The sequence below is a fragment of the Oncorhynchus gorbuscha genome, linkage group LG18, assembly GCF_021184085.1.
Source record: "Oncorhynchus gorbuscha isolate QuinsamMale2020 ecotype Even-year linkage group LG18, OgorEven_v1.0, whole genome shotgun sequence".
NCBI lineage: Eukaryota > Metazoa > Chordata > Actinopteri > Salmoniformes > Salmonidae > Oncorhynchus > Oncorhynchus gorbuscha.
Window position 1 is genome coordinate 12472402 of NC_060190.1, and position 69537 is coordinate 12541938.

At 42.3% G+C, this 69537-nt stretch overlaps 2 protein-coding genes across 6 annotated transcripts; both read left to right on the plus strand.

The window, feature by feature from the left end:
- Positions 1-9736: 9736 nt before the first annotated feature.
- Positions 9737-31609, plus strand: LOC124002486. Of its 3 annotated transcripts, none has more exons than XM_046309910.1 (8): positions 9741-9875; positions 17680-17762; positions 17974-18318; positions 19128-19448; positions 26945-27070; positions 27512-27544; positions 28781-28827; positions 30365-31609. In XM_046309910.1, the coding sequence occupies exons 1-8, from the start codon at positions 9808-9810 to the stop codon at positions 30368-30370; spliced, it is 1029 nt and encodes a 342-aa protein (XP_046165866.1). In that variant the 5' UTR covers positions 9741-9807; the 3' UTR covers positions 30371-31609. The 3 variants fall into 3 exon arrangements, with proteins under 3 accessions (XP_046165867.1, XP_046165866.1, XP_046165865.1); XM_046309909.1 differs by having other exon boundaries at positions 9742-9875; positions 17971-18318; XM_046309911.1 differs by lacking the exon at positions 27512-27544 and having other exon boundaries at positions 9737-9875; positions 17971-18318.
- A 1179-nt stretch (positions 31610-32788) lies between these two features.
- Positions 32789-49910, plus strand: LOC124002485. 3 transcript variants are annotated; one of them, XR_006833036.1, is made up of 11 exons: positions 32789-32930; positions 33242-33353; positions 38592-38674; positions 38910-39239; positions 41544-41864; positions 42954-43076; positions 44391-44423; positions 45681-45750; positions 45894-46956; positions 47589-47653; positions 47958-49910. XR_006833036.1 is itself a non-coding variant. In XM_046309908.1 (8 exons), exons 2-8 carry the CDS (start codon positions 38602-38604, stop codon positions 47961-47963), a joined length of 951 nt encoding a protein of 316 aa, XP_046165864.1. In that variant the 5' UTR covers positions 33217-33353; positions 38592-38601; the 3' UTR covers positions 47964-49910. The 3 variants fall into 3 exon arrangements, 1 of the variants encoding a protein (XP_046165864.1); XR_006833037.1 differs by lacking the exon at positions 32789-32930 and having other exon boundaries at positions 33217-33353; XM_046309908.1 differs by lacking the exons at positions 32789-32930; positions 45681-45750; positions 45894-46956 and having other exon boundaries at positions 33217-33353.
- Positions 49911-69537: the final 19627 nt, after the last annotated feature.

Below are 69537 nucleotides of genomic sequence, written 5' to 3' on the forward strand. Positions count from 1 at the left end.
AAGTGCAATTGCGATTGCGTCATCTGTGGATCTGCAGGGGCAGTATGCAAATTGGAGTGGGTCTAAGGTTTCCGGGATGATGATGTTGATGTGAGCCATAACCAGCTTTTCAAAGCACTTCATCGCTACGGATGTGAGTGCTACGGGGCGGTAATTTAGGCAGGTTACCTTGGCATTCTTAGGCACAAGGACTATTGTGGTCTGCTTGAAACATGTAGGTATTAGACTCGGTCAGGGAGAGGTTGAAAATGTCAGTGAAGACACTTGCCTGTTGGTACACGTATGCTCTAAGTACACATCCTGGTAATCCGTCTGGCCCTACAGCCTTTAAACAGGTCAACATTTACAAGGTCTTACTTACATCGGCTACAGAAAGCATGATCACACAGTTGTCCGAAAAAGCTGGTTTGCTCATGCATGCGCTAGCGTTGCTTGCCTCAAAGTGAGCATAAAAGGCATTTTGCCTGTCCGGTAGGCTTGCGTCACTGGGCAGCTGGCGTCTGGGTTTCCCTTTGTAGTCCGTAATAGTTTGCAAGCCCTGCCACATCCGACAAGCGTCAGAGCCGGTGTAGTAGGATTTAAGCTTAGTCTTGTATTAACGCGTTGCCTGTTTGATGGTTTGTTTAAGGCAGGCCTGGGCAATTCCAGTCCTCAGAGGCCTGATTGGTATCACCCCCCCCCATCCCTAGCAAATACAGCTGATTTAAACTAATTGCATTTTTAACTGAAGATCATGATTAGTTGATTATTGGAGTCAGGTGTGTTAGCTAGGGCTGGGGCAAAAGTGTGACACTGGCCCCCGAGGACTGGAGTTGCCCAGGCCTGGTCTAAGGGAATAGCGGGATTACTTAGAAGCGTTCGGATTAGTGTCCCACTCATTGAAAGCGGCAGCTCTAACGTGTAGCTCGGTGCAGATGTTGCCTGTAATCCATGGCTTTTGGTTTGGATATGTAAGTACGGTTACTGTGACTGAGGTGGTATACTCCTCAATGCCATCGGATAAATCCCTGAACATAGTCTGTGCTAGCAAAACAGTCCTGTAGTGCTATAGTCACAGCCCTGCTGGCCAAAGGGCTTGAGGTGTAAATTGTCCCTCACTCCATCTGGTGCCAATGGCAAAAGCTCTGATCCGTGAAAAAAGAAACATTTGATACATATGAATTTGTTGCTTTTGTGCTAGGTTCATTGTTTGGCAAAAACCGAATGTACGCCTGGTTTGTTCCGAGTCGGACTCTGTAGCTGGAGCCTTTGTACACCGAATAAAAATATAAAAACGCAACATGTAAGTGTTGGTCCCATGTTTCATGAGATGAGGAGTATTTCTGGTCTGTAAAAAAAGCTCTTTTGTAAGGAAAAATAATTCTGATTGGATGGGCCTGTCTCCCCAGTGGGTGGCTGGCTGCCAAGTGGGTGGGCCTGGGCTAAGTGTGTGGGTGGGCCAAGTGTGTGGGTGGGCCTCCCAGGCCCATGTTTGCAACCCTGCCCAGTCATGTGAAATCAATAGATTAGGGCCTAATGAATTTTTCACTTGACTGATTTCTTTATATGAACTGTAACTCAGTAAAATCTTTATCCTGAACAAAAATATGAATATTTATATGGAAACTGAATTTCTCATGTTTTGCCAAAATTTTGTACATTAAGTAAAGTCACTGTTTCTCCATGAGCTTGTCAAGAATGGGAGTGTCTAAAATGACAATTGATATATATCCTAATGTCTTGGTACTATGTTGTACCAAGAACGAGAAGTAGAACCTCGTTTTAGGAGAGCAAACTGAACGATCATTTATAGCTAATGCTGTCTGGCTATGGAATAAGCCTCTCTCAAGTAAAGTCTTCCTTTGTAATGTTCCTAAGATCTGTTATTCATCATGTGAGTTGAGATGGGTGTGTCTTGGCTATAAATGATACCAAGAACTGTTTTGTAAGGACTCTCAGAGAATTCATTTATAGACACTGAATTTATCTGAGAGTCACAGGGTTGTGATGGAGCTCATATAATTAAAGATGGACTTAATGATAACTGATTTGTGTGTGGTTTGCTCTCATGATTTGGTAAATACAGGAAATTTCCACTACACGGCTAAGTCACTTTATTTTTTTGCTGGGAATAAGGCAGTTGGCTGTGTAGTTAGTCAAAAACACAATACTTTACAATGACTATTTAATAATACTATGTATGAACCTTTTACTGCATTGGGCTAAATCAGGGTCACAGAGTGTTTATTAGTAATATTAAACAAATCTACTATGAAAGAAACATATACACCTCACACATGGTTATGGGCTTCAAAAAAAATAAATCTCTACCATGTCAGATATAGAGTTGAAATGTATTCCATTTTTAGTTTGCATCCCAATATTACACTTTACAGCGCATTCAAAACGTATTCAGACCCCTTAACTTTTTCCACATTTGTTACCTTACAGCCTTATTCTAAAATGTATTAAATAGTTTTCCCCCTTAATCTACACACCATACCCCATAATGAAAAAGCAAAAACATTTTTTTTTTATGTTTGAAAATGTATAAAAAATAAATAAAACTGACATCACATTTACATAAGTATTTAGACCCTTTACTCAGTACTTTGTTGAAGCACTTCTGGCAGTGATTACAGCCTTGAGTCTTCTTGGGTATGACGCTACAAGCTTAGCACACCTGTATTTGGGGAGGTTCTCCAATTCTTCTCTGCAGATCTTCTCAACCTCTGTCAGGTTGGATGGGGTGCGTCACTGCACAGATATTTTCAGGTCTCTTCAGAGATGCTCTATTGGTTTCAAGTCCGGGCTCTGGCTGGGACACTCAAGGACATTCAGAGTTTTGTCCTGAAGCCACTCCTGCATTGTCTTGGCTGTGTGCTTTGGGTCGTTGTCCAGTTGGAATGTGAACCGTCACCCCAGTCTGTGGTCCCGAGAGCTCTGAAGCCGGTTTTCATCAAGGATTTCGTTGTTCGTCTTTCCCTCGATCCTAACTAGTCTCCCAGTCCCTGGCGCTGAAAAACATCCCCACAGCATGATGCTCCCACCACCATCTCCTGACCTCTCCAGTCTCAGCCTCCAGTATTTATGCTGCAGTAGTTTGTGTCGGGGGGCTAGGGTCAGTTTGTTATATCTGGAGTACTTCTCCTGTCTTATCCGGTGTCTTGTGTGAATTTAAGTATGCTCTCTCTAATTCTCATTCTCTCTGAGGACCTGAGCCCTAAGACCAGGTGTTCCCAGTCCACCTGGCCGTGCTGCTGCTCCAGTTTAACTGTTCTGCCTGCGGCTTATGGAACCCTGACCTGTTCATCGGACGTGCTACCTGTCCCCGACCTGCTGTTTTCAACTCTCTAGAGACAGCAGGAGCGGTAGAGATACTTCTAATGATCGGCTATGGAAAGCCAACTGAAATTTACTCCTGAGGTGCTGACTTGCTGCACCCTCGACAACTACTGTGATTATTATTATTTGACGATGCTGGTCATTTATGAGCATTTGAACATCTTGGCCATGTTCTGTTATAATCTCCACCCGGCACAGCCAGATGAGGACTGGCCACCCCTCTTAGCCTGGTTCCTCTAGGTTTCTTCCTAGGTTTTGGCCTTTCTATGGAGTTTTTCCTAGCCACAATGCTTCTACACCTGCATTGCTTGCTGTTTGGAGTTTTAGGCTGGGTTTCTGTACAGCACTTTGAGATATCAGCTAATGTAAGAAGGGCTTTATGAATAAAAATGATTTGATTTGACCATGCTTCACCATAGGGATTGTGCCAGGTTTCCTACAGACATGACGCTTGGCATTCAGGCCAAAGAGTTCAATCTTGTTTTCAACAGACCAGAGAATCTTGTTTCTCATGGTCTGAGAGTCTTTAGGTGCCTTTTGGCAAACTCCAAGCAGGCTGTCATATGCTTTTTACTGAGGAGTGGCTTCCGTCTGGCCAGTACCATAAAGGCTGGATTGGTGAAGCGCTGCAGAGATGGTTGTCCTTCTGACAGGTTTTTCCATCTCCACAGAGTAACTCTAGAGCTCTGTCAGAGTGACCATCGGGTTCTTGGTCACTTCCCTTACCAAGGCCCTTCTCCCCCGACTGCTCAGTTTGGTCAAGCGGCCAGCTGTAGGAAGAGTGTTGGTGGTTTCAAACATCTTTGATTTAAGAATGATGGAGGCCACTGTGTTCTTAGAGACTTTCAATGCTGAAGAAATGTTTTGATACCCTTCCCCAGATCTATGCCTTGACACAATCATGTCTCGGAGCTCTGCGGACAATTCCTTTGACCTCATGGCTTTGTTTTTTGCTCTGACATGCACTGTCAACTGTGGAACCTTATATAGACAGGTATGTGCCTTTCCAAATAATGTCCAATCAATTGAATTTACCACAGGTGGACTTCAATCAAGATGTAGAAACATCTCAAGGATGATCAATGGAAACAGGATGCACCTGTGCTCAATGTCGAGTCTCATAGCAAAGGTGCTGAATACATATTTATGTTTTCATATATATAAATAAAATGTGCAACACTTTCTAAAAACCTGTTTCCACTTTGTCATTTTGGGGTATTGAGTGTAGATTGATGAGAAAAAAATATTTAACAATTCTTAGCATAAGGCTGTAAAGTAACAAAATGCGCAAAAAGGGAAGGGGTCTGAATACTTTGCAAATGCACTGTTGAGAATAACACAAATTTGAATTTCCACAAAATTTGCTGCATCTGTCTTTAGATATTTTTGTCAGATGTTACTACGGAATATTTTAGCATAATTACAACCATTTCCTAAGTGTCAAAGGTTTTTATTGACAATTGCATGAAATTGATGCAAAGAGTCAATATTAGCAGTGTTGACCCTTTTTCAAGACCTCTGCAATCCGCCCTGGCATGCTGTCAATTAACTTCTGGGCCACATCCTGACTGATGGCAGCCAAATTCTTGCATAATCAATGCTTGGAGTTTGTCAGAATTTGTGGGGTTTTATTTGTCCACCCGCCTCTTGAGGATTGACCACAAGTTCTCAATGGGATTAAGGTCTGGGGAGTTTCCTGTCCATGGACCCAAAATATCAATGTTTTGTTCCTCGAGCCACTTAGTTGTTTTCACTTTTGCCTTATGACAAGGTGCTCCATCATGCTGGAAAAGGCATTGTTCACCACCAAACTGTTCCTGGATGGTTGGGAGAAGTTGCTCTCTGAGGATGTGTTGGTACCATTCTTTATTCATGTCTGTGTTCTTAGGCAAAATTGTGAGTGAGCCCACTCCCTTGGCTGAGAAGCAACCCCACACATGAATGGTCTCAGGATGTTTTACTGTTGGCAGCGTTCACCTCGTCTTCTCCGGACAAGCTTTTTTACGTATGCCCCAAACAATCGTAAAGAGGATTCAGAAAAAACAACTTCACCCCAGTCCTCAGCAGTCCAATCCCTGTACCTTCTGCAGAATATCTGCCTGTCCCTGATGTTTTACCTGGAGAGCAGTGGCTTCTTTGCTGCCCTTCTTGACACCGGGCCATTCTCCAAAAGTCTTTGCATCTGCATGCACAGTGAGGCGCTCACACCTGCCTGCTACCATTCCTGAGCAAGCTCTGTATTGGTGGTGCCCCGATCCCGCAGCTGAATCAACTTTAGGAGGCGGTCCTGGTGTTTGCTGGACTTTCTTGGGCGCCCTGAAGCCTTCTTCACAACAATTGAACAACTCTCCTTGAAGTTCTTGATGATCCGATAAATGGTTGATTTAGGTGCAATCTTACTGGCAGCAATATCCTTGCCTGTGAAATCCTTTTTGTTCAAATCAATTATGACGGCACTTGTTTCCTTGCAGGTAACCATGCTTGACAGAGGAAGAACAATGATTCCAAGCACCACCCTCCTTTTGAAGCTTCCAGTCTGTTATTCGAACTCAATCAGCATGACTAAGTGATCTCCAGCCTTGTCCTCGTCAACACTCACACCTGTGTTAACAAGAGAATCACTGACATGATGTCAGCTGGTCCTTTTGTGGCAGGGCTGAAATACAGTGGAAATGTTTTTGGGGGATTCAGTTCATTTGCATGGCAAAGAGGGACTTTGAAATGATTTGCAATTAATTTGATCACTCTGCATATACTCCATAATGTTATGAAAATTACCATCATACAAACTGAGGCAGACTTTGTGAAAATGTATATTTGGGTCATTCTTGGGTCTTTTGGCCATGACTGTATATACACACACATCACAGAAGATTGAAATATAAAAAAAAACGTTTTTTACAAACACCAGATTTTCATAATTTGTAATAAATTGTTTCATTATTAAATTATGAAAAAGATGTATAATATTTCACCCAAGAGGCCACTAGATGGCGATTTGGTTATTTGACTGCAGGAAAGGGATTTATTAACTGCAAAATCCACTGGGTGCGACTGAATATTTTCCATCTCGTGCAAGTGCTGCATTGGTACCAAGGGAAAGGGGTGGTGTTGCATTATTATTGCACTATTTCTTTCCAGTCAGAATGTAAATCACATTTTACGCACAATTGTAGCGGTATTTATTAGAGAGGGGTAAAGATAAAGATTTTGTTCTGGCGCCAGGCAGGTATTAACCATGCCGAAAGGAAAATAGTAGAACAGAGAGAGTACCACTACCAGACCCACACACCTCAGCAGAAGAGACTGCCTAGATTGTAGCCTGTTTACCAGATAGCCAATGTAGGGAAAAGAGAACACGCACCCTATACAACCCACATCACAGCACAGGGGTAACCCCACCAAGAATACCTCATACAATAATTATAATAATACAGGAAAGAACCCAGTGACCAACAGAGGATTTGCAGTAATATGTATTATCTTCCAGTAGAAGAGTACAGAATGCATGAATGTGGGGGGTGTTCATAGACACAACAAAGGCCTTAAAAATGTCCACAATCTTCTCGGCCACATGTCGTTAGTACACCCCACCTCAATACAGTTCAAATAACAATACACAACTTGCAAACAACCTCCCCTTTAACTAAAATGTCCAACCAAATACTTCTGACAGGGCAAGTTTAGTCCAGCTCTAATGAACTTCAATGGGAAGTGCATTTGAAAAATAGAAAGTCTGTTGCAGTGTAAAGCACTGGAACGATAGAGGAAAGAGAGAAAGAGAACAAGCGAGATCTTAGCTGTGGTCTTCAGGCATGCCGGTGTACTGTCTGACCGACGATGGTTTGTTGGATGTCAAAGCTTCGCAACAATGTTGCTACTAATCCATGTGATCCATAACCGGCGCGTCCAAACGATAACAACCACGACCTAGAGCGGTCACACCGATGATTGACTTAAATACTGTATCAACCACACACGCTGAAAATAAACAATGACATCTGCAGCATAGCACACACAATCAAACTGTCGCGCCAACCAAGAGCTCCTCCCCAAAGAGCTGAAAGAGCTGTCTTTGTTCCCTCCTTCCTTTACTTACTGCCGATGCGCTCTTAAAGTGGCAGCGCACGGTGAAGACTCCGTGCAGGATTTTGCCACACAGTGGATAACCTACTTGTTCCACATTTTGTTGTGTTACAGCCTGATTTCAAAATGGATTAAAGTGCTTCTTTCCCCTCACCCATCTACACAAAATAACCCATAATGACAAAGTAAATACATGTTTTTATACATTTTTGCTAATTTATTGAAAATGAAATACATAAATATCTAATTTACATAAGTATTCACACCCCTGAGTCAATACTTTGTAGAAACACATTTGGCAGCGGTTACAGCTGTGAGTCTTTCTGGGTCTCCAATATCTTCCCACACCTGTATTGTGCTTTATCTCACAACTTTGCTAAATATTATTTGACATTTTTTTTGTTGGTTGCTGATCTTTGCTAGACCAAAAAAATCAGGTCTTGCCATAGATTTTCAAGTAGATTTAAGTCAAAACTACAACTCGGCCACTCAGGTCCATTCATTGTCTTTTTTGGTAAGCAACTCCAGTGTAGATCTTGTGTTTTAGATTATTGCCATTCTGAAAGCAGAGTGAACCATGTTTTCCTCTACGATTTTGCCTGTGCTTAGCGCCAGTCCATAGAAAAATGTATCCTGAAAAACTCTCCGGCCCTTAATGACTACAAACATACCCATAACATGATAATGATCTCCTCACCACGCGCTCTCACCACTGGTGTCCCCCAGGGCTCTGTTCTAGGCCCTCTCCTATTCTCGCTATACACCAAGTCACTTGGCTCTGTCATAACCTCACATGGTCTCTCCTATCATTGCTATGCAGACGACACACAATTAATCTTCTCCTTTCCCCCTTCTGATGACCAGGTGGCGAATCGCATCTCTGCATGTCTGGCAGACATATCAGTGTGGATGACGGATCACCACCTCAAGCTGAACTTCGGCAAAACGGAGCTGCTCTTCCTCCCGGGGAAGGACTGCCCGTTCCATGATCTCGTCATCACGGTTGACAACTCCATTGTGTCCTCCTCCCAGAGCGCTAAGAACCTTGGCGTGATCCTGGACAACAAACTGTCGTTCTCAACTAACATCAAGGCGGTGGCCCGTTCCTGTAGGTTCATGCTCTACAACATCCGCAGAGTACGACCCTGCCTCACACAGGAAGCGGCGCAGGTCCTAATCCAGGCACTTGTCATCTCCCGTCTGGATTACTGCAACTCGCTGTTGGCTGGGCTCCCTGCCTGTGCCATTAAACCCCTACAACTCATCCAGAACGCCGCAGCCCGTCTAGTGTTCAACCTTCCCAAGTTCTCTCACGTCACCCCGCTCCTCCGCTCTCTCCACTGGCTTCCAGTTGAAGCTCGCATCCGCTACAAGACCATGGTGCTTGCCTACGGAGCTGTGAGGGGAACGGCACCTCAGTACCTCCAGGCTCTGATCAGGCCCTACACCCAAACAAGGGCACTGCGTTCATCCACCTCTGGCCTGCTCGCCTCCCTACCACTGAGGAAGTACAGTTCCCGCTCAGCTCAGTCAAAACTGTTCGCTGCTCTGGCTCCCCAATGGTGGAACAAACTCCCTCATGACGCCAGGACAGCGGAGTCAATCACCACCTTCCGGAGACACCTGAAACCCCACCTCTTTAAGGAATACCTAGGATAGGATAAAGTAATCCTTCTCACCCCCTCCCCCCTTAAAGATTTAGATGCACTATTGTAAAGTGGTTGTTCCACTGGATGTCATAAGGTGAATGCACCAATTTGTAAGTCGCTCTGGATAAGAGCGTCTGCTAAATGACTTAAATGTAAAATGTAATGTAAATAAAGCCATCCCTATGCTTGAAAATATGGAGAGTGGTACTAAGTAATGTGTTGTATTGGATTTGCCCAAAGATAACACTTTGTATTCAAGACAAAAAGTGAATTGCTTTGCCACATTTTCCGCAGTATTACTTTGGTGCCTTGTTGCAAACAGGATTCATGTTTTGGAATATTTTGTATTCTGTGCAGGCTTCCTTCTTTTCACTCAGCCAATTAGGTTAACATTGTGGAGATTAACTACAATGTTGTTAATCCATCCTCAATTAAACAGTATCAGTGCACACAGAGTGAGTCCATGCAACTTATTATGTGACTTGTTAAGCACATTTTTACTCCTGGATGTATTTAAGCTTGCCTTAACAAAGGGGTTGAACACTTATTGACTCAAGACATTTCAGCTTTTTTTCCTACACAATATTATGCTGCTGATGCCGATTTGATCCATTTTAAATTCAGGCTGTAACACAACAAAATGCGAAGAAATGAAAGGGGTGTCAATACTTTCTGAAGTCACGTACAATAATTGAGACGTCTCCCTGGTAATAGCGAAACCGAAAGTAGCCAAACAGCCTGTTGCCGGATGATTGTGCGATCGTTATCAAATCTTTCGACACCTTCTAAACGTCAACAGCCTGTACTGTTTGCGAGGTAAGCTTTTTACGTTTTCCGTGTCTGTAGACTATGTTGTGTTTTTCTGAATAAATGTTCTTAATTGTTGCTCATTGATCTTGTTTTATACATTGGAAAAATAAATGTTAGTGTCTTCGAGACACAATTATTTGTATGTGCAACTTTTTAAAAGTTGACCCTGAGAAAAACTAGGTTGCCTGTATGCGGGTTGTTGTGAGTTATATGCAACTGACAGTGGCTACTCAACACCATTATGGGTAACATTAGGCTATGTTTCACGAGGGGTAGATTCGTGACGTACCGTTACTAATAATGTTTCTTTGCTTAGGGCTACCCTCAAAATACATGGTGGACATTCCCCAGTCGAACAGGCTACACCACCTCGTATCTATTTACATAGTAAAAGAGAAAGTTCGGAGTCCCTTTGTGTTATCATACATTTTAGCGCTTTCTCCACATGTCAAGTATACTATATGGAATTGCTTGTTCGTTTTTGTCCCCAAACCACAACCAGGTGAAATGCCGAGTCCATAAACTGAATTATAGTTATAGAACCTCCTTCTCCTTTACTTCCCCTTTATCTGAGCTCTACTGGGATTCTACTGCTAAATGTATTCATTAACTGGTTGATTTACTCCAGATAAAACACGTTTTCTATTAACATTACACCCATACAATGTCTCATTTATTAAAAAAGGAATTGATAATTGCATCACAACCATCTTTTGTCTGCCGAAGAAATAGTTGAAACAGGCATGTTGACAATCCAGGTGGTAGGTGACAAATAGATAACTTAATAGGGGACAGTTGCCTATGTGAGGCTCTTATTCACACGGAACTGAGTTAAGACCAATGGTTGACTTGGGATGGAAGAAGTGCAGGAGCTGTCTTTTTACAAGTCGGTCCATTAGACTATGTTCACTGAAATTCACAAATGACATTATGCTATAGAGACCTCTGATCATTCACTGTTCACTGTTTATACACATTTCCCATGATTTCTCCATGAATTTTAACCACATTTCCAAGACTATTATTATAGCCTATATGAAAAAGTATGAAATATTGACGCTGGAAAGCTGCTGTGTCTGATCCCATGTAGACCTACCACCTCCTGCCGTTGTGCCCTTGATCAAGGCACTTAGCCCCCCACATAGAACTGCACTGTCAATCACATGTCAACATGTGGTTAACCCTCCATCTGGAGAGCTCCTGGCTTTTTCAACATTACAACCAAATACTTTTGTCTTTATAAAATAATTCCCTCATTCAATAAATCAGGGATCAAATGGATAAGGTAGGCTACTTTAAAGGTGTCTAACTAGACATGTTTATATATACGGCATCAATATTCATGTTTCGGGGGAGATCTATGCACAGCAAGTAATTTTTCAATTAGGCTATTCTTCAAATATTGTTTTACGTTGTCGCAATTACATGGCTACTGTTCATTAATAGAGGAGAATTCCCATTTTCCAACAGTGCAGATCTATTTAGGCTCTTTAGTGCGGGTGGAAAGGCAACAACGGAATTAATGCTTAGATAGCTATAGTTAACTAGCGAGATAACTGCTACAAGTTATGTTTTAAATTAGTGATCTAGTTCATCTGTCATTATGTTCTACCTGCTGCTGAAATGTCTCGCTCTCTCTCCTCGGGCAATGGACCACTCACACTGGCACACACACAGCACCACAGACATGCACTGAAGGGTCAATCCGATAATGGCTGATATGTTGTTTTTTAATTGATTGATCATATTTAAATGTGTGCTTTCATGAATTACGTGAACAACAATTATGAAACAAATTTCCATGACTTTACAAACAGTGGCGGAACTAGAGTTTTCTACATGGTGTGGCCAAGGCTGTTTCAGGAGGTCCATAGACCATGACAGAAAATGCGTGTGTAACCCTAACCTGGCGTCTAAGGAGCATGAATGAATCCTATGGTTTCTGATTAGAAGTAGAAGTGATAATTCACTTCACCCAGAGTTCTTCAATGTGGCAGATAGTGTGGTCCAAAAGGGTTACTTCACGAGAATTCTTTAACATACTATGAATAGTCAGTGTCTCTACCTCAGAACTGCAGCTCAATTTCTTTCTTTCTTTTTCTCTCTCTCTCTCTCTCTCTCTCTCTCTCTCTCTCTCTCTCTCTCTCTCTCTCTCTCTCTCTCTCTCTCTCTCTCTCTCTCTCTCTCTCTCTCTCTCTCTCTCACCTCACCACACCACACCACACCACACCACACACTGTACTGTACTCACATACTGGAGAGACTTGGGCCACTCTGTTTTCATTAATATAGAATAAGTGTTAAAACCTCTTAGAGCTACCCCCTACTTTTTTCAATTTCCCGCCTGAAGACATACCCAAATCTAACTTCCTGGAGCTTAGGCACAGAATTAAGGATATGCATATTCTTGGTACCATTTGAAAGAAAGCACTCTGAAGTTTGTCTAAATGTGAATTGAATGTAGGAGAATATAACACAATAGATCTGGTTTAGATAATACAATGAACAAAAACATATGTTTTTTCTTTTTATTGTTGTATCATCATCTTTAAAATGAACAAGACAAAACAAACATTCAGATAGGATGATGGGGACAATTTCAGTGAAAAACATAAGAGGGCAACAGTACTTGTGCAACGTTTCAGAATGATAACTTCCAAAATGAGTGTGCAACATGACATTTATCATGAAGTCACTCAGGTGTCTCACACAAGTAGCCCAAATGTACCCAAGTGGCCAAATTGGTGAAGTTATACATTTTAAATGGAATAACTATATACATGTTACTGTAATTTAATTATACCAATGTGTTTTCATTAATTGAATTCCCTTAATCTATTTTATGAGAATTTGTAAGATTCTTGTTTGCATAAAATAGACGGAGACCAGTCTTTATACACAATAACATGACATCATTTCATTGCTTAACAGAATCCGCTCCTCTCGACCGGGACAAAGGGAACTTTAAAAGTTCATTCTGACCCCCCTAGCACATACACAGGACACACAACACAACTGAATTAACTTTTGACCCCTCAACATTATCGATCACCACTTAGCTGACAGTTCTATTTAACAGAAAACCTAGGAATGCACTCACTGTCTTATCTAAAACACCCCAGAGCTAAGTTTCGTCGGTTCAACCGTAGTTTAACTACCTTATCTGTTTACTTAATCCACAACCCATTTCTTTCTTCCTAGTTGGAATGGTGTTCATTAACTTTAATTACTCCTTGTCTGTGTCACGCAATCCCTTCTTATGAACTCATATTGTTAATCAGATATAATAAAACATTTACATTTACATTTAAGTCATTTAGCAGACGCTCTTATCCAGAGCGACTTCCAAATTGGTGCATTCACCTTATGACATCGAGTGGAACAGTCACTTTACAATAGTGCATCTAAATCTTAAAGGGGGGGGTGAGAGGGATTACTTATCCTATCCTAGGTATTCCTTAAAGAAAAACAGAGTATAAGTTTACTTAGTTACAGTTTAATTTGATTTGTTCAGTCATTTAATCATAATTTTCCTAACAATACAAAATACCAAAATGGTATTCTAACACACTGGTTAGAGGTAGAAGTGATCAAAAAATTGAGAAAAAACATGGGGGAAAAAATACACATTTACAAAATTACACTTTCAATATTTGGAAGACCCTCAGTCCTCTACACAATATTAGATATTGTGAGTAGATATATATTAGATATATGTAGAGTACAGGGAACATAAGGTTGAATATATTATTATAGACCTGCTAGATCTACTGTCTCTATTATATTATGACAGACCAGCTGTATCTACTGTCTCCATTTCATTTTGGCCATTGATGTGGGCCTGCCCTCCCCTCAACAGCCTCAAATAGGCTATTTCATTTCACAAATAATATTTTATATTATTCATTTCAAACAACGGCATTAGCATGAGAAGAACTTACCAGTCCAAAACAATGTCCTCTCCATTCAAAAGATATTCCTCCATTTGGGAATCGTTAAATTAATCGGACTCAATCAATTTCTTCTAAAATTGTGTGTACATCTGTATATCTAGACTTAGATTTAGCTTTTCCTGACTTAGTCGCCATACTGAGTGATATATAAACAGCGGAATATGCACTTTACCATAACAATGCTTTGCGCAACATGCATTGCTCCTTCCGGTATGAATCGTCAATGGCGAATGAACCTCTTTACGCCGGAGTTTACTACATGGGTTGGTCTTCCAACACATAAACATTACATATTGCCGTTTACCTCAGCTCATTGGCTATCTACCCAGCTAGATTTAAAGACGATCAGTGGTCATTGGGTTGAAAGACAGTCAATCAACGAAACAGCGGGCAAATCATTGGTACACAATGATGTCATTACTTGTTGTCTTCAAATCGGTTTCTTTCAGTCAATACGTCCCGCGAAATTACCCATCAGGTTTGTGTTACAAACAAACCAGTTGATTGCAATGAAACCAAACATGACTGGAAAAGTCACGTTCTGTGTGTGTATTTACCTCGAATGTGTCATTGAAAATTGAATGAGACGGAATTCACGACACAAGCGGTTCACAAAATATTTCATGTTAGGCTATAAAAATGGATTTTATCAAACAAAAAAACATTCATTGTGTAACAATGAGCATTGGGATTGCAAACAGAGGAAGATCGTCAAAAGTAAACTATTTATTTTATTGCCGTTTGTGATTTTGTTACGCCTGTGCTGGTTGAAATAGTTGTTTTTTTATGGGGCTCTATCCTCAGATAATCGCATCGTAATCTTTTGCAGTAAATCCTTTTTTAAATCTGACAACGCAGTTGGATTAGCAAGTTTCTAGGCTTTCGAAACATGTGAGACACTTGTATTTTGATGAATGTTTAATATGACTATTTATGTAGCGATCACCGTATGAATTTCATCCCGCTACCTGGTTCCGTGCGCAGAGAGGTTAAACATCCAAAATATTTTGAGAAAATAAAGCACCAAGGAGATAAGATAGCATTTGTGTTAAATAAATTGCATAGTTTATTTACAAAAAACTAAATTTACAAAAAAACACACTGCAATTTGACATACCAGGTATCAAGCAGACATGGACTTGAGAAATGAAAATCATTTTGGTTTCCATCAATATTACAAACGTGCAGTATCATATTTATGCTAATATATATTATGTTAACTAATATCAAAGACACGTTTTGGAATTGGCCTAATCAGGACCAAATGAAATCTCTGTGACATGATACCCTTTGAATTTATCATTTTAGAATGTCAGTGTACTAGTTAGTACACAGTGCAGGATTTAATCATGACCAGAGGGACCACCTAAGTGCCAAATTATCCTAGGTAGATTTAAAACAGCATCATTTTGCGTTTCTGGTGAGAGCTGGAAAAATGTTTCACAAACTTATCCATGTTGAGGGAGCGTGCCTTCCTTGACTCAACACTGATAATTCCGAGGTTGACTTAACCTGTCATCAACCATTGTTGTCCTAAGGTGGGTTTTAATCCATTTTAAAGCTGAGAACCTTCTCTCGCAAGAAGCACTGCTGACTGGTGTAACAACAGAAATCTTACAAAGTCAAAATAGCTCATAGAAGGTTCTAGAAGGTTCTAGAAACACAACAAAGCCACTTTTCTCACTCCTATCAAGAAGCCGCTTGGTTTGATGAACCTCATGTTTGAGGTCCTCTAAATCTGACTCAAAGGCAAACAGAGGCTCCTCATTCAAGAATGTTGTCCTCTTTGGGTTGAGAGACTGGACCTGTTGCATTATCTTGCAATTCTTCTTTGAAAAACGCCTCTGCAGTTCAGCTGTGAGACTGTCAGGCACCTGATAAAAGATAGCTCTTTGGAAGCTCTCACCATCACTTTGGTCACTATTGTTCTGTCAGTGCTCATCATCAATGGGTCGTGAAATCGTAAGCTTGTTTTAGGCTGTCTTTTACACACTGTTTGTACACTTATTTTACAGTGCTCCGCCATCTCTTCAACCTCTTTCCATAGTTCTCCAAAAAACCCTCACTTCTGTAGTCCTGTAATGTGTCTGTAAGGGCACCTACTAGATCCACAGCCTTTGCTGGGTCAAGAGAGCTTGATTGGAGCATGTCAGAAAGACATTTGGCATCACCAAGCACTTTACAAAAGGAAACCAAAAGCCCTATGACATGTAAATCAATCTGAGAAAGAAGGCCCCTTGCCTCCAGTGATCCATCACCACTATTTTCAAGTGTGATATCCTGTAGCACTCTCAGAACTGCTGGAAGCCTGTCCCTCAGATTACGGCATGTCATGTATCTGCATGCCCACCTTACATCTGTAATTATCTGTAGTTCCTTGGGCAGCTGCTGTGGATAAAGCTCTTTCTGAACTGCAAGCCACTTGAGATGAACGTACGAGCCAAATACAAAGTTCTAAAGCTTCTGCAGGAGAGCAAAAACTAACTGCCTCAGGCACTGATTTTACAGCATTTACAAGAACCAAATGTAAACAATGTGCATTACAATGCACACAAAATGCACATGTTGCACTGTTTTTAATCCGTGCAGACACACCAGAATGCTTTCCGCTCGTGACGGATGCACCGTCGTAGCCTTGACCCACAAGATCATTTCTGTAGTCCAGACCATGTTTTTCAAGGTAATCAATTATCATTTCTTCTAAGATTGTCAAAACATGACCCTTGTTGTGAGAGTCATCAGACTCTCGATGACCTCTCTGCGCTATGTTTTGAGTGGCAGTTAATAGGAGCACATCTGCAGTTGTTTTAATGTAAGTACAGTTTTCCTCCACTTTCTTTTTCCGGCCCACATTTATGACATCTAACATTGATGAGTTGCTGTCAATAGCCCTTTTATGCTGATTCCATGCATACATAGCATTGATATGATGCTCTGCCTTCGAATGGAGCTTAAACCCAGGATCTTTAAACAGGGCCTTTTTCCAGTTACAAAGACCTGACTGTGATGTGAAGCCAGATTCAGGTGCATTGGGCAAAGAAAAACTGCCTACAGGCAAAACGATAAATAAAATCTTGATTTACAGAATATTCAATCCATGAATTGTCCTAAAACCAGGAGCTGTTGAAAGCCCTTTTCCTAGTACCATGCCGAGTTCTGGGAAATGTTTTCAAACACGGCTGTACGGGACTCTCTTCTCTGGATCTTGAAATGTCTGAAATGCACATGAAATAATGTGTCTATAATGTCTCTATGGAAATGTATAATTAAGGGAGCCACAAGATGAGATACTAACATCTGCTAGCTAAAATGTGTAGTTTAAAGTATAGGCCTGGTCTACCGTTGGATCCTTTTTTGGGACAACATATCTGGTGTTTGATGCAGTAGGGAGGGGCTCGATGACACCTCCTGGCAGCTCTGGCTCACTGTCCTGCTCAGAGCCAGAGGTCTCTGTGTCATCCCTTGATACATCTATTACATTAAAAGAACACAAGAACCATTAGTGTGTAATCACAATAAAAATGCCACAGCCATCAAAACAAGAACACATATGAATCAACAACCAACATTTTAAAGTCAGGCTTAATCTGACAAAATGATCTATTACAAGCTGAATTTAAACTTACATTCTGATGACCGACTGCCTGGTAAATGCTCTGCCCTGGTGGTGGTAGACTGGGTCCTTGTGAAGACTCTGACTAGCCTCAGCGAGGGAGCTGCTTCCTTTTGCTTTTTTTTGCAGTCCGGAGTCATGTTATGTGACAGACAGTGTATAAAGCTACCTCATGCGGTCTATAGACTTACCCCATACTGTTGTGACAAGTCTTGTCATTGTACATTTCTCTCTTCCTACTCAGGAATCCAAAGATGACTTCAGCTACCTCCTTGCTGTTTTTTGCGATCCATTTAGCCTATATCAGCACTGGAAATTGCTTGGAGTGTAAGTAGTGCCATGAAAGCCATAATAATGGTTATATACAAAAATAGCTTTCAGCTGGTTACCTTTCTCTGTGGTTTGGGAGAACTGTATATTGTTTTTTAGTTTTTTACCAAAAGTTCAATAAGATTGGCCACATGATAAAACTGACTACTATAACATTAATTCTCTCTTGTATTAATGTCAATTTTTTTCTCTGGTATTTTACTAGCAGCATTTGTCAAACTGGAGTGTAAAACAGAATACCATGGGGTTTATGGTCAGCAGTTAATTCTAGGGTGCATTGTCAAACCTGTGGTTGTGGATGTGACCATCATAACGGTGACCTGGAAGAGAATGGGAGCTGCTGATAAAGCTGATGCTAATTTGTTGGAATACCATAAAGAGAAAAGGGAGCTAACCCCTGGGTTTAAATTTGCTGAGCCATCCTGGAACAAGACGAATATGAATGTCTCCTTGTTGTTGACAAATACCAAGATGGCTGACAAGGGGCAGTATGAATGCATGGTGACCACAGATGTTGGGATTGCCACAGCTACAATCAGCCTCAGTGTCACAGGTGAGTCGTAGACTGTCAACAGTTCAACCAAGTGTGATTTCAGGAAAATATACACATTTTTCAACACAGGTTCATGAAAGGAGCAAACTAAATATGTGAGATATTCAGCCAAGCTTTGAGGGCAATAGAAGAATAGACAACATGTTTTTTAAATGTGTCTCGGCTCATAGGTTATGATGCCCATACACTGAAAGTGCTTTGGAAGGAAGTTCTATTCAACTTTCAATGTTGTCACACACACACACACACACACACACACACACACACACACACACACACACACACACACACACACACACACACACACACACACACACACACACACACACACACACACACACACACACACACACACACACACACACACACACACACACACACACACACACACACACAAACAAACAGGCAAGGATGTACTAGAGGAGTTCAGATGTATTTGTAAGTGTGTGATTGGACAGCACAGCAGGAGCTTTGTTAACTTTTTGTTTTTGTTTCCACTGGTGCTCAAATGGCACCAGTAGAAATTTCCACAACTAGCCTCCACATTTTCTTTCTGCCCATGGTATGTAATCACAGTGTACACAGACCAAATTAGAACATGTCATAGAGATAGAAGAAAGGTAATTCCAGTTTATTAAAATCACTCCTACGGTAATCTCATTCCAAGTTATAACCATTGGATTGACGTTGAAAAGGTGCAAAGTCCGTCTAGACAATGTTTACCCACTGACGTTGTTTAACTAACTACTAGCGTATATCAACCGCACGTATAATATCTTTTTCCCTTCCTCTCTCTCTCTCTCTTCCAGCTAAGTACAAGACTCCAACCATGAGCTGCCTCCCTGAGACCAACATCAAAGAGAACACAGATGTGACCATTTTCTGCAACTCTACAGGCGGGCACCAGACAGGGTTGATCTGGTGGTTTGACGAGTTCGGCAGCAATTGGACGCGCAGTGCTGAACTGGTGGCCAAAGAGACAGACGATGGACTGTTCAGCCTCTCCAGTCAATTCACAGTGCTGAAGGCCACGTCCAGTTACACAAACTACACGTGCAAAGTGCTCAATGTCAATGGTGCCGAGGAGGGGATGGCATCATTTGTGATCCAGTTTGCGTCGCGAGACTTAGGTACGTGCTGCCGTGCCTGCTTACCTATGGGCATGAATATGTTGGTGATGTCACCCTTTGTAAAAGCAGGGTCACGTCCAAAACCTGCCAGTCTCTCGTAATTCCCTCATCCTGATCATGATAATTGTAAAACAATTCAGCCTTAATCTAGTCTACTTTATCAACATAGGCCTTTTAACGACATCTTTATCACATTTCTGAGCGCAATAAAAGTCAGCCTTATAATGAGAGAACAACATGTCACTGAGGACTGGAGTACATCAGGCCGTAACATGCTCCCAAATCTGACTGAACATCTTCCTTGAAACTGGAAAAAAATAAAAATGCTTGTCTTGATTTGGGTAAGAAACAATAGATAGCAATAGTAATGGCATCTTTTTGTAGGCACTAACTCCCCCAATGGTTTGTTGGACGAAACCTATGGGGAAATGAATGGAGTTTTTGTAGAGTTTTTGGATAAAGGCCAAAAATAAGGTCTGTGATAAGCATAGGCTTAGGAGATCTTATATGTTTTGTTCTACGAGAGAATCTTCATCAGTTAGCATAACCTTTTGTGAATTTTGAAGCTTTTATGTAATTTAATAAAGCACATAAAGGCTTCATAAATCATAAAGGTCATGTTAACTGACTGATAGTATGTCATAGAACAAAATGTATAAAATCTCCAAAACCTTTGTTAACCTCTGACCTTATTTTCGGCATTTATCTCAAAACCATATATTCTTTCCCCATTCTTTTTCACCATAGGAATGGCTGAACGAACCAAGAGTAACTCCTTTTACGGTCTTCCAGCTGTTGTTCTTGCATCTAATGCCAAAACAAATTGTTCTTAGCAATGGGAAGTAAAATAGCACATTCTTGCAGTCAATGACCAAAAGGGCCTCATGGGTGGAATGTTATTTTCCTTTCTTTCTTTTTTTTAACAAATCCGGTGTCTCTATGTCAAAAGGGTTTTGTTATATTTCAGTCTTCAAGATTTGTTTAAGACTAATAATCTCTCTGTGTGACTTTGATTTAGCCCGCTGCAGTAAAAGGTTATTAAGATGCATGCAGATTTGAACAGAGCTCAAGTCTGTGTGTGTGAAATGCCCTGATACTGACATTGACCCAAGCACAACTAACCTTTTTTGTCAGCGATTGGGTGCAGAGTGAAAGCGGAGTCAGGCGCAGGACACAGGTATGGAGTAATCCAACTGAATTTACTCAAAGAATAAAGCAAAATTCCAAAATGGAACATAAATAGACACCACCGCTGAACACCACACGAACAAGGAGAAGGGCCACGCGCCGACACCGGCCTCGGGGATGACCAGGAGGACGGGACGCAGGGCGATCTGGGTGGAGATGGTGAAGCTCCTGTAGTAATGAGGGATCTAGGATGTCATCCACCGGTACCCAGCATCTCTCCTCCGGGCCGTACCCCTCCCACTCCACCAGGTACTGAGGCCCCTCGCCCAACGCCTTGAGTCCATGATGGCCCGTACGGTATATGCCGGGAACCCCTCGATGTCCAGAGGGGGAGTAGGAACCTCCCGCACCTCAGACTGCTGGAGCGGACCAGCCTCCACCGGCCTGAGGAGAGACACATGGAACGAGGGGTTACTGTGATAATCAGGGGGGGGGAGTTGTAACCTATAACAAACCTCGTTCAGTCTCCTCAGGACTTTAAATGGCCCCACAAACCGCGGACCCAGCTTCCGGAAGGGCAGGTGAAGGGGCAGGTTTCGGGTCGAGAGCCAGACCCGACCGGGGCCTCACTGCGGTAGCCGTCAGCACTCGCCTTTTGCCTCCTGACGGTCCGTTGCAGCCGCACATGGGCAGCGTTCCATGTCTCCTCTGAGTGCCGAAACCATTCATCCCCCGCAGGAGCCTCAATCTTGCTCTGATGCCATGGTGCCAGGACCGGCTGATAACCCAGCAACCATTGAAATGGTGATAGGTTGGCGGAGGGAGTTTTGGGCCACCTCCGCCCTGGGGATGTAAACCGCAATAGGACCGCAGAAACCTACCCACATCCTGGTTGACTCTTTCCACCTGCCCGTTACTCTCGGGGTGAAAACCTGAGGTAAGGCTGACCGAGACCCCCAGGCGTTCCATTAACAACCTCCATACTCTAGACGTGAATTGGGGAACCCGATCAGAAACTATATCCTCAGGCACCCCGTAGTGCCGGAATACGTGGGTGAAAAGGGCCTCCGCAGTTTGTAGAGCCGTAGGGAGACCGGGCAAAGGAAGAAGACTGCAGGACTTAGAAAACTGATCCACAACGGCCAGAATCGTGGTGTTACCCCGCGACGGGGGAAGATCCATCACAAAATCCACCGATAGGTGTGACCATGGTCGTTGTGGAACGGGAAGGGGTTGTAATTTCCCTCTGGGCAGGTGTCTAGGTGCCTTGCACTGTGCGCATACCGAACAGGAGGAAACATACACCCTCACGTCCTTAGCTAAAGTGGGCCACCAGTACTTCCCAGCAAGGCAACGCACTGTCCGACCGATGCCAGGATGACCAGAGGAGGGTGACGTGTGAGCCCAACAGATCAAACGATCGCGGACATCAAACGGAAATGTACAGACGCCCAGCTGGACACTCGGGGGAGTGGGCTCTGCACGTGACGCCCGCTCGAAGTCCGCGTCCACCTCCCATACCACCGGTGCCACCGGGCGAGAAGCTGGAATTATGGGAGTGGGATCTGTGGACCGCTCCTCTGTATCATACAGCCGGGACAGTGCGTCTGCCTACACGTTCTGGGAACCTGGTTTGTAGGAAAGGGTGAAAACAAAACGGGTGAAAAACATGGCCCACCTTGCCTGACGAGGGTTCTCCTCGCTGCTCGAATGTACTCCAGATTGCAGTGGTCAGTCCAAATGAGAAAAGGGTGTCTAGCCCCCTCAAGCCAATTTCTCCACGCTTTCAGAGCCATGACAACAGCTAACAACTCCAGGTTCCCCACATCATAGTTTCGCTCCGCCGGGCTGAGCTTCTTCGAAAATAATGCACAGGGGCGGAGCTTTAGTGGCGTACCCGAACGCTGAGACAGCACAGCCCCTATCCCTGCCTCGGACGCGTCCACCTCAACTATGAACGCTAAGGAGGGATCAGGATGAGCCAACACGTGAGCCCAGGTAAACAGAGCCTTCAGGTGACCAAAAGCCCTGTCCGCTCCTGCTGTCCACTGCAGTCGCACCAGTCCCCCCTTCAGCAGTGAGGTAATGGGACCCGCTACCTGACCAAAACCCCGGATAAATCTCCGGTAGTAGTTGGCAAACCCTGCACCTCCCTTAAACCATGGTTGGAGTCGGCCAATTACGCACGGCTGAAATGCAGTCATTCTCCATCTCTACCCCTGATGCTGAAAAGCGGTATCCTAGGAAGGAGATGGACTGTTGGAAGAACAGACATTTCTCAGCCTTGGCGTACAGGTCATGTTCCAACAGTCTACCAAGCACCCTGCGTACCAGGGACACATGCTCGGCGCGTGTAGAGGAGTATATCAGAATGTCATCTATATACACCACTAGACCCTGTCGTGCAGGTCCCTGAAAATCTCATCTACAAAGGATTGGAAGACTGATGTAGCATTCATTAACCCGTATGGCATGGTGAGGTACTCATAATACCTAGAAGTGGTGCTAAATGCTGTTTTCCACTCATCTCCCACCCGGATACGCACCAGGTTGTAAGCGCTCTTGAGGTCCAATTTTGTGAAGAAGTGCCCCCGTGTAATGACTCTGTCATACTGGCTATGAGCGTTAGCTGGTAACTTTATTTTACCGTGATCTTATTTAAACCTCAATAATCAATACACAGGCGCAAACCTCCATTCTTCACAAAGAATAAACTTGAGGAGACAGGTGAGATGGAATGTTGAATGTATCCCTGTCCCAGAGATTCGGTGACATATGTCTCCATAGCCACCGTCTCCTCCTGTGACAGAGGATACACATGACTCCTGGGAAGTGCAGCATCTACCAAGAGATCTATCGCACAATCCCCCTGTCGATGGGGTGGTAATTGAGTCACCTTTTTACAGAAGGCGAGTGCCAAATCAGCATATTCGGGGGGAATGTGCATGGTGGATACCTGGTTTGGACTTTCCACCGTAGTGGCACCTAAGGAAACACCAACACACCTACCTGAACACTGACAGGACATTCCTTGAGAGCACTTTTTTGCCACGAAATAATAGGATCATGAGAGGCCAACCAAGGAAGACCCAATACAACAGGAAACGCAGGAGAGTCGTTCAGGAAGAAACTAATTCTCTCCTCGTGATCCCCATGCATTCTCATAGCAATGGGCGATTTGACCTCCCCAATTAGCCCCGACCCCAAAGGACGACTATCTAAGGCATGGGTGTCAAACTCTGGCCCGTGGGCCAAATTTGGCCCGCGGGGTAATTATATTTGGCCCGCGAGACAATACCAAATTACTACTAGAGCTGGCCCGCCGGTATTATACAGCGCATTCACCACTAATACTACGAATCCCATAATGCTCTCTCCTCTGTGACAGTAGTCATAGCAACATAGACGCTACAACTGTCAGCGAGCTAACCCTTCCCAAAAATGGCGAAAAGAAAGGCAGAAAACAGGAGCTTTCTGGACAAGTGGGAGGCAGAATATCTGTTTACATATGTAAAAGACAAACCTGTTTGTCTTGTTTGTGGAGTCAACGTGGCTGTAAGTAAGGAGTACAACATTAGACGACACTATGAAACGAAACACCATGACAAATACAAGGACCTGGACATGACTCAAAGGAGCCAGAAAGTAGAGGAGATGAAAAGAAGTTTGGTTTCACAACAGAATATGATTAAAAAAGCCACATCACAAAGCGAGGCTGCTGTAAAGGCTAGTTATATAGTGGCAGCAGAGATCGCAAAATCAGCCCGGCCCTTTAATGAGGGAGAGTTCATGAAAAAGTGCATGATGAAGGTTTGTGACCTCGTATGCCCAGAGAAAAAACAAACATTTTCAAACGTGAGCCTGAGCAGGAACACAGTAGCTGATCGCACATGTGATCTTGCCACCAATCTGTATGACCAGCTGATGGAAAAGGGAAAAGATTTTGTTGCGTTCTCCCTCGCTGTGGATGAGAGCTGCGACGCATCTGATACTGCTCAGCTGTCAGTCTTCATCCGTGGAGTGGACTCAAATCTGTGTGTTACGGAGGAGCTATTAGGATTCAAATCAATGCATGGCACAACCACAGGAAAGGAAATCTTTGAGGAGGTTTCCAAATGTGTAACTGAAATAAAGCTGGCGTGGGATAAACTCGTTGGATTAACGACAGATGGTGCGCCAGCGATGTGCGGTAAAAAGAGTGAACTGGTGGGCATGGTTCGGGAGAAGATGCGGGAAGAGAACTGTGCAGGTGAGCTAACTGTTTACCACTGCATCATACATCAGGAAGCACTGTGTGCCGAAGCCCTAAAGATGGAACATGTTATGACCACAGTAACACAGGTAGTTAACTTTATAAGAGCCAAAGGTCTAAATCACCGCCAGTTTAAATCTTTTCTGGAGGAGTGTGGTTCGGAATACGCAGACGTGCCGTATCACACAGAGGTGAGATGGCTAAGCAGAGGAAAAGTACTGAACAGATGTTTCGAGCTGCGTGAGGAAATATGTCAATTCCTGGAAACCAAAGGGAAGGATTCAGCAGAGCTCCGGGAGCAAAAGTTCCTGTGTGAGCTGGCCTTTCTCTGTGACATCTCGAGCCATCTCGATGCGCTGAACCTGCAGCTTCAGGGGCGGGGGCGCATCATCACAGACATGTACGCTGCAGTGAGGGCCTTCAAAACTAAACTGTGCCTGTGGGAGAATCAGATGCTGCAAGGAAACCCTTGCCATTTTCCCTGCTGCCAATCCATAAAAGCGCAGATCTCTACCGCCGTGTTCCCATGCGCACAGTTTGCTGAAAAACTCAGTGTTCTCGCCGCTGAGTTTAGCCGGCGATTTGCCGACTTCAATGCCCAGAAATGCAAGTTTGAACTGCTTAGTAATCCCTTCGCAGTTGATGTGGAAAATGCACCAACCAACATCCAAATGGAGCTGATTGAACTCCAGTGCAACGACACGCTGAAGTCAAAGTATGATGCTGTGGGCGCCGCACAGTTTCCACGGTTCATCCCTGACACAATGCCTCAGCTCCGCACCCAAGCTGCTCAGATGCTCTCCATGTTCGGCAGCACTTATCTATTCGAGCAACTTTTCTCCTCGATGAAGATGACCAAAACAACTCACAGGAGACGTCTGACTGATGAACATCTTCGCTCGATAACGAGGATTTCTTCAGCTCAGAGCTTGAGCCCAGACATTGATGAACTAGCATCCAAGAAGAGATGCCAGGTATCTGGCTTGGGCACATCAGATTAGACCAGTGTGCAATAATTAACGTTTTCTTTATGCACTTTTTCTTGCTACAAGGCATGGGCTTGAATGGTTTATTGATTTATTATCATTTTATTTGTAAAATTATTAGCCAGTGGAAAAAGTTTATTTTGGTATTTAAATCAGAAGGCTGCAAATAGAAAAGAGGCATACAATTTTTATTTAAATTTTATTTATTTAATAAATGAATGCCATTGATGTGTTTTTTCATTTGAAATTCGATTTTGCATGTCTCCACTATTAAATTATATATTGTATGGTAATAAGCGATGCTTGTTCCATATTCAATGTTAAAGCAAAACTTGTTTGGGTCCATATTAAAAGGTTAATTTGTTCAATGTTGGCCCGTGACTTTGTTCAGGTTTTACATTTTGGCCCACTGGGTATTTGAGTTTGACACCCCTGATCTAAGGCATGTAGGGAAAGGAACATCAACAGGAACAATAGGGATCCCTAATCTATGTGCTAAGGAGCGGTCAATAAAGTTCCCAGCTGCGCCTGAATCTACTAGCGCCTTATGCTGGGAATGTGGGGAGAACTCCGGAAATTCTACAGGTAACCACATGTGTGCAATAGGGGGGCTCTGGGTGAGTTGTGTGCCTACTCACCTGGGATGACCCACCAGTGCCCCGCCTGCTACCTCGAACTCTTGGAGAACCCCCCCAGCACCGACCAGCAGTGTGCCCTCTGCGGCCACAGCTGGTGCAGGGAATGGTCCCCCCCCCCCCTCCCATTTGCAGAGTGAAAGCGGAGTCAGGCACAGGTATGGAGTAATCCAACTGAATTTACTCAAAGAATAAAGCAAAATTCCAAAATGGAACATAAAACAAAACTCTAACACGAACACAATGACATAAACAATCACGGACAGAACAGAAGGAGGGAATGTAAAACAGGTGTGTATGTAATCAGACAAAACAAAACGAAACAGAAAAATGGATCGGTAGTGACTAGAAAGCCGGTGACGTCGACCGCCGAACACCACCCGAACAAGGAGAAGGGCCGACTTCGGCGGAAGTCGTGACTCTTTTTCTCTTGACTTCATATGAATTGCCTATTTATTTTGTAACTCCTAATTTCTGTCCATTTTGTCTGTCCAGGTATTAAAAGTGACCACTTGAATATTGTCTCCACCACCAACTGGCTAGCCCCGGTTGCAGTCATAGGCTCTCTGATCATTGGACTCCTTGCTGCACTGCTCTTCTTTAAGAGGCGCTCTGCCCAACGTAAGTGCATTAATTGTCATACTCGTGTATCTGATCATGTACCTGTTTGTCATGCTAGCTGGTGCTAGATTAACCTGTACAGTGGCCCTGCCTCTGCCAAGCCTGCATGCTCTGGCAGTCATCCATTTTGGCCTTGCATGGGGGATTACACAACCTGTAATGTTGTCTGGTAACTCAGCCAATCAATTAATAAGGGATCATAGCTTTCACCTGGATTCACCTGGTCAGTCTATTTCATGGAAAGAGCAGGTGTCCTTGATGTTTTGTATACTCAGTGTATAATATTGTAATACAACTATAATCTGTTAACGGATTAAGCATTAACCTCACTTGTAGGCTATTTATTGTTCATCAGCATCGCTTTTGGTTTAACGATGATCTTTTTGATTTAATTTGTTTCAAGCTAAATTGTAATAGTAGGTTTTATGTCCATTTTGACAGGAGCTCGAAGGCAGTCCACCTTCCCATTAATGAGTATGTCCTTCAATATTCATTATATGTCATTTTAATTTGTCACTTTGAGTTTATGGTTTCCCATCTTTCCTAGACAGTTCACAGAAGTCACTGTAAAAGCAATACATATACTTTATAATGACCTACATCATATTTTGAATATTTGATCCAACTTTTAACTCAACAAGTGAAAATGATTACATTTTCCAAGGCAAAAACAATACTCCGTAATGCATTCACATAGCCTGAGTGCCAGTCTGTTTGGGCTATCATGCCAACCCCTTGTCACTCATTGTCATGCCTAACATCTTTGTCTTGACAATGAGATATGGAGTTGGCAAGAGTAGTACAAACATATATTTGACCAGGCTAGCATTCACATGATTTTGGTTTGTGAAACTAGCCAACTCAGCCTTGGACAGTAAAACTGTGAAACTGTGGCCACTCACCCGGGAACACGTCTGTCTGTTCTCACCCTTCCAAATCTCCTCACTAACCACATCCTCTATCAGTTCCTCTTTACTGTTGCTTCAGAGGGAGATACTTTCTTTACATTGTCTGATATGCTGTACATACAGTATCTGTCCCATCAGTCCAGGCCATGTGTTGGGGCATCCAGGGACAAAAATGGGCCTGTGTGTTAGACATTAATGCCTGTTTGTTAGATTTCTGGTCCCAGTTCGTCCCGGTATCTGTCCCTGTATAATATCTGATAAGCTTGAAATATAGTATCTGTCCCATCAGTCCAGGGCATGTGTTGGGGCCTCCAGGGACAAAAATGGGCCTGTGTGTTAGACATTATTGCCTGTTTGTTAGATTTCTGGTCCCAGTTCGTCACGGTATCTGTCCCTGTATAATATCTGATATGCTGTACACCCAATATCTGACTTAGCTATCCTATTAAACATGACTACTAGGGTGATTGAATGTAGGTCAAAGGGTAGTGTTTCTTCCCTCACAAGTGGAGTAGAAAATGGAGGCCGGATGATTACTAATTGAGGTAGTTAAGCTGCATGGCTGTAGTGAAGGAAGATTATTTATTTGGGTCATACTATTATGTAATGCTGGGTGAAATATGGGCCTACCTGCACTGAGAGGAAAGACTTGCTATCTTGACTCACTTTTCTCTTTCTGCCCAACTCTTAATTCTACTGAACTTTGGAGAAGACAATGCTCCTCTGGAGATTTAAACGTTAGATGACATTCCTCGACAATATGTCACAGATTAGCTTCTCACTTAGTATTTTTCTTTTTTAGGTGGCCACCAACAGATACCAGGCATGATCAATATGTTGAGGCAGGAGGTACTGTATCCACATGTTCAATCTACAATTCATATATTTATATTGTAAATCTAATGAATATACAGTGAGGCAAAAAAATATTTAGTCAGCCACCAATTGTGCAAGTTCTCCCACTTAAAAAGATGAGAGAGACCTGTAATTTTCATCATAGGTACACTTCAACTATGACAGACAAAATGAGAAGAAATCCAGAAAATCACATTGTAGGATTTTTAATGAATTTATTTGCAAATTATGGTGGAAAATAAGTATTTGGTCACCTACAAACAAGCAAGGTGTCTGGCTCTCACAGACCTGTAACTTCTTCTTTAAGAGGCTCCTCTGTCCTCCACTCGTTACCTGTAATAATGGCACCTGTTTGAACTTGTTATCAGTATAAAATACACCTGTCCACAACCTCAAACAGTCACACTCCAAACTCCACTATGGCCAAGACCAAAGAGCTGTCAATGGACACACATAACATTTTTAGACCTGCACCAGACTGGGAAGACTGAATTGGTTAGAAGAAATCAACTGTGGGAGCAATTATTAGGAAATGGTAGACCTACAAGACCACTGATAATCTCCCTCGATCTGGGGCTCCACGCAAGATCTCACCCCGTGGGGTCAAAATGATCACAATAACGGTGAGCAAAAATCCCAGAACCACACGGGGGGACCTAGTGAATGACCTGCAGAGAGCTGGGACCAAAGTAACAAAGCCTACCATCAGCAAGGGCATTGAAGATGAAACGTGGCTGGGTCTTTCAGCATGACAATGATTCCAAACACACCGCCCTGGCAACGAAGGAGTGGCTTCGTAAGAAGCATTTCAAGGTCCTGGAGTGGCCTAGCCAGTCTCCAGATTTCAACCCCATAGACAATCTTTGGAGGGAGTTGAAAGTCCATGTTGCCCAGCAATAGCCCCAAAACATCACTGCTCTAGAGGAGATCTGCATGGACGAATCGGCCAAAATACCAGCAACAGTGTGTGAAAACCTTGTGAAGACTTACAGAAAACGTTTGACCTCTGTCATTGCCAACAAAGGGTATATAACAAAGTATTGAGATATTGACCAAATACTTATTTCCACCATAATTTGGAAATAAATTCATTAAAAATCCTACAATGTGATTTTCTGGATTTTTTTCCCTCATTTTGTCTGTCATAGTTGAAGTGTACCTATGATGAAAATTACAGGCCTCTCTCATCTTTTTAAGTGGGAGAACTTGCACAATTGGTGGATGACTAAATACTTTTTTGCCCCACTGTATCTATCTAAAACATATTGTATCAACATCTACTGTATTTATAATAGCTCTCTTGCTATTCAGCATCATAGCTTCATAGGGGACATGTTTTTAATTTTTTATGATTGATTATCTTCAAGTTAACCTTGTAGTTATCTTGTAGTTTACATGCTGCTCGTGCTCCTTGTAATGATTAGTGAAGTGTCTCCTGTTTTTACTTTCTATTATTTTGTAACAATATTCTCCTTCTCTCTCTCTCGCCTTCTCTCTTTTGCTCTCTCTCCCTCTGTCTCCCTGTTGCCAGGTCTAAACAGCGACAGGAACTGATTAGTTAACCGGCAGTCTCTGGAAGGGGCTGTTTCCTTGACGATCAATAAGGAGCTTGTCACCTTCACTGTCCTTTGATGGACTGTTTCCTGTTAAGTGTTCGGTGACAGTCACTTTGGCACTCAGGTCATTCTGATTTGAGGCATTTGTTTCTTCATAATCTACTGAGGATGCCAGCCTTTAAGCACTGTGGTTGATTACAAATGGTATAACTCTTTAACAGCCTATGTTTAAAAGCTTAACATAAATGGTCATATACAGAGTTGCCATGGTGTAGGTAAACTAGATTCTACCAGCATGATTGTTAAAACTCAGGTCTGCTAAGAGCAAATTTGAATACTGTGAAAATTCTTTGCGACTTCTGGTGCAGGTTTACAGGCTGTTCCTGCTTTAAGTTAGTTTTAACAGTGGTCAAGTAGGCTACGGTGGCTATTTGATCATAATGTAGGCCTACCAGAGTGGCCTACCATAATAAACAATGGAGAAAATGCATCCCATAACATTATAACATGGAAATAGCTGTTCTGTCATTCAGCCAACAGTAGCAGCCAATGTGCGGTGTTCAATGTAAGTCTACATTCCATGAGACTTTTGAAAAAAAACATGTATGACTTGACATGAAACCACTTGCATCATTATTCCCATACCATACCCCCCCCATTTCTGACTACAAATTATCAATAACTGGGCTAATAACTCACTAACTAGTGAACAAATGTACAAATGTGCACAAGTCGCTACATATAGTTCTTGCTTTGATCTACTCACAACCGCTCATGCTGTAAAAACAGTCCAGTTCAAAGTGAATGGCCGAGATCTATATATGGCAATGGTCTATTTGTATATAGGCCTACTGCAGCTCTGATTGGTTATGGCACACTGGTCTGTGTAGAGTACAAGTCTGCTAAACTAAAACTAAATTCGCCTCTGAGGTTTCGCAAGACTGTACAGTGCAATACGACATGTTTCATTTGACCAAAGATGTGTTGATCATCAGGTTTTAATAGATACTGCTGTGCCTGCCACTGTCCTCCCTGGGCTTTCATTCTGCTACAATGTGTATGAGAAGAAATGTTATGCTAAATAGTACATTACTTTTGACTAGAAGGAATAGGGTGCCATTTTGAATTCATCCTTTGACTTGACTTTGTGTAATATCTGGAACTTATTGTAACATTAAAGCAACCTTGTTACCAACAGCCAGCCTGTTGCTTCAACAGTGCTACCGCAGCAGTTTCTTTTGTTTTGTCCTTCCTCTTTCTGCTGCTGGAAAATGCAGATCTATGTCTATGTCTTGCCCAGGCCCGCCTCCATGAAGTCAGTTTAATGGAACGCAACAGTAAACATGAAAACCGATGGACTAGAGTCAATTATTAATCAGAGAGAATTGGTATCAGTTTCAAGGTAACGTAAACATCTTCACCTGGTGGTTGATTATGATCATTTTGGAAAAACATTTCAAAACATTTTGTGTTTTGCAAGGGGCAGCAATTGTCTTATATTTATATCGTGATTGTTTCAGTTCACATTTGACTGCTATCATGTTGCTGGTGATGGCGTTACATATGGCGTTTTTGATTTAATTTGTTTTAAGCTAAATTGTAATAGTAGGTTTTGTGTCCATTTTGACAGGAGCTCGAAGGCAGTCCTGTATGTCCTTCAATATTCAGTAAATGTCATTTTAATTTGTCACTTTGAGTTTATGGTTTCCCATCTTTCCTAGACAGTTCACAGAAGTTACTGTAAAAGCAATACAATACATGTCTGCTTGAGGCCTATGTACCTTACCCCATATGTACCTTGCCCCATATGTACCTTGCCCCATATGTAACTTACCCCATATGTAACTTACCCCATATGTACCTTACCCTATTTTGTATGTTTTTATATGTGACTTTGTTTATTATTAATGATATCATTGAGATGAAAGCTTTTTTACTTTGTCCAGATAAAACATGTATCTGGGTATATTTCGCACTGTGAAATTCCTGTTCAAATGGCGCACCTTGATACTGTTCATTAAACACAGGGCAGTGAGAAAGATGTTACACGGAAGGTTTTGTACATATTTTCAATTGTTGTTTTTAAATACTACAATCTTTAAACAAATGAAAATCATAATTGATGGGGAGGCTAATCTGCATTCTTTCATGTTCTAAGATTTAAACTGTTTTCATAAGTTTTAAGGAACCAAAAGCTGGAAACCCATTGTGAGGAAAATGTATGTAATTACTGCACAAAGAAAGAAAAGAATCTTCATCATTATTTATTATATAAGTAGTTACAGTACCTGAAGACTGTATTTTTTTGCCCAGCGACAGTTCATTAGTACACAGTAGCAAAACAATTCCCAATCGGCTTTCATTTGGTCCCTTGTGAATAAAACCCTGGATTGATTGAACTGAAGTTAGACATGTGACACTGAACAGAAGCAACACGTCCACTAGAGGGAATTCTCTCCTCACATTCAAATTCTGATGCAAAGCGTGAGAAGAGCTATGAGCTGAGTTTGATTAACATTGAGAAAAATCGACATCTGGAAGGTGAATAACATGAACAAAACATGATGTAACTTTGATATGCTTTTCTAACATGCCTGTTGTAATGTGAATGCAGTGAAGTTCATTTACAGTTGGATATGTTGTTGTGGTTCTATAACAATACAATCCATCTCAACTCTCCACTTACCATATGTTTTGACTAACACAATAAACCATTGCAATTATAATAACATATATATAGCATTTGCTTCGATTAAGAATTCTAAATTAGACTGCAGTAATACATGAAGGTGTGGTTGACTGTGAGGGACTGTGATGTCAGATGTATCCTATTTCCTGTTCTTTATAAGTAGATGTCAGACAGAGACAGACAGCAGTACACAGACAGCTGTGGTGATATGATGTACCTGCTGAGGAGTTTGCTGTTGTTCTACTTCTCATTCAATGAATTGACCACAGCAGCAGGTAAGGCAAGCTGTTTATTCCCACCAATCAAGATTGATTCTGTGTTAAATCATGTTAACTCATTAAAGTGAGGGTTCTGAGTCCTGCAAATGTTTCATTTTGTGTGTCCAACATTTTGGGGTTTTCTCCACATGTCAAGTATACTATATGGATTTTTTTGTTGTCTCAAACCACAACCAAGTTAGCGTGGTACTACATCCTATCCCTTGATCATTGCCTGCAGTTTTGCATCTGTAAGCCTATTTCATGCATCTTTCTGTAAAAGGTCCTTTCAGTAGTCCTCACAATGGAGGAAAAAATGGTTATTCTCCCATTGCAGCTTTTTATCCCTATTCTTCAGCTACAAGTACAGTGCCTTGCGAAAGTATTCGGCCCCCTTGAACTTTGACCTTTTGCCACATTTCAGGCTTTAAACATAAAGATATAAAACTGTATTTTTTTGTGAAGAATCAACAACAAGTGGGACACAATCATGAAGTGGAACAACATTTATTGGATATTTCAAACTTTTTTAACAAATCAAAAACTGAAAAATTGGGCGTGCAAAATTATTCAGCCCCCTTTGCTGCGATTACAGCTGTAAGTCGCTTGGGGTATGTCTCTATCAGTTTTGCACATCGAGAGACTGAACATTTTTCCCATTCCTCCTTGCAAAACAGCTCGAGCTCAGTGAGGTTGGATGGAGAGCATCTGTGAACAGCAGTTTTCAGTTCTTTCCACAGATTCTTGATTGGATTCAGGTCTGGACTTTGACTTGGCCATTCTAACACCTGGATATGTTTATTTTTGAACCATTCCATTGTAGATTTTGCTTTATGTTTTGGATCATTGTCTTGTTGGAAGACAAATCTCCGTCCCAGTCTCAGGTCTTTTGCAGACTCCATCAGGTTTTCTTCCAGAATGGTCCTGTATTTGGCTCCATCCATCTTCCCATCAATTTTAACCATCTTCCCTGTCCCTGCTGAAGAAAAGCAGGCCCAAACCATGATGCCACCACCACCATGTTTGACAGTGGGGATGGTGTGTTCAGGGTGATGAGCTGTGTTGCTTTTACGCCAAACATAACGTTTTGCATTGTTACCAAATTTCAATTTTGGTTTCATCTGACCAGAGCACCTTCTTCCACATGTTTGGTGTGTCTCACAGGTGGCTTGTGGCAAACTTTAAACAACACTTTTTATGGATATCTTTAAGAAATGGCTTTCTTCTTGCCACTCTTCCATAAAGGCCATATTTGTGCAATATACGACTGATTGTCTCCCACCTCAGCTGTAGACCTCTGCAGTTCATCCAGAGTGATCATGTGCCTCTTGGCTGCATCTCTGATCAGTCTTCTCCTTGTATGAGCTGAAAGTTTAGAGGGACGGCCTGGTCTTGGTAGATTTGCAGTGGTCTGATAATCCTTCAATTTCAATATTATCGCTTGCACAGTGCTCCTTGGGATGTTTAAAGCTTGGGAAATCTTTTTGTATCCAAATCCAGCTTTAAACTTCTTCACAACAGTATCTCGGACCTGCCTGGTGTGTTCCTTATTCTTCATGATGCTCTCTGCGCTTTTAACGGACCTCTGAGACTATCACAGTGCAGGTGCATTTATACGGAGACTTGATTACACACAGGTGGATTGTATTTATCATCATTAGTCATTTAGGTCAACATTGGATCATTCAGAGATCCTCACTCAACTTCTGGAGAGTTTGCTGCACTGAAAGTAAAGGGGCTGAATAATTTTGCACGCCCAATTTTTCAGTTTTTGATTTGTTAAAAAAGTTTGAAATATCCAACAAATGTTGTTCCACTTCATGATTGTGTCCCACTTGTTGTTGATTCTTCACAAAAAAATACAGTTTTATATCTTTATGTTTGAAGCCTGAAATGTGGCAAAAGGTTGCAAAGTTCAAGGGGGCCGAATACTTTCGCAAGGCACTGTATATTGTGGGTGAGAATAACTCCAACAGCTTTAGTGGCCACTTGAATTAATTTAACAGTGCTGTCATCTCCCACACATTGTTTCCTTAAAAACAGAATGTGTTTCCTTCAGTGTGAAAAAAAAGCCTTTCACACTTGACTTCTCCCTCCCTTACTAGCTCTAACTTTGCTGATAGCGATATGCGTTATGTGGTTGACCCACCTAGCTAGAATACATTACCAAGGTTTGTGGACGCCTGCTCGTCAAACATCTCATTCCAAAATCATGAGCATTAATATGGAGTTGGTCCCCCCTTTGCTGCTATAACAGCCTCTTCTGGGAAGGCTCTCCAGCAATGTTGGAACATTGTTGTGGGGACTTGCTTCCATTCAGCCACAAGAGCATTAGTGAGGTCGGGCACTGATGTTGGGCGATTAGGCATGGCTTGCAGTCGACATTCCAATTCATCCCAAAGGTGTTCAATGGGGTTGACGTCAGGGCTCTGTGCAGGCCAGTAAAGTTCTTCCACACCGAACTCAACAAACCATTTCTGTAATGACCTCGCTTTGTGTATGGGGGCATTGTCGAAAAGACCTTCCGCAAACTGTTGCCACAAAAGTTGGAAGCACAGAATCGTCTAGAATGTCATTGTGTGCTGTAGCATTAAGATTTCCCTTCACTGGAACTAAGGGGCATATCCCGAACCATGAAAAACAACCCCAGAACATTATTCCTCCTCCAACAAACGTCATAGTTGGCACTATGCATTAATTCAGGTAGCGTTCTCCTGGCATTCGCCAAACCCAGATTCGTCCGTCAGACTGCCAGATTGTGAAGCAGGATTTATCACTCCAGAGAGTGCGTTTCCACTGCTCCAGAGTCCATTGCCGGCGAGCTTTACACCACTCCAGCCACAGCTTGGCATTGTGCATGGTGATCTTAGGCTTGTGTGCGGCTGCTTGGCCATGGAAACCCATTTCATGAATTTCCTGACAAACAGTTATTGTGCTGACATTGCTTCCAGATGCAGTTTGGAACTCGGTAGTGAGTGTTGCAACCAAGGACAGACGATTTTGTGTGTCCTACCACTTCGCGGCTGAACCGTTGTTGCTCCTAGACGTTTCCACTTCACAATAACAGCACTTACAGTTGACCGGTGCAGCTGTAGCAGGGCAGAAATTTGATGAACTGACTTATTGGAAAGGTGGCATTCTATGACGGTGCCAAGTTGAAAGCCACTGGGTTCTTCAGTAAGGTCATTCTACTGCCAATGTTTGTCTATGGAGATTGCATGGGTGTGTGTTAAATTTTATACACCTGTCTTCAACGGGTGTGGCTGAAATAGCCGAATCCACTCATTTGAAGGGGTGTCCACATACTTTTGTACATGTAGTGCATCTTAAGATGAACACTTAAGTCGCTTTGGATAAGTGTGTCTGCTAAATGACTAAAATGTAAATGCTCTTTTGTCTATTTGCATAATGTTCACATTTTATTGTGTTTGCCTGCCAAAGAAATAGTTAAAACAGGTATGTTGACAATCCAGGTGGGAGGTGACAAATAGATAGGCAACTGCTATGTTAGGCCCTCATTCACTATGCACTTACACAGAACAAAAATATAAATGCAACATGTAAAGTGTTGGTCCCATGTCTCATGAGCTGAAATAAAGATCCCAGAAATGTTCCATATTATATTTTCTCAAATGTTGTGCACTAATTTGTTTACATCCCTGTTAATGAGTATTTCTCTTTTGCCAAGATAATCCATCCACCTGAGAGGTGTGGCATATCAAGAAGCTGGTTAAACAGCATGATCATTACACAGGTGCACCTTGTGATGGGTACACTAAAAGGCCACTTTAAAATGTGCAGTTTTGTCATACCACGCAATGCCACAGATGTCTCAAGTTTTGAGGGAGCGTGCAATTGGCATGCTGCCTGCAGGAATGTCCACCAGAGCTGTTGCCAGAGAATTTATTGTTCATTTCTATGCCATATTTTTTATTTTATTTCACCTTTATTTACCAGGTAGGCTAGTTGAGAACAAGTTCTCATTTACAACTGCGACCTGGCCAAGATAAAGCATAGCAGTGTGAACAGACAACAACACAGAGTTACACATGGAGTAAACAATAAACAAGTCAATAACACAGTGGAAATAAAAAAATAGTCTATATACATTGTGTGCAAAAGGCATGAGGAGGTAGGCGAATAATTACAATTTTGCAGATTAACACTGGAGTGATAAATGATCAGATGCTCATGTGCAGGTAGAGATACTGGTGTGCAAAAGAGCAGAAAAGGAAATAAATATAAACAGTATGGGGATGAGGTAGGTAAATTGGGTGGGCTATTCAACGATGGACTATGTACAGCTGCAGCAATCGGTTAGCTGCTCAGATAGCAGATGTTTGAAGTTGGAGAGGGAGATGAAAGTATCCAACTTCAACGATTTTTGCAATTCGTTCCAGTCACAGGCAGCAGAGAACTGGAAGGAAAGGTGGCCAAATGAGGTGTTGGCTTTAGGGATGATCAGTGAGATACACCTGCTGGAGCGCGTGCTACAGGTGGGTGTTGCCATCGTGACCAGTGAACTGAGATAAGGTGGAGCTTTACCTAGCATGGACTTGTAGATTACCTGGAGCCAGTGGGTCTGGCGACGAATATGTAGCGAGGACCAGCCGACTAGAGCATACAGGTCGCAGTGGTGGGTGGTATAAGGTGATTTGATAACAAAACGGATGGCACTGTGATAAACTGCATCCAGTTTGCTGAGTAGAGTATTGGAAGCTATTTTGTAGATGACATTGCCGAAGTCGAGGATCGGTAGGATAGTCAGTTTTACTAGGGTAAGTTTGGCGGCTTGAGTGAAGGAGGCTTTGTTGCGGAATATAAAGCCGACTCTAGATTTGATTTTTAGATTGGAGATGTTTGATATGAGTCTGGAAGGAGAGTTTACAGTCTAGCCAGACACCTAGGTACTTATAGATGTATACATAAACCACCTCCAGCGTCCTTTTAGGGAATTTGGCAGTACGTCCAATAGTGGCGGTGGGGTTATGGTATGGGCAGGCATAAGCTACGGACAATGAACACAATTGCATATTAACGATGGCAATTTGAATGCACAGAAATACTGTGAGGCCCTTTTATTTTTAAATGTATCTGTGACCAACAGATGCATCTGTATTACCAGTCATGTTAAAACCATAAATTAGGGCCTAATGAGTGATAGGCAGTCTATAGACCTACCTCACGCAGTCTAGAGACTTATCTCAAACTGCTGTGACAAGTGTTGTCATTGTACATTTCTCTCTTCCTACTCAGGAATCCAAAGATGACTTCAGCTACCAGTTTTCTGTTTTTTGCGATCCATTTAGCCTGTATAAGCACTGGAAATTCTTCTGAGAGTAAGTTGTGCCATAAATTCCATAATCATTATTATAAAATTTTATATACATAAATACAACAATTTATTTAATGTTTTCAGCAGATTATTAACATTGTGGTTTGGAAGAACTGTATATGATTTTTTACTAAAAGTTCAATAAGATTGGTGACATTATGATAAACCTGACTACTATAACAATAATTATCTTCTGTATTTATGTGGTCTTTTTCTCTGAAATGATATTTTACTTACAGCATTTGTCAAACTGGAGTGTGAAGAAGAATACCATGGGGTTTATGGTCAGCAGTCATTGCTGCAGTGTATTGTCAAAGCTGTTCAGAACGTGACCATCTTGACGGTGACCTGGAAGAGGGTGGGAGGTGATGCACCTTTGTTGGAATACCATAAACATGCAAATGCCTCAACCCTCGGGTTTAAATTTGCTGAGCCATCCTGGAACAAGGATAATATGAATGTGTCCTTGTGGTTGACAAATACCAAGATGGCCGACAAGGGGGAGTATGAATGCATGGTGAGAACAGACAGTGGTGATGCTACAGCTACAATCAGCCTCAGTGTCACAGGTGAATCCTATACTGTCTACAGTTCAACCAAGTGTGATTATAAAAGCACCTTTCAACACAGGTCCATGAAAGGAAAAAACTGGAACATGTGAGATGTTCAGCCACACTTTAAGGGCAATAGAAGAATACAATACAATACAACACTTAATTTTTTAAAATGCGTCTCAGCTCATAGCCTTCATCAGGGTGTTATGATGCCCACATGTTGAAATGAAGTTCTATTCAACTTCCATTGTTGTCACACACACACACACACACACCTGCCCATACAGGTATGATAAAAGGTTGATACGGATGTTTAATCTGAAATGTGTTCAGGGGGAGTTCAGATCTATTGTGAGGGAGAGAGAGATTGGACAGCACAGCAGGAGCCAGAGTTACTTGACAGTGCTCAAATGGCACAGAGTAGTACCAGTGGGAATGTCCACAACTAGCCTCCATAATGCCATTCTACCCACGTCACGCAATCAATGTTTACAAATAATGTACACAGACTCAATTAGAACATGTGAGTGAAGAAAGGTAATTCCAGTTTATTAAAATCACTCCTCCAGTAATCTCATTCCAAGTTATAACCCTTTGATGGGTGTTGAAAAGGTGCCAAGTCTTAACGATGTTTACCCACTGACGTTGTTGCGAACTGCACCCACATGTACAGGTGAAGTCAGATGTTTACATACACTTAGGGTGGAGTCATTAAAAATAGTTTTCAACCACTCCACACATTTCTTGTTAACAAACTATAGTTTTGGCAAGTTGGTTACGACATCTACTTTGTACATGACACACGTCATTTTTCCAACAATTGTTTACAGACAGATTATTTCACTTATAATTCACTGTATCACAATTCCAGTGGGTCAGACGTTTACAAGTTGACTGTGCCTTTAAACAGCTTGGAAAATTCCAGGAAATGATGTCATGGCATTAGAAGCTTCTGATAGGCTCAAATTGACATCATTTGAGTCAATTAGAGGTGTACCTGTGGATGCATTTCAAGGCCTACCTTCAAACTCAGTGCCTCTTTGCTTGACATCATATGAAAATCAAAAGAAATCAGCCAAGACCTCAGACCTCCACAAGTCTGGTTCATCCTTGGGAGCAATTTCCAAACACTTGAAGGTACCACGATCATCTCTACGAACAATCGTACTCAAGTATAAACACAATGGGACCATGCAGCCGTCATACCGCTCAGGAAGGAGACTCGTTCTGTCTCCTAGAGATGAATGTATTTTGGTGCGAAAAGTGAAAATCAATCCCAGAGCAACAGTAAAGGACCTTGTGAAGATGCTGGAGGAAACAGGTACAAAAGTATCTATATCCACAGTAAAACGAGTCCATTCTCAACATAACCTAAAAGGCCGCTCAGCAAGGAAGATGCCACTGCTCCAAAACCGCCATTAAAAAAGCCAGACTACGGTTTGCAACTGCACATGGGGACAAAGATCAATATTTTTGGAGAAATGTCCTCTGGTCTGATGAAACATAAATAGAACTGTTTGGCCATAATGACCATTGTTATGTTCGGAGGAAAAAGGTGGTGGCTTGCAAGCCGAAGAACACCATCCCAACCGTGAAGCACGGGGGTGGCAGCATCATGTTGTGAGGGTGCATTGCTGCAGGAGGGACTAGTGCACTTCACAAAATATATGGCTTCATGAGGATGGAATATTATGTGGATAGATTGAAGTAATATCTCAAGACATCAGTCAGGAAGTTAAAGCTTGTTTGCCAATGGGTCTTCCAAATGAACAATGACCCCAAGCATACGTCCAAAGTTGTTGCAAAATGGCTTAAGGACAACAAAGTCAAGGTATTGGAGTGGCCATCACAAAGCCCTGACCTCAATCCTATAGAAAATGTGTGGGCAGGACTGAAAAAATGTGTGCGAGCAAGGAGGCCGACAAACCTGACTCAGTTACACCAGCTCTGTCGGGAGGAATAGGCCAGAATTCACCCAACTTATTGTGGGAAGCTTGTGGAAGGCTTCCTGAAATGTTTGACCCAAGTTAAACAATTTAAAGGCAATGCTACCAAATACTAATTGAGTGTATGTAAACTTCTGACCCACTGGGAATGTGATGATAGAAATAAAAGCTGAAATTAATCATTCTCTCTACTATTATTCGGACATTTCACATAATAAAGTGGTGATCCTAACAGACATAAGATAGGACATTTTTACTAGTATTAAATGTCAGGAATTGTGAAAAACTGAGTTTTAAATGTATTTGGCTAAGGTGTATGAACTTTCAACTTCAACTGTATGTAATATAATGTATCTTTCTCTCTCTTGTCCAGCTATGTACAAATCACCAACCATGAGTTCCAGTCCTGAGAACTGCATAAAACAGAACACAGACGTGACCATTTTCTGCAACTCTACAGGCGGGCACCAGAAAGGGTTGATCTGGTGGTTTGACGAGTTTGGCGCAAACTGCACAGGCAGTGCTGAACTCGTGGCCAAAAAGACAGACGACACACTGTTTAGCCTCTCCAGTAAATTGACGGTTCTGAAGGCTACATACAGTGGTTCCACAAACTACACATGCACAGTGCACAACACCAATGGAGTCCAGGAGGGGAAGGCATCATTTGAGATCCTGTTTGTATGTTCAGCAGGTATGTTCTGCCATCGTGGTCGGTATACACAGTGTCTATGAATGTTTGTGATGTCATCCTTTTTGAAAGCTGGGCCAAATCCAAAACATGCCAGTCTCCCTTATTCGCTCATCCTAACCCTGATCATTGTAAACAGTTCAGCCTCAATCTAGCCTACTTTTATTAGCATAGGCCTTTTTAACAACGTCTTTATCATGTGTGAGCACAATAAATCAGCCTCATAATGAGAGAACATGTCACTGAGGGGTGGAGTAGATCAGGCCATAACATGCTCCCAAATCTGACTGAACATCTTCCTTGAAATTGAAAAAAAGAAAATGAATGTCTTGGTTTGTCTAAGAAACATTCCATTGCATGTTTCAGTATGATCCCAGAAGACTTATTATTATTATTATTATTATTATTATCTTCAATGTTTGCTCAACCCAGTCTGCGTGTCATCTGGTGAGCCTCGAAGAAATAGTGGAGATGTAAAATACCTGCACTAGTTGCAAATTAGAGCTCATCGTCTCCAAAATGTCTCTAATGCTCCATCTTATCACGATTCAGTGCAGTCATAATACCTTCTTATCAGAACATTCCTTCTCTGCAGTTGTTTCTCATCTCTCGCAGCCATTTTGAATGTTTTTTCTGACCTGCCTGGCTGGGACTTTCCAAACACAAATTATCCATCTGATGCGAAAACGAATTAGTCTTAGCAATGGGGAGTAAATTAAGATTATATTTAGATTAGAAAAGAGCTTTAGTGTGTTTATTTTAGGATATCAAAATAATCAAATATTACTCTGCAGGAAATTAAGTTGACCTGATGCTGACTTTAACCAATCATAATTGACCTTTTCCTCTGGATTTTATATTTTAGAATAATATTGGAACTTCTTTTTAGTTGAAGTGACATTGAACTTTGGTTGCCTGAATCCAGGTCTGCTGGATTAGATTTGTAAAAAATAATCTGATTTAATTTGTTCTCAATCATGGACTTTGTGCATCTATGTCTGGTCACAGAGTAGCACTACCTGTATTTAATTCAAATATCTGTGAATTTCCTATTTAATTTGCTAATTGTTTATTTTCCACCTGCATTTGAAGGTTCAAAATATGATTTTGCTTCTGACTCCACTACCCAGTGGCTTGCCCCATTTGGGGTCATAGGATCTCTGGTCATTGGACTCCTTGCTGCGCTGCTGATATTTAAAAGGCGCTCTGTCCAACGTAAGTACATGAATTGTCATACAGTACACACTGATGACAGCTCTCAGACGGTGCTTACATGGGCCTGGCTGATATATGTGATCTCTCTGTGTGTGTAACTGCTCCATGAACAGATATCATTGCATGAAGCTTTGTTGAGTATCATGGATCTCGGCAGCCACCCATTTTGGCTCTGAATAGGGATGATTACCTTAAAGTTACACTGCAAAGAATCTCAGTAGTCAAACAACATAGTGAAAATACCCAGGCTCAGCCAGTCGTCATGTACAGTAGTTAAACATCAGACATCTTTACTATACGATCAGTGGCTTTCAGCCATGTGTGGCATAGGCTTATATTAACCATGAAAAACAGTGAATTTGATGCTCGAAGTCAATATTAATGGATTCAGCATGAACTGCACTAGTAGGCTATTTATTGTTCATCAACATCACTTTTGCTTTACTTATTAGCTTTTTTATGTATACTGTACGAAAATATAAACGCAACATGCAACAATTTCAACCATTTTACTGAGTTAAAGTTCATATAAGGAAATCAGTCAACTTAAATAAATAAATTAGACCCTAATCTATGGATTTCACATGACTGGGCAGGGGTGCATCAATGGGTGAGCCTGGGAGGGCATAGGTCCACCCACTTCGGAGCCAGGACAGGCTAATTCATTTTTCCCCACGAAAGGGCTTTATTACAGACAGAAATACTCCTCAGTTTCATCAGCTGTCCGGTTGTTTGGTCTCAAATGATCCCGCAGGTGAAGAAGCCGGATGTGGAGGTCCTGGGCTGGCGTGGTCACATGTGGTCTGCGGTTGTGTGGCCGGTTGTACGTAATGCAAAATTCTCTAAAACGACATTGGAGGCGGGTTATGGTAGAGAAGTGAACATTAAATTATATGGCAACACCTCTGATGGACGTTCCTGCAGTGAACATGCCAAATGCACACTCACTCAAAACTTGAGACATCTGTGGCATTGTGATGTGTGACAAAATAGCACATTTTCGTGGCCTTTTATTGTCCCAGGCACAAGGTGCACCTGTGTAACGATGCTGTTTAATCAGCTTCTTGACAAGCCACACATCTCAGGTGGATGGATTATTTTTGCAAAGGATAAATGCTCACTAACAGGGATGCATTTGTGCACAAAATTTGAGAGAAATGTGTTTTTTGTGCATATGGAACATTTCTGGGATTTTTAATTCAGGACATTAAACATAGGACCAAGACTTTACATGTTGCATTTATATTTTTGTTCAGTATAGTTTGTTTTAAGCTAAATTGTAATAATAGGTTTTATGTCATTTATTTTTCACAGGGGCTCGAAGGCAGTCCACCTTCCCATTAATGAGTAAGTCCTTCAATATTCAGTATTTTTTTATTTTTTTATGGTTTCCCAACTTTCCTAGACAGTTCACATAATTCCCTGTAAAAGCAATACACATACTTTATAATGACCAGCATCTTCATTTGGAAAACTTGATAATTATAACTCAACAAATTAAAATGATTACATTTTCCAAGGCAAAAACAATACTCCGTAATGCATTCACATAGCCTGAGTGCCAGTCTTTTGGGCTATCATGCCAACCCCTTGTCACTCATTGTCATGCCTAACATCTTTGTCTTGACAATGAGATATGGAGTTGGCAAGAGTAGTACAAACAGATATTTGACCAGGCTAGCATTCACATGATTTTGGTTTGTGAAACTAGCCGGAACACTGTTCTCTCCCTTTGAATTGAATGACTTATTTGATTGAATGTAGGTCAAAGGGTAGTGTTTCTTCCGTCACAAGTGGAGTAGAAAATGGAGGCTAATAAATACTAATTGTTTACCAAACTAGTTGGCGATGATGATGGCTCCGCTTTTGTTTTGTTCTCATGGGGAAATCTTAAGAAATGACTCACCCCTGTTCTAATTTCGGGAGTTTAGCTGCATGGCTGTGGTGAAGGGATATTATTTATTTGGGTCATACTAAACTCAGCAAAAAAAGAAAACGCCCTCTCACTGTCATCTGTTTATTTTCAGCAAACCTAACATGTGTAAATATTTGTATGAACATAAGATTTAACAACTGAGAAATAAACTGAAAGAATTCCACAGACATGTGACTAACATACATTTAATAATGTGTCCCTGAACAAAAAGGGCGTCAAAATCAAAAGTAACAGTCAGTATCTGGTGTGGCCACCAGCTGCATGAAGTACTGCAGTGCATGACCTCCTCATGGACTGCATCAGATTTGCCAGTTCTTGCTGTGAGATGTTACCCCACTCTTCCACCAAGGCACCTGCAAGTTCCCGGATATTTCTAGGGGGAATGGCCCTAGCCCTCAATGTCTGATCCAACAGGTCCCAGATGGGCATCTTTCTTTTGGTGTTTTTCAGATTCAGTAGAAAGGCCTCTTTAGTGTCCTAGGTTTTCATAACTGTGACCTTAATTGCCTACCGTCTGTAAGCTGTTAGTGTCTTAGCGACCGTTCTACAGGTGCATGTTTATTGTTTAAGCATGGGAAACAGTGTTTAAACCCTTAACAATGAAGATCTGTGAAGTTATTTGAATTTGAATTTTACGAATTATCTTTGAATGACAGTTTTTTTTGCAGAGTTTATTTTGTACTGCTGGGAGAAATATGGGCCTGTCTGCACTGTAAGGGAAGACCTGCTGTCTTGCAAGTAAGGCTGGGCGATCAAGTTTTTTCGATATTTTCGAGTTTGTTTTAACGTGATATGGAAATTGTCTATCGCAAGTATTGAGGTTCTGTTATAATGTTGTAATGTTTGACAAATGCAGCTTCTCACTGTCTCTTCACTGTCAGGCCAATGTCGAATCATGTGACAACGCGTGCACAGAGGTTATCCACCAATCACAACTGTGGACAGCCTTTCACAAATTGTAACCACGCTGACAAAGTGTGGCGGCGGTAAGAGTTCCACCAAAATGGAAAGTGGGGAAACCAACTCAGCCTCTCGTGAGGATGAAATCATCCCCGAAAAGGGCTGCAATGTTTTTTCAATAATATGGAAGTGATTTGGGTTGAAGAGGTCTGTTGTTCAGCAAACGAATGTCTTGTGCAAAATGTGTCGAAAGACAATTGCTACGAAAAGCAGCAGTACAACCAACCCCTTCCATCACCTGCAACTGAAACACGCGGTGGAATGGGAGGAATTCGTGAGACTATGCAATGCCGATTCCAGTCGCCCAATTTCCAAAATGTCAGCTAAAAGACATACTACCATAGTCGCTTCCTTTTCAAACGTAATCCCTTATGACAAAAGTTTGAGGTGGAAGGAGATGGCGGATGCAGTGACCTATTACATAGCGAAAGATATGGTCCCAATCTTTACAGTAGAAAAGCCAGCATTTAAAAATCTGCAAAGTACAGGTGACCACAAATCAGCTGCCAAGCCGCAAGTATTTCACAGAAGAAGCCCTGCGGCGAATATACACTGCTACCCACGATAGAGTCGCAGAGAACCTGGCTAGTGTTTCTTATTTTTCCTCCACAGCCGATCTATGGTCGAGCAGAACGTCAGAGCCATACCTACATTTGACAGTCGACTACATAAATGAAGACTGGAAATTGTAAAACGTCTGCCTACAGACGTCTTACATCCCGATGATCATACGGGTGAAGTAATAGCCCAGGATCTCAAAGACTCTGGCATTGTGGAAAATGAGCGAAGACCAGCAGGTGTGCATGACAACTGACAGCGGGAGCAACATGATAAAAGCATTGTGCATGACAACTGACAGCGGGAGCAACATGATAAAAGCATTGTGCATGACAACTGACAGCGGGAGCAACATGATAAAAGCATTGTGCTTGAACAACTGGACCCGCCTGCAGTGCTTTGGGCACAGGCTTCACCTCGCCATCGGTAAGTGTGACATTGGATAATTAAAGTGCATTCAAAAAAAGTTATGTTCAGGCCAACTGTAGGCTAATGTGTTAGTAGTTGTCATTCTGCCAATCCAATAGCAAATAACCACAGGCTGTTGTAATTATAACAGCAAATTAACTCAATTAATGCATTTTCAATCAAAATGATTATATAAATGACATGTTCAAACAGCGAGCGGTCAAACATTCCTAAACGATAGAATAGACGTGTGGATGTGTGTTCATTTGTTTTGCACAAATAGGCCTTGAGGCCTTGTATATTTTGTATTTTAATAAAGAAAATTCTGTTTAGAATCAAGTCTTGTCCTTTTTTAATTTGTTTATAGAAAAACACGAAATCGAGGTTTGTGTGTGTATATATATATATATATATATATCGTGAATCGTCCAAACCTCTGGGGGGGGGGGGGTGGAGTCATTACTTTTAGGCCATATCGCCCAACCCTACTTGCAAGTCTCTTGACTAACTTTAAAAAAAAAAATTCTGCCCTACTGTTATTTTCACTGAAATTTGAAGGAGGCAATGCTCTTCTGGAGATTGAAACGTTACATGACATTCGTCCACCATATGTCACAGATCAGCTTCTGACTTGTCCTTGTCGGTTATAGGTCACAGTGGCCACCCAACTGACAGGCACCGCGATGATGAGGCAGAAGGAAACGCTATCCTTACTGTATGTTGTATCTACATCTAATATGTCTATATCTCTATTGTACATCTAAAATGAATATATCTAAAACATATTGCATCTACATCTACTGTATTTATAATAGCTCTCTTTCTATTCAGCATCATAGCTTCATAGGGGACATGTTTTTTTTAAGTGTTTTTTTTTTAATGATTGTAGTTTACATGCTGGCCGTGCTCCTTATAATGATTAGTGAAAAGTCTCTCCTGTTTTTTACTTTCTATTATTGTATAACAATATGCTCTTTCTCGTTTTCTCTCTTTCTCTCTCCCTCTCTCTGTCTCTCCAGGTCTAAATAGTGACAGAACACATGACCAGCATTCCAGTCTTTAGTAACTGATTCGTTAACCGGCAGTCTCTGGAAGGGACTGTTCCCTTGACGGTCAATAAGGGGCTTGTCACTGTCCTTTGATGGACTGTTTCCTGTTAAGTGTTCGGTGACAGTCACTTTGGCACTCGGGTCATTCTGATTGAGGCATTCGTTTCTTCACAATCTACTGCTGATGGCAGCCTTTAAAGTCTGTGGTTGAATACAAATGATATGTTTCTATACAGGGTTGCCATGGTGTCACTATACTCTAGATTCTACCACTGTAGAACATTTGTATACTGTAATACCAGGTAATCTAATCACTGTACACACTATACTACAAGATGCATGGTTTAACATTCCACATTTCCTCTACTGTAGATTCTACCATATTGGTTGTTATTACTATACTGTAACGCCATACCATCTAATCACTGTTACACGCCGTTCCATACTAAGGTTGTGCGAACATGCAATTTGAACACTGCACTTTTCTGAAAACATGTAGTTAAACTGGTTACACTTCTGGAAGAGGGTTTCACAAGACTGCACAACAACCACTCTTATAACCAAAAGCCAGCCGGTTTCTCCTACCACAGATTTATTTTTGGGCCTTCCTTTTTCCTTGTCTTGCTCGATCTGCTAGTGCAAAATGCAGATGTATATCTTGCTCAGAGCGTACGTCCAGGAAATGCAATGGAATGAAACTGTAAACATGTTGATCATCAGGTTTCAAGAGATACTCCTGCATCTGCCAGTATTCTCCCTGGGCTTTGATTCTGCTACAATATCTCTGGGGAGAATGTGGCGCCCAATTCCCTATATAGTGCACTACTTTTGACCAGAGGGAATAGGGTGCCTTTTGGAATGCAACCTTTGACTTGACTTTGTGTTTTATCGTTTTTGGCACTGAATATAATATATAACCATTATCAGAAGTCAGCCTGTCACTCCTCCCACAGCTGTTTGTTTGTGGCCTTCCTCTATCCCCTTTCTTGTCTGGCGCTATCTGCTGGTGTAAAATTCAGATCTACATTTATATCTTGCCCAGGGCTCGCCTCCATGAAGGCAGTGCAATGGAACGCAACTGTAAACCTGAAAAACGAGAGTCAATTGGTTATCAGTTTCAAGTTGAACATGTAAATGTTTACCTGGTGGTTGATTATGATACTTTTGTATATGCCACAATTGTTTTATGTTATGAAAGAGGCTGCTACTGTCTTAATATTGTAGTTATAGAATGACTGTTTCAATTCCCATGATGTTTTACTGCTATCAATACATCTGTTGTATTGTGGCAGCTTGAGGTGAATGGTGTCCACGACAAGACTCCACCTCCCATAATTCCTGGCAAATCTTGTATCAGTTCCTTCTTACTTCAGTACATGATTGGAAGTTGGCACTATAGCTACAGCCAGAATGATTCATCAATTTATATGCTACCCTGCTTGGCACTGGTCAGGGCTCTTCCAAAGAAGCTTGGGCTTTTGGTTTAGCTCGACTATAGTGGTTTGAGATGTTCATGTGTAAAGTTTTGTTTATTTTGCAGTTCAACAAAATGTTTTCTTCTCTGTATGAAGTGTATATCAAGCGATTTGTTGATGTGCCTGCTTGAGGCCTACTCCACTTACGATTTTGTTGTCCCCGTTTTTTTCGTATATTTCACACTTTGAAATTCCTTTTCAAATCCCACACCTTGACACTGTTCAGGTTTTGTAAATAGGATGGAGATTTTAATTGTAGTTTTTAATTACTACAATCTTTTTTAACATTTTTATGAAAATCATAATTGATGGGGAGGCTAATCTGAAATGTTTTTATGTTCTAAGGTTTAAACTGTTTTAATATGTTTTAAGGAACCAAAAGCAGTAAACCATTGTGAGAAAAAATGTATATAATTACTGCACAAAGATTTTTTATATTTTTTTTATCCATCATTATGCATTATATAAGTAGTTACAGTACCTAAAGACCATTTTGTTTTGCCCAGCGACAGTACATCGTTGCATTCATTAGTGCACACCGTAGCAAAACAATTTCCAACGGAAAACAAATGTTTCTTATTGGACAAGTTCAGGTGGTCCCCCCACATTTTGGTCAATCTATCATTTCATTCCTTGTGAATACAACCCTGGTTTGATTGAATCCAGAGATGGGACACTGAACAGAAGACAACTTGTCCATTAGATCAGGGTTCCCCAAATGGCGGCCCACCAAAAATATACAGTTATATTTTTTAGTACTTTTACTCAACTACACTACTGTTCAAAAGTTTGGGGTCACTTAGAAATGTCCTTGTTTTTGAAAGAAAAGCACTCAAAAAATTGACCATTAAAACATAAAATTGATCAGAAATACAGTGTAGACATTGTTAATGTTGTAAATGACTATTGTAGCTTGAAACTGCTTTTTGTTAGAGTATTTAAATAGGTGTACAGAGGCCCATTATCAGCAACCATCACTCCTGTGTTCCAATGGCACGTTGTGTTAGCTAATCCAAGTTAATCATTTTAAAAGGCTAATTGATCATTAGAAAATAATTTTGCAATTATGTTAGCACAGCTGAAAACTGTTCTGATGTCACACCCTGACCATAGTTTGCTTTGTATGTTTCTATGTTTTGTTTGGTCAGGGTGTGATCTGAGTGGGCATTCTATGTTGTGTGTCTAGTTTGTCTGTTTCTGTGTTTGGCCTGATATGATTCTCAATCAGAGGCAGGTGTTAGTCATTGTCTCTGATTGGGAACCATATTTAGGTAGCCTGTTTGGTGTTGGGTTTTGTGGGTGATTGTTCCTGTCTCTGTGTTTTCACCAGATAGGGCTGTTTTTGTTTTTTCACATTTCTTGTTTTGTATATTGTTCATTTATCATCTTCATTAAAGATGTATCACAATAACCATGCTGCGTTTTGGTCCGCCTCTCCTTCGACACAAGAAAACCGGTACATCTGATTAAAGAAGCAATAAAACTGTCCGCCTTTCGACTAGTTGAGTATCTGGAGCATCAGCATTTGTGGGTTTAAATGGCCCGAAACAAATAACTTTCTTCTGAAACTCGACAGCCTTTATTTCTCAGAACAAGAATAGACTATTCCATGCTAGAAATTGCCAAGAAACTGAAGATCTCGTACAGTGCTGTGTACTACTCCCTTCACAGAACAGAGCAAACTGTCTCTAACCAGAATAGAAAGGAGTGGGAGGCCCCGGTGCACAACTGAGTAAGAGGAGAAGTACATTAGAGTATCTAGTTTGAGAAACAGACTCCTCACAAAAAAAATGTTTTAGTTGCATGCCAGCAAAGCCACAACACAATACATAAATGGCACTAGAACGGTGGCAAACGGTGCCCACAAACTCTTAGGGCCTACATAAAATGTACATGCTAAAATCGCCACTGGAATGCAATAGTTGATTTACAGGTGGGTATTTTGTTTTTTTATAACAATGCAATCCATCTAAATTCTCCACTAAGACAACGTTTAAATTATAATAATTTTATATGTAACATATACAATTCAATTACAAAATCTGAATTAGATTGTATATATTATTCAGTAATACATGCAGGTGTGGTTGACTGTGGGACTGTGGTATCAGCTGTATCCTATTTATATATATATATATATATATATATTATTTCCTGTGTCGTTATAAGCAGATATAAGACAGAGAGCAGTACAGTACACAGCCAGCTGTGGTGATCTTGATGCCACTTCTGAGGTGTTTTCTGTTGTCCCACTTGTCACTCAATGAATTGACCTTGGCAGCAGGTAAGGCAAGCTGTTTCTTCCCACGTTTAGGTTCTATATACCAGAGTAAGAACTCGACGGACACTATGAAAGCTTAAACCAAGTATCTTCACCCCAAAGGATCGAACAGCTGGACAGACAAGACATGTTCACACAAGCTCTGATATTTAACCCTTTCTCCTATGCTGAGTCTCCTCCTACACATCTGAACAGCCAATGCATCTCTGTTGCTAGACAGAACCTTAGTGATATCTGTTCTTCCTCACTTTATCTGACCTCTGCCCCAAAGTGCTCACTCCTCCCCAATCACGGCTGTCATGGTGACTCAAACCGGACCGTGTCTCTTCTCCTCCCATAGGATCCCTGATGGCTAACGATAACATATCCAGACAGAATGTGAACATCACACATTCCCCTCTCCCTTAGTGACATGAATAAGTATAATTAATATTCTCAGAATCCAAATCCACCAATCAAGGTTGACTCAGGATTAAATCATCAGTATGGGACATATGTATCCTCTTTGACTCTAACAACCATGGTTCCTCTTTCTTCCCAGTCTTTTCTATAGAAGCCATTCTCTGGGTGAAGACGGGGGAGAAGTTTACCATGAAGTGCTCCACTTTTTTCTAAAGAACAAGAAGGAATATACCTGTATGTCAGAGGCTGGTGGAAGGAGCTATAGGAGGAGGTGCTCATTGTAATAGTTGGAATCCATGGTACGGTATCAAACATATAGAAACTACTTGTTTGACTCCGTTCCATTTATTGTTCCAGCCATTACAATGAGCCCGTCCTCCTATAGCTCCTCCCACCTGCCGCCAATGCTCTGTTGGGCTGGACAGGGCTGTAGAGGTGCGATATTTTTACCAGCGTAACACCTAGCTGACCCACAGTTGGCTGGACCATTTTTGATACTCACAGGAAACAGTTTAGTGTGAAACTCAGCAGCATTGCATTTCTTGACAGAAACCGGTCCGCATGTCACCTACCCCGTTCAAAGGCACTTAAATAGTTTTTCTTGCCCATTCACCTTCTAAATGGCACACATACAAAATCCATGTCTCAATTGTCTCAAGACCTAAAACTCCTTATTTAACCTGTCTCCCCCCCCCTTCATTTACCCCCCTTCATTTACCGGTTCCGGTTGGAGCGAGTGGTCGCATCTGCACGTCGCTCCAACGGGTAGTATAACTTTTTCATTATATTTCATTATATCACAACGGTTTGATTTGTCTTATCTTAGCAATTTCTTCTCAGCTAGCTACATAGCCGTCTTTGTATCAAAGATAATTGCGTAATTATCGTATTTCGCCGTCCTAACGTAGTCTTCACTAGCCAGCTAGCTAACGTCCACTGATTAGCTGCACTGGAGAAACTATTACACTCAACTGAACGACTTGATTAGTTTAGTGTTAGCTAGCTACATAGCTGTCTTTGCTGTCTTCGTATCATCGTATCATCGTATCCAAGATAATTGTGTTGTTTAGGTTTAGAGTGTGTAGTCTTAGAGTGATTATCTTAATTTACCGAGGTTAGCTAGCCAGCTATTTGTCGTCCTTAACGTAGGTGACTCTGCTAGCTAGCCAACAGCTAGCCAACGCTAGCCAACGTCTTCTGTATAGAACTCAACTACCCGGTCGCATTCACAGGTTGTATCACATTTTCACTTCATTTCATTACAGTACAACGGTTTGATTTGTTTGATCGTAGCTAGCTACTTAGCTAGCTACATAGCCGTCTTTGTATCAAAGATAATTGTGTAGTCTAGAGCGATTTTCTAGGTTCGCTAGCCATCTATTGTCGCTCTTTTAACGCAACGTAACGTAAACAACACTGCTAGCTAGCCTGCTAGCCCCGAATAGCAACACTGCAGAAACTATTACACTCAACGGAACGACTTGATTAGTGTAGTGTCAACAACGCACCCACTGCCAGCTGGCCTACTTCAGCAGTACTGTATCATTTTAATCATTTTAGTCAATAAGATTCTTGCTACGTAGCTTAACTTTCTGAACATTCGAGACGTGTAGTCCACTTGTCATTCCAATCTCCTTTGCATTAGCGTAGCCTCTTCTGTAGCCTGTCAACTATGTGTCTGTTTATCCCTGTTCTCTCCTCTCTGCACAGACCATACAAACGCTCCTCACCGCGTGGCCGCGGCCACCCTACTCTGGTGGTCCCAGCGCGCACGACCCACGTGGAGTTCCAGGTCTCCGGTAGCCTCTGGAACTGCCAATCTGCGGTCAACAAGGCAGAGTTCATCTCAGCCTATGCCTCCCTCCAGTCCCTCGACTTCTTGGCACTGACGGAAACATGGATCACCACAGACAACACTGCTACTCCTACTGCTCTCTCTTCGTCCGCCCACGTGTTCTCGCACACCCCGAGAGCGTCTGGTCAGCGGGGTGGTGGCACCGGGATCCTCATCTCTCCCAAGTGGTCATTCTCTCTTTCTCCCCTTACCCATCTGTCTATCGCCTCCTTTGAATTCCATGCTGTCACAGTTACTAGCCCTTTCAAGCTTAACATCCTTATCATTTATCCCTCCAGGTTCCCTCGGAGAGTTCATCAATGAGCTTGATGCCTTGATAAGCTCCTTTCCTGAGGACGGCTCACCTCTCACAGTTCTGGGCGACTTTAACCTCCCCACGTCTACCTTTGACTCTTTCCTCTCTGCCTCCTTCTTTCCACTCCTCTCCTCTTTTGACCTCACCCTCTCACCTTCCCCCTACTCACAAGGCAGGCAATACGCTCGACCTCATCTTTACTAGATGCTGTTCTTCCACTAACCTCATTGCAACTCCCCTCCAAGTCTCCGACCACTGCCTTGTATCCTTTTCCCTCTCGCTCTCATCCAACACCTCCCACACTGCCCCTACTCGGATGGTATCGCGCCGTCCCAACCTTCGCTCTCTCTCCCCCGCTACTCTCTCCTCTTCCATCCTATCATCTCTTCCCTCCGCTCAAACCTTCTCCCACCTATCTCCTGATTCTGCCTCCTCAACCCTCCTCTCCTCCCTCTCTGCATCCCTTGACTCTCTATGTCCCCTATCCTCCAGGCCGGCTCGGTCCTCCCCTCCCGCTCCGTGGCTCGATGACTCATTGCGAGCTCACAGAACAGGGCTCCGGGCAGCCGAGCGGAGATGGAGGAAAACTCGCCTCCCTGCGGACCTGGCATCCTTTCACTCCCTCCTCTCTACATTTTCCTCCTCTGTCTCTGCTGCTAAAGCCACTTTCTACCACGCTAAATTCCAAGCATCTGCCTCTAACCCTAGGAAGCTCTTTGCCACCTTCTCCTCCCTCCTGAATCCTCCGCCCCCTCCCCCCTCCTCCCTCTCTGCAGATGACTTCGTCAACCATTTTGAAAAGAAGGTCGACGACATCCGATCCTCGTTTGCTAAGTCAAACGACACCGCTGGTTCTGCTCACACTGCCCTACCCTGTGCTCTGACCTCTTTCTCCCCTCTCTCTCCAGATGAAATCTCGCGTCTTGTGACGGCCGGCCGCCCAACAACCTGCCCGCTTGACCCTATCCCCTCCTCTCTTCTCCAGACCATTTCCGGAGACCTTCTCCCTTACCTCACCTCGCTCATCAACTCATCCCTGACCGTTGGCTACGTCCCTTCCATCTTCAAGAGAGCGAGAGTTGCACCCCTTCTGAAAAAACCTACACTCGATCCCTCCGATGTCAACAATTACAGACCAGTATCCCTTCTTTCTTTTCTCTCCAAAACTCTTGAACGTGCCGTCCTTGGCCAGCTCTCCCGCTATCTCTCTCTGAATGACCTTCTTGATCCAAATCAGTCAGGTTTCAAGACTAGTCATTCAACTGAGACTGCTCTCCTCTGTATCACGGAGGCGCTCCGCACTGCTAAAGCTAACTCTCTCTCCTCTGCTCTCATCCTTCTAGATCTATCGGCTGCCTTCGATACTGTGAACCATCAGATCCTCCTCTCCACCCTCTCCGAGTTGGGCATCTCCGGCGCGGCCCACGCTTGGATTGCGTCCTACCTGACAGGTCGCTCCTACCAGGTGGCGTGGCGAGAATCTGTCTCCTCACCACGCGCTCTCACCACTGGTGTCCCCCAGGGCTCTGTTCTTGGCCCTCTCCTATTCTCGCTATACACCAAGTCACTTGGCTCTGTCATAACCTCACATGGTCTCTCTTATCATTGCTATGCAGACGACACACAATTAATCTTCTCCTTTCCCCCTTCTGATGACCAGGTGGCGAATCGCATCTCTGCATGTCTGGCAGACATATCAGTGTGGATGACGGATCACCACCTCAAGCTGAACCTCGGCAAGACGGAGCTGCTCTTCCTCCCGGGGAAGGACTGCCCGTTCCATGATCTCGCCATCACGGTTGACAACTCCATTGTGTCCTCCTCCCAGAGCGCCAAGAACCTTGGCGTGATCCTGGACAACACCCTGTCGTTCTCAACTAACATCAAGGCGGTGGCCCGTTCCTGTAGGTTCATGCTCTACAACATCCGCAGAGTACGACCCTGCCTCACACAGGAAGCGGCGCAGGTCCTAATCCAGGCACTTGTCATCTCCCGTCTGGATTACTGCAACTCGCTGTTGGCTGGGCTCCCTGCCTGTGCCATTAAACCCCTTCAACTCATCCAGAACGCCGCAGCCCGTCTGGTGTTCAACCTTCCCAAGTTCTCTCACGTCACCCCGCTCCTCCGTTCTCTCCACTGGCTTCCAGTTGAAGCTCGCATCCGCTACAAGACCATGGTGCTTGCCTACGGAGCTGTGAGGGGAACGGCACCTCAGTACCTCCAGGCTCTGATCAGGCCCTACACCCAAACAAGGGCACTGCGTTCATCCACCTCTGGCCTGCTCGCCTCCCTACCACTGAGGAAGTACAGCTCCCGCTCAGCCCAGTCAAAACTGTTCGCTGCCCTGGCCCCCCAATGGTGGAACAAACTCCCTCACGACGCCAGGACAGCGGAGTCAATCACCACCTTCCGGAGACACCTGAAACCCCACCTCTTTAAGGAATACCTAGGATAGGTTAAGTAATCCCTCTCACCCCACCCCCCCTAAGTTTTAGATGCACTATTGTTAAGTGACTGTCCCACTGGATGTCATAAGGTGAATGCACCAATTTGTAAGTCGCTCTGGATAAGAGCATCTGCTAAATGACTTAAATGTAATGTAAATGGATTTAACAAGTGACATCATCAAGGGATCATAGCTTTCACCTGGATTCACCTTGTCAGTTTATGTATTGGAAAGAGCAGGTGTTAATGTTTTGTATACTCAGTGTATAGTCTTCACCAGGGTGTTATGATGGCCACATGTTGAAATGCATTGTTCTATTCAATTTCCATTGTCCTCCAAGAGTGGCTGAATATCCTGCATTGTGATTGAACAGCACAGCATGAGCCAGAATTACTTTGTTTTAGAATGACAGTGCTCGAATGGCGGAGCCATCCTGGAAAAACAAGAATATGAATGTCTTCATGTTGTTGACAAATACCAAGATGGCAGACACCGGGGAGTATGAATTCTGTCTTACTATCCAGGTCTGTGCCCAAACAATTTGAGCGTATACTTTTACAAATCCGCCTCTCCAGAAACAAGTCTCTCACCGTTGCCGCTTGCTATAAACCACCTTCTGCCCACAGCAGTGCCCTGGACACCATATGCGAATTGATTGAAAGAGCTGCAAAATCTGAACCTCTACAAATCAGCAGGGCTAGACAATCTGGAGCCTCTCTTCCTAAAAGTATCTGCCAAAATTGTTGCAATCCCTATTACTAGCTTGTTCAACCTCTTTCGTATCGTCTGAGATCCCCAAAGATTGGAATGCTGCAGCGGTCATCCCCCTCTTCAAAGGGGGAGACTCTCTAGACCCAAACTGCTACAGACCTATATCTATCCTACCCTGTCTTTCTAAGGTCTTCGCAAGACAAGTTAACAAACAGATCACCGACCATTTCGAATCCCACCGTACCTTCTCCACAATGCAATCAGGTTTCCGAGCTGGTCACGCTCAAGGTCCTAAATGATATCATAACCCCCATCGATAAGACACAATACTATGCAGCTGTATTCATTGGACTCTTATCGGCAGACTCAACAGCCTTAGTTTCTCAATTGACTGCCTTGACTGGTTCACCAACTACTTCTCTGACAGACTTCAGTGTGTCAAATCGGAGGGCCTGTTGTCCGGACCTCTGGCAGTCTCTATGGGGGTGCCACAGGGTTCAATCCTCAGGCTGACTCTTTTCTCTGTATACATCAAGGATGTTGCTCTTGCTGCTGGTGATTCTCTGATCCACCTCTATGCAGACGACACCATTCTGTATACTCCTGGTCCTTCTTTGGACACTGTGTTAACAAACCTCCAGACGAGCTTCAATGCCATACAACTCTCCTTCCGTGGCCTCCAACTGCTCTTAAATGCAAGCAAAACTAAATGCATGCTCTTCAACCGATCCCTGTCCACACCTGTCCATCATCACTACTCTGGTTCTTACTTAGAATATGTGGACAACTACAAATACCTAGGTGTCTGGCTAGACTGTAAACTCTCCTTCCAGACTCACATTTAAGCATCTCCAATCCAAAATCTAGAATCTGCTTTCTCTTTCGCATTTCGCAAGGCATTCTTCACTCATGCTGCCAAACATACCCTAGTAAAACTGACTATCCTACCAGTCCTTGACTTTGGCGATGTCATTTACAAAATAGCCTCCATCACTCTACTCAGCAAATTGGATGCAGTCGATCGGTGTCATCTGTTTTGTCACCAAAGCCCCATATACTACCCGCCACTGCGACCTGTATGCTCTCGTTGGCTGGCTTCATATCCGTCGCCAAACCCACTGGCTCCAGGTCATCTATAAGTCATTGCTAGGTAAAGCCCCGCCTTATCTCAGCTCACTGGTCACCATAGCAGCACGTGCTCCAGCAGGTATATTTCACTGGTCACCCCCAAAGCCAGTTTCTCCTTCGGCCACCTTTCCTTCCAGTTCTCTGCTGCCAATGACTGGAACGAACTGCAAAATACACTGAAGCTGGAGACTCATATCTCCCTCACTAGCTTTAAGCACCAGCTGTCCGAGCAGATCACTGCACCTGTACATATCCAATCTGTAAATAGCCCATCCAACTACCTCATCATTGTTATTTATTTTGCTCCTTTGCACCCCAGTACCGCTACTTGCACACTCATCGTCTGCACACCTATCACCCCAGTGTTTAATTTGCCATATTGTATTTCATTTTGCCACTATGGCCTATTTATTGCCTCACTCCCCTTATCCTACCGCAGACCAAGGTGATGCCATAGTCACAGGTGAGTTCATCCAAGGGGTAAACAACAGAATGGTGAAATTGGATTGGCTGTATGCAACCTCCGGAAGTAGCATTAACCACCCTAGCATGGTGTTAGCACATTTTATTTTGTTTCGGATATATCGGTATTTTCCCTGGTTTTTAGGCCTGGTTGCCATTGAAGCTAGTTTAGGAGGAAACCAATGCCTTTACAGCCTGAATGGAGGATGTTTTATGTACCTGCTCGTCGCGGGGAAGCACGAGTGTATCACCCGCTGGGCTGACTACCTTGGGACACCTGAGATCAGACAACGTCTGGAATAATAGAGCCCTCTGGCGGTCCTTGGGGCTGGACTTGACTATAGTTTTACACGTACAACAGGGATTTATTTAAAGAGTTGAATCTGACTGCTATGGAAAATGATACAGCGAGTTTAATTTGGTTGAATACATTTTTATCTTGTGACGTATGAAAATTCCTTTTATAAGGCTACATCATGCAACGTCATGTCAGCTTGCAAGAATAATTCTCACTCGTCACTCCATATTAGGTCAACATTTGTGAGCAAAAATCCCAGAACCACACGGGGGGACCTAGTGAATGACCTGCAGAGAGCTGGGACCAAAGTAACAAAGCCTACTGTCAGTAACACACTACACCGCCAGGGACTCAAATCCTGCAGTGCCAGACGTGTCCCCCTGTTTAAGCCAGTACATGTCCAGGCCCGTCTGAAGTTTGCTAGAGAGCATTTGGATGATCCATAAGAAGATTGGGAGAATGTCATATGGTCAGATGAAACCAAAATATAACTTTTTGGTAAAACTCAACCCGTCGTGTTTGGAGGACTAAGAATGCTGAGTTGCATCCAAAGAACATCATACCTACTCTGAAGCATGGGGGTGGAAACATGCTTTGGGGCTGTTTTTCTGCAAAGGGACCAGGACGACTGATCCGTGTAAAGGAAATAATGAATGGGGCCATGTATCGTGAGATTTTGAGTGAAAATCATCTTTTTAAGTGGGAGAACTTGCATAATTGGTGGCTGACTAAATACTTTTTTTGCCCCACTATAAGCCTCTCTACCAGACAAATCCAATGCATCTTATGCACTTTTCTACTAAAAACAACACTGAGCCATTCACAAGGGCCCCTGCATTCAAAGAGGGCTGGGTGTTCTCGCTCTCTGAGGCCGATGTAAGGTTTTTTAAATCTGGTCAACACTCGCAATGCCGGAAGTATTCCAGGGTGAGTACTCAGAGCATGCACAGCCCAGCTGGCAGTGTAGGAGTGGCTTTGGGACAAGTCTCTGAATGTCCTTGAGTGGCCCAACCAGAGCCAGTACTTGAACCCGATCGAACATCTCTGGAGAGACCTGAAAATAGCTGCGCAGTGACACTCCCTATCCAAGCTTGTAGTGTCATACCCAAGAAGACTCCAGGCTGTAATCACTGCCAAAGGTGCTTCAACAAAGTACTGAGTGAAGGATCTAAATACTTATGTAAATGCAATATTTCAGTTAGTTTTATATATATAAAACTGTTTAAAAACCTGTTTTTGTTTTGTCGTTATGGTGTATTGTGTGTAGATTTATGAGGGGGTAAAAACAGTGTAATCTGATAGAATAAGGCTGTAATGTAATAAAATGTGGAAAAAGTCATGGGGTCTGAATACTTTCCGAATGCACTTTGTGTATATATACTGCATTTATTTTCTTTTTAATTCTCAAAACTTGGGGGGCCAAATAAAACCACCCGCATGCCAAAATCATCCCGCGGATCACCAGTTGGGGAACCGTGCCCTAGACCCACTCCAATTTTCATACCGCCCCAACAGATCTACAGACTACAAGTTTGGGACCCTTGGACTGAACAACTCCCTCTGCAACTGGATCCTGGCTGACCCCAGGTGGTGATAGTATGCAACAACACCTAGGCCATGCTGACTATCAACACAAATGTTATTCTGCAACAACACCTAGGCCATGCTGACTATCAACACAAATGTTATTCTGCAACAACACCTAGGCCATGCTGACTATCAACACAAATGTTATTCTGCAACAACACCTAGGCCATGCTGACTATCAACACAAATGTTATTCTGCAACAACACCTAGGCCATGCTGACTATCAACACAAATGTTATTCTGCAACAACACCTAGGCCATTCTGACTATCAACACAAATGTTATTCTGCAACAACACCTAGGCCATGCTGACTATCAACACAAATGTTATTCTGCAACAACACCTAGGCCATGCTGACTATCAACACAAATGTTATTCTGCAACAACACCTAGGCCATGCTGACTATCAACACAAATGTTATTCTGCAACAACACCTAGGCCATGCTGACTATCAACACAAATGTTATTCTGCAACAACACCTAGGCCATGCTGACTATCAACACAAATGTTATTCTGCAACAACACCTAGGCCATGCTGACTATCAACACAAATGTTATTCTGCAACAACACCTAGGCCATTCTGACTATCAACACAAATGTTATTCTGCAACAACACCTAGGCCATGCTGACTATCAACACAAATGTTATTCTGCAACAACACACCTAGGCCATGCTGACTATCAACACAAATGTTATTCTGCAACAACACCTAGGCCATGCTGACTATCAACACAAATGTTATTCTGCAACAACACCTAGGCCATGCTGACTATCAACACAAATGTTATTCTGCAACAACACCTAGGCCATGCTGACTATCAACACAAATGTTATTCTGCAACAACACCTAGGCCATGCTGACTATCAACACAAATGTTATTCTGCAACAACACCTAGGCCATGCTGACTATCAACACAAATGTTATTCTGCAACAACACCTAGGCCATGCTGACTATCAACACAAATGTTATTCTGCAACAACACCTAGGCCATGCTGACTATCAACACAAATGTTATTCTGCAACAACAACAAACAAAAAATACTGTAACACTTAAAAAATTAAAAAATGTTTTATTTGAACCATGAAGTATCAATTTAGTTGAACATCTTTTTTGGAAAGTGATTAGCTCAATTAAAAGTGCCAGTCACATATTACTTCCCAACCAAAGTAAAAATATATAATAGTCCTTGCTTTTAGAAGGTATTTAAACCTTTATGGGGGGAAACGGGTGCAGGAATTAAAGTTAAACTATGACGTTTTGTTTTTAGTAAGAAGTCTATGTGTTATATTGCACCAAATCATGGTTTCTGTTTCTTCCACCTATTTTCAATAGAAACCATTCTCCAGGTAAAGGCAGGTTACCATGAAGTGCTCCACCACTCTAAACTACCAGGAAGGAATGTACCTGTATGTTGGGCTGGACAGGGACAGGGAGGTGCTGTATTACTACCAGCGTGACTCCAAGCTGTCCCCCAGGAAACGCTACTGGGACAGAGTGAAGACTGAGGGACCAACTGACCATTACCACCACAGGTATCTGCTGGTGTGTTTACGCAAAAGTCAATGGAAATTATATCAACCAAGGAAGAAGCTCCACTCTGGTAGTAGTGAATGGTAGGTGTATGTTTATAATATTAGATAGAACTATTTACCTCAAAGGTTTAAGGAAAGGGGACACAAAGACAATTGGGTAAAACATGCCAATGATCGTTTTGAAGGACTAACACAGTTGGAAAGCCTTCAACCAAAAGTTAAAGAAAAAGCAGAACATGTCCCCTCATGCATCACCCAATACTCACCATTGGGGACGGCATTTAAGAACATTCTCAGGAAGCACTGGTACATTATTGATAGTGACCCACAATTGAAACCCATTTTTAAATATCCCCCACATAAGGACTTTAAAAGACCCCCAAACATAAGACATTGTGGTTAAAACTGATTACCCACCAGAGAAAAGGGGAACTTTCTTGGACAAGGTTCCAGAGGGTAATTACAAATGTGGCCAATGTGCTCTATGCACATACAAATGCAACTCACTTACCCACCAACCGCACAGGACAAAGATTTGAGAGCAAAGGCCTGATTACCTGCAAGTCCACCAATGTTATATACATGTTGAAATGTCCTCGTGGTCTGTCTTACATAGAGAAAACCTGTTGGAGCCTTAAGACACGGATCAGTGAGCAACGCAGCAACACACAGACAGGTGAGACAATCTGGTTGCTGCTCATTTTGTACAAGCTGTGGACATCCTATTAGTTCTCTGAGATGCACTGGAATAGAACTGATCAAGATGTCACGCAGGGGAGGGGACATTGAGAGGAAACTTCATCAAAGGGAATCTTTCTGGATTCACCGGCTCATCATACTGTCTCCTCTTGGCCTTAACAAGCAGTTTGACTTGTTACTGTTTATATAGATTTAAAATATTCAAATTGTGTTTTTTAAAATTCTAATTGATCATTGTATGTGTATGTATATTCCTGTAAATATTGATCACATTCCTTGTGTATGATCATATATTTTGATACATTGAATGTTAATACTGTGAACATATGCTATACATTTTTACCTCCTGTTTCAGGAAGTGATGTCACTGAGTACTGCCCCTATATATAGGACCTATATGACCTTCCACACCCACCTAGGACATGGATGTCTGACAAAGACCTAAGGGTAGAAACGTTGTTATAAATAAATATCACCTGCTAACATGAGCAGGAGCATCTGGCGTTTTCCTTTCTGTTTTCCATGAGTTTCAAATAAGCAACCATATAGCCTGCTGGTCCTGGATAAAAAACTGTTTATAAATACTGTTCTTTAGTGGTTATTTTTGGTACAATTGTGTGTCTGATAGTTATCTTGTATGAGTACCAAAGCGCACTGATCGGATACTTATTTTCCACCATAATTTGCAAATAAATTCATAAAAAATCCTACAATGTGATTTTCTATTTTTTTTTCCTCATTTTGTCTGTCATAGTTGAAGTGTACCTATGATGAAAATTACAGGCCTCTCTCATCTTTTTAAGTGGGAGAACTGCATGGTGTTGGGCTGTAAGCACAACCCCCACCTGTGGACGTCGGGCCCTCATACCACTCTCATGGAGTCTGTTTCTGACCGTTTGAGCAGACACATGCACATTTGTGGCCTGCTGGAGGTCATTTTGCATGGCTCTGGCAGTGCTCCTCCTGCTCCTCCTTGCACAAAGGCGGAGGTAGCGGTCCTGCTGCTGGGTTGTTGCCCTCCTACGGCCTCCTCCACATCTCCTGATGTACTGGCCTGTCTCCTGGTAGCGCCTCCATGCTCTGGACACTACGCTGACAGACACAGCAAACCTTCTTGCCACAGCTCGCATTGATGTGCCATCCTGGATGAGCTGCACTACCTGAGCCACTTGTGTGGGTTGTAGACTCCATCTCATGCTACCATTAGAGTGAAAGCCCCGCCAGCATTCAAAAGTGACCAAAACATCAGCCAGGAAGCATAGGAACTGAGAAGTGGTCTGTGGTCACCACCTGCAGAACCACTCCTTTATTGGGGGTGTCTTGCTAATTGCCTTTAATTTCCACCTGTTGTCTATTCCATTTGCACAACAGCATGTGAAATTTATTGTCTATCAGTGTTGCATCCTACGAGGACAGTTTGATTTCACAGAAGTGTGATTGACTTGGGAGTTACATTGTGTTGTTTAAGTGTTCCATTTATTTTTTTGAGCAGTGTGTATATATATATATATATATATATATATATGTGTGTGTTTGTGTATATATATTTGCATTCAATTTGAGCTGCATCCCTCAAGCTTGTAAACGTCTTTGGTGAAATCAAGATTAAACTGAGGCCTACATTTTGCAATGTACAATTTATTATAATTATTTTCCGGCCCCACTGACATTATCTCCGACAAACATCGCCCTGCAGCTGAGTCTATTTGCCTACCCCTGACGTATGTGTTAATACAGTATGTTTATATCAACTGTGTGAAAAGTGTGGTGAAGCAGCCCTGTCTTTTGTGAGACTATACGTCTCTATTCTTAGCTGTTGTTTTCCTGTTAATTCTGTTGTCTTGCAAATATGGCCTGTAAACCTTTTCTTATTCTAGGTTGAAGATACCCATTAACTTCAACCTATATGTAAATAGTGAGAAACTTAAAGGGCAGGTTTGCTATTTAGAATGCACTGGGTAAGGTAGGAGGAGATACTTGGATCTGGTGTTTCATCCGGTAAGAGGACAGGAAAGATGGGGCAGGAATCCAGGTAGAGAGTTTGTGCTCCCATTTCCTTTCCACTTTCAAGGCATAGAAGAAAAATTATACAAATATTTCCCATTCCTCTGAATATACAGTACACCTGCACAAAAACACAGTACTTATGAACTCATTTATCTATTCATAACTAGAAAGACATCAAATCTACATATTAACGGACAGCAAGTCTCTCTCTCAACCCTGAAAACATACGCAGCTGAGTGAAACTAACACCTAAGATGTTTTGGAGAGATTGTGGTTTGCCTTAGAGCAAGCAGCTAGAAAATGACAGGTTGTAGAATAGCAGATCCAGAGTAACCAAGGGAGGTGATAGGTGGGAATGGACCTGTGGTTGCAGAAAAACAATACTTGAATTTATTGCAGATTTCATAATACATGGCTTGACAGTTGTCTGTAGCAGTAACATTCAGGATACAAAAAAACACAAGAATGGCAGCGAGACTAAAGGTCAGCCCCTCAACAGGGTTCCTGTTACAACTAAGATTATACCTAAATCATTCCATAGAAGGCCTAGTGTCTGCAGTTTAAAAAGAAACTAGACTACCAGGTGAGGGAAGTTATTTACTAATTAGTGAACTTAATTCATCATGTAAAGAGAGGAGCGAAAACACACAGATAGTCAGCCTTCTGTAGAATGAGTTTGACACGTGATCTAGTCAAGGGGTGGGGTCCCAAACTCAACCCTGGGATTCCCCACAGGATCGGCAAGGCAATACTATGAAACACAAATTCACTTAATTACATTCATTTGTTTCAATTACCATAATTAGTCATGTAGACTTTAGTTTAAAAGACATAGAGCTGCATCAAGTAGAACATGATTAGAACTACTCCTCAGAGACTGAAAGCATGTGAGCTACTTGCTAATTACATAGCTCACCACACCTGGCTTCAACCTGAGCAATCAACTTGGTGGCAAACAATTACGGTCAGGCACACCTAAAACGGCAGCTAGTTATGCATGGCAATGGACTAGTTCACTTTATCCAAACCACACATGCATATACTTTCAAGCATTTTAGATATTAACTTAATGAAATGCCTTTTAAAATGGTGATGAGGCCAGGCTAAGGCTGTCTCATCACACAGTTATAAGATGTGTTTCAAGTTTACAGTGATAGATGCTCTGCTGTGGCCTCTTCCTTGTAAACCAGAAAAGACGTGACTGTCATTTTGCAGACAGTACCAGAAACTGTAGTTGATAAATGTATGTTCACTAGAGGGCAGCAAAACCATGATAATGTAGGCCTATACGGGGTATGAGGAGATGCCATTTGCTACGTCCGAGAGCATCAAATCCATGAGGCATTGTGGGTAAATGGTGACTGACTGACTGATCTGCAAATATTGATGAGTAATTATTTAAGATGCAAGGTGATTTGTAGATCAGTCCTTCGGCAGTCGCCAACAATGTCGAACAAGCCCAATGGTCGCATTCCCTCGCTCTGACGTTACTTGAATTAACCAATGGATGCTTGAATTAACCAATGGATGCATGCCTTGTCATCAACTGACAAATTGCTAACAGAAGCCTACACAATGGGCACACACTGGTTGAATCAACCTTGTTCCACTTATTTCAATGAAATGACGTTGAATAGACGTCTGTGCCCAGTGGATATTTTGTCACAGCTTTTGTGTGGTCCTTCTGTAGCTCAGTTGGTAGAGCATGGCGCTTGTAACGCCAGGGTAGTGGGTTCAATCCCCGGGACCACCCATACGTAGAATGTATGCACACATGACTGTAAGTCGCTTTGGATGAAAGCATCTGCTAAATGGCATATATTATTATATTATTATATTATTATTATTATATTTTAAACATTCGGCAGCTGTTTTACATTAAAAACCAGCAGCCTAATCAAATCTGATTGGCTGCTTGAGGCCTGTATGGCATTTTGTTTTGTACAATCAGGAGCCTAGTGGTTAGAGCGTTGAACTACTAACCGGAAGGTTGCAAGTTCAAACCCCCGAGCTGACAAGGTACAAATCTGTCGTTCTGCCCCTGAACAGGCAGTTAACCCACTGTTCCTAAGCCGTCATTGAAAATAAGAATTTGTTCTTAACTGACTTGCCTGGTTAAATAAAGGTAAAATACATTTAAAAAATAGGTACATATCATTCATATTTTAAAAAAGGACTACCAGAGGAGGCTGGTGGGAGGAGCTATAGGAGGATGGGCTAACTGTAATGCTTGGAATGGAATAATGGAATCGTATCAAACACAAACATGGAAACCACATTTGAGTTCCATAAACTCCATTCCAGCCACTAAAATGAGCCTGTTCTTCTATAACTCTGCCCACCAGCCTTCTCTGCAGACCAAGTATGGTCAGCCTGGATCAAAATGTTGTTGTTTTAAAAGGTCAGAGTTGGAACTAACCATATTAAATGAATAAGTACTGTATTTCATCAAGGTAAGTTTATTTTAGGCTTCACAAGAGGAGCCCAAATCATGTCTTAACCTAAAGCTAGTGTGGATTTAGCCATTATCATGACTCCAATTCAATTGCACTACATTTGGGTCATTGGATGACCCCTTTAGCCTTGTCAGGGAAATGCCCCGACTCTTAGACGCTGCCCAAATCCTCTATCTAATCGCAAATACACCTCGCATTCGAAACAGGTTTGGAAACATTTGTAACTTAACTTTAATATGAATGACAACATTTTTCAAACACAAAATATACACTTACTGTATACATGACACAGTATAGCAAAGTTGCAGCCAGCTGTGTTTTGATTAACACCTGCTTCTGACCGGAAATGTGGAATGGAAGGGTCCAATGGAAATGTGAGTGCAGGGTGAGAGGATGTGTCATTCCATGGCTGAAGGCTGTTACAGCTGGGTGCAACTTTCTAAACTGCTTACAGTAAGAGTATCTTTTGATTCTTACTCACTGGTACAAAAGTTCAGTTCCAAACGTTTCCAAAACCGTATTGTGAGCTAGGATTATGAACGTTTCTAAACGTTAAAACAGATTGTTGGGATTGTAGTTCACATAGAGCCAGTTGTGGTCCATACCTTCAGCTGACAACCCAAAAGGCTATAAGCCCCCTTTGGTTCTTGAGAGCCAGTGTGGATATAGATAAGGCCCAGACAATAGGAGCTCACCTGCCTATTTCAAGTGAAATGTGAAACTTAAGCTATAAGTATAAAATATTAAGCGAGTGACTAATCTCATCCATATCAAATTCTAATTTTTCATGTGCTATAATAAAACGTTTGGAGCTAAAGTTTTGTCAGTGGCCTAAAGAAATGATAACACATTGTATTTGGGGAGGAAATACATTTCAGCGAGACAAAGGCCAACATTTTGTCACAAACTAGTTTTGTCACAAACTAATGCCACAGATGGCTCTAGTTTTGAGGCAGCATGCCATTTAAAAAGATATATATTTTTTATTTTACCCCTTTTTCTCCCCAAATTCGTGGTATCCAATTGTTTAGTAGCTACTATATTGTTTCATCGCTACAACTCCCGTAAGGGCTCGGGAGAGACAAAGGTTGAAAGTCATGCATCCTCCGATACACAACCCAACCAAGCCGCACTGTCATTAGAGCCTATAGTTTAACACAGGGAGAGGTACAGGTCAGTCACCTTTATTCTCTTTCTCTCCTTTTTAGTGAGACTCTCTCCTTTTATTTATTTGATCTTTCTGTCTCTTTTTACATTTTTCTTCTCTCCCCTCTGACCCGTGTGTGTATGCAGACTGAGTGTTCTCCTTCTAGAGGAGAGCCTCCTGGACTTCTCTAGCCATTAAGGCCTCTGTCTGTCCCATTATGCTTCATCCCTTTGCCCTTCTCCTTCCTGCTCTCTATGGCTGTGATGTGCTGGCCCTCTCTAGGCTGTGCTCTATTAATACATATAGTGGTGTGTGTGTGTGTGTTTGTGTGTTTCACAGCATACCTCTGCCTCACTGGCTTATCATTGGCCCATTTCAGACCCCATCTGTGCTTCCCACTTGTTCCTAACATACAGGATGGGCTCCTGGAATCAGAGAATCAGAATCTAACACATGCTGATGCCACAGTGTTTTTTAGTGCGTTTCATTCATTTAAGTTTTGTTAGTGATGTGTACGCCGTGGAACTTAAAGCTTTCCACGTCCTACAGTGCGGCTCCGAAGCTGGTTGAGAGAATGCCAAGAGTGTGCAAAGCTGTCATCAAGGCAAAGGGTGGCTACTTTGAAGAATCAGCACTTTTTGGTTACTACATCATTCCATATGTGTTATTTCGTAGTTTTGATGTCTTCACTATTATTGTACAATGTAGAAAATAGTCCAAATAAATATAAACCCTACAATGAGTCGTTGTGTCCAAACG

What these genes read in the sequence shown, in the direction of transcription:
- LOC124002486 (XM_046309909.1), top strand. Translation starts at nt 9,808, where the DNA reads ATGATTGTGCGATCGTTATCAAATCTTTCGACACCTTCTAAACGTCAA. An exon ending in AATCAGCCTCAGTGTCACAG is followed by an intron (nt 18,319 to 19,127) that starts GTGAGTCGTAGA and finishes TCTCTCTTCCAG; the next exon opens with CTAAGTACAAGACTCCAACC. An exon ending in GTCCACCTTCCCATTAATGA is followed by an intron (nt 27,545 to 28,780) that starts GTATGTCCTTCA and finishes TTTCTTTTTTAG; the next exon opens with GTGGCCACCAACAGATACCA.
- LOC124002485 (XM_046309908.1), top strand. Translation starts at nt 38,602, where the DNA reads ATGACTTCAGCTACCAGTTTTCTGTTTTTTGCGATCCATTTAGCCTGT. An exon ending in CACTGGAAATTCTTCTGAGA is followed by an intron (nt 38,675 to 38,909) that starts GTAAGTTGTGCC and finishes TTTTACTTACAG; the next exon opens with CATTTGTCAAACTGGAGTGT. An exon ending in TAAAAGGCGCTCTGTCCAAC is followed by an intron (nt 43,077 to 44,390) that starts GTAAGTACATGA and finishes TATTTTTCACAG; the next exon opens with GGGCTCGAAGGCAGTCCACC.